The following is a 72089-nucleotide window of genomic DNA, read 5'->3' as shown; positions in this document are numbered from 1 at the left end:
CGGCCAGAAGCGTAAGGTGAAAAAGATAGAGCAAGCATAGCAACTAATGACTGACGGTCGGCCGGTCGAGTTACGACCACAGTCGGCCGGCAGTCACCAGGATATAGTGTTCGACCCCGATCATCCAAGTCGGACGGTTAGTGTAGGCCCTATAGCTGTGGGTGTGCTTGGGGATGAGTTAATTCAATTGTTGAGAGAGTTAAAAGATGTATTTGCTTTTGATGTTGGCGAGATGCCAGGTATAAGCCCTAACCCGGCCGTGCACAAATTGGCTGTAAACCCGGTCGTTAAACCTGTCCGCCAGAAGAAAAGGAATCATGGAGAGGAGAGGAATCAGGCGGCCGTAGCAGAAGTCAAGAAGCTTCTGGACGCCGGTTTCATTCGGCAATGTTATTACCCAGAATGGGTGGCCAATGTGGTCCTTGTGAAGAAGTCGAATGGAACTTGGAGAATGTGTGTGGATTACACCGATCTAAACAAGGCATGCCCTAAGAAGACCAGGGGAACACAGCGTTTGTGACTGAGCAGGGGTTATGTTGTTACAAAGTTATGCCATTCGGCCTTAAGAATGCCCCAGCTACCTTTCAACGACTTGTTAATACAGTCTTCAGAGATCAGCTCGACCAGAATATGGAGGCATGCATTGATGACATGATTGTCAAGTCAAAAGAGTCGGCCGACCATTTGAAGGATCTACGAGAAACTTTCACCGAACTCAGGCGGCATAAGATGATGCTAAATCCAAAGAAATGTGTCTTTGGTGTTGAGTCCGGTAAATTTCTCGGATTTTTAATTGATCAACGTGGAATTGAGGCCAACCCTGAAAAAAATCCATGCTGTCATGGATATGAAGTCACCAAGGACAATTAAAGAAGTCCAAAGATTGACCGGCTGTTTAGCATCACTTGGTAGATTTCTGTAAAGATCAGGGGACAAGTGCCGTTATTTCTTCCAAACCATAAAAAAGAAAGCCATGTTTGAGTGGACAGAGGAGGTCGAGGAAGCATTCGTACAGCTAAAAGGCCATCTACATACATTGCCTCGGCTTGTCAGTCCACTTAAGAGCGAGAAGCTATTTATCTATCTTGCCATCTCAGAACACTCCTTAAGTGTCGTCCTACTTGCTGAACGGGACGGCTGCCAGATCCCTATCTACTTTATCAGCCACGTACTTCATAACGCCGAGTTAAGGTATCCCCCTATTGAAAAATTTGGCTTGGCATTATACATGGCATCAAAAAAGCTGCGGCCATACTTCTTGGCACATTCAATTGTGGTCTACACAGACCAACCTCTGAAGAAGCCATTTACAACTTTAGAGGCAAGCGACCGTATGCTTTAATGGGCCTTGGAAATGAGAGGCTTTGACATTGCATTTGAGCCAAGAAAAGCAATTATTGGCCAAGCCTTTGCTGATTATTTAGCTGAAATGACTCGACCGGATCTTCAGACGGCCGGCGATCAGATCTGGAAAGTGTTCGTGGATGGTCATGAGACAGCTATTGGCTGTGGTGCAGGTGTTATATGTCAGTCTCCTGAGGGAGACAAGTTTGAATATGCTTTGAGATTCTTGTTTCAAGCCTCTAATAATGAGGCAGAGTACGAAGCCCTCTTGGTCGGCCTTAGAATATGTAAGGTGGCAGGAGCGACAAAAATTGATGTATGTTCGGACTCCCTAATTGTAGTCGGCCAGGTGAATGGAGACTTCGAGGCGAGGGAGCCGGCCATGATAAAGTACTTGAAGATTGTAAAAGAGGAGGCCGAGAGCCTAGATCATTTTACCTTACAGCAGGTCCCTCGTTCGTCCAATCATCAGGCGGACGCACTCTCTAAGTTAGCATCCTCAGCATCATGTGATACTCCCAGGTCAGTGTTTTGGGAAGTGAAAAAAAGAGGATTATTGACGCTCAAACAGTACACGCCATTGATAGAAGCTCCACTTGGATGGACGGGATCATATCTTACCTAAAGGATGGATTACTCCCGGTCGATCCTAAAGAGAGATGGCTGATGAAAAAGAGAGCTGTCTGGTTTGGAATGAAGCAAGGAGAGTTGTCCAAAAAGGCATTTGTAAGGCCGTACCTGAAATGCATCACTCTTGAGAGAGGGCATGATGTCTTGGATGATCTTCACCAGCGGCAGTGTGGTTCTTACATTGGAGGACGAGCTTTGGCTGAAAAGGCTGCCCGCCTGGGTTACTACTGGCCGAGCTTAAAGTCGGACGCAATGGGAATGGTAAAGAAGTGTGAAAAGTGCCAGAGGTTCGCAACATTAATTCACCGACCCGCCAACATTCTTTCGGCCATCAGCAGTCCGCTCCCCTTTGCCAAATGGGGGATGGACATTTTAGGTCTATACACACCAGCGTCCGGCTAGAGGCGGTATGTGTTTGTAGCAGTAGACTACTTCAAAAAATGTGTAGAGGCCGAGGCCGTCTGGGGCATCAAATGGACGGATGTTTCAGCTTTCATATGGAAGAGTATCATTACACGCTTTGGCGTTCCTCAGTCTATGGTGTTTGACAACGGACCTCAGTTCGAAATGCCTCAACTCAAAGAATGGTCTGAAGACCAAGGCATAGCTCATTGCTTTGCTTCAGTCAGCCATCCACAAGAAAATGGTCAGGTAGAGGCATACAACAAATTGATCTGTAATGGAATTAAGCGCAAGCTTGAAAGAGCAGGCGGCTTATGGGCTGACGAATTAGTTAATGTGCTGTGGTCCATACGAACCACGACCAAGAGTTCCACAGGAGAAACTCCCTTCTTCTTAGTCTATGGTCCCGAGGCGGTCCTTCCAATTGAAATGTATGAGCCTACCCTTAGGGTAATGCTATATGATGAAGCGGCCAATTGGGAAGCCATGAAGACTGCCCTAGATTTCCTTCCTGAAGCCAGGGGCAACGCGGCACTTAGACACGAAATCTATCGTCTACGGATGACAAGGGCGTACAGTCGCCGAGTGTCTAAGCGGCCGATGAAGTTGGGAGATCTGGTCCTAAGAAAGATGGAGGCTGTGGGACGAGCAAATAAAGATGGGAAGCTGACCCCAAATTGGGAAGGGCCGTATCGAGTCAGGGAAGAAGTCCGAGATGGGACTTATCATCTCGAAGCCATGAAAGGCCGACCCATTCCGCGTACATGGAACGCAGACAATCTGAAGAGATATTATGTCTAAGTACTTAGCCAAAAGCAGCGTATACAGCTAGGTCTGTTGACCGAGCAATGTAAGTCGTACGACCACAACAATGTAATTTTGACGAATTAATGACAAGTCAAACATTGTTATAATTATTTTTCCATTTTATTTATGCTTATTTACACAGTCATAACTTATACGGCCGCGTGAAATTTGCAAGTAGGTTCCTTGCAACATAGCAACTCGGTCGCAGAACAAAAGTAAATTAAATAAAATAAGAATGGGCAACTTAGTCCCAAGTCATATAAATGCGTCCGCCCTTAATTAAGGTGGACGGAAAAGGTAAGGTACCCTGTGAAACCCATATAATGGGGCAAGGGCATACCTAGGAATTCTAGCCCAGCCGAGCATGAAAATTTTGAGTTGAGATCATACTTGGAATTTTCTGAGTGCGTCCGAGCGATAGTTTCAACGGACAAACTCACATAAAGCGAATTGAACGGCTAATTAACGTGTTGATTCAGCGTACCACCTAGTCCAAGGGCAATCATTATTATGATTTGATTAACTTGGTAGAAGTCATACCACCTAAGGTATAAATTCTACCAAGTCAATAAAACCACCCAAAGTATGGACTAGGCGAACGCCGAATAAAGGGGCATACCCCCCAATTGTACGAAGATACAAAAACGTGAAAAGTACGCGTACGAAAATGAAAAAAACTATGCAAAAAAAAAAATTGTTAAGTATAAAATGTGTAAAGTATGGAGCAAAATTTGGGAGCTGAATTAATAAAAGGACCGCTCAAAAGGCGGTAAAATATCTTACATAAAAACAGCTCGAAAAGGCGGTTGAAAAATTCAAGAAAAAATATACATAAATGGTTTACAAGGCAGAAAAATAAAGCTGAAATCATGGGGCGGCTGGAGCAGAAGTTGGACTCTGGCCTGGGCCAAACTCTTGAACGATGGCAGGGGACGCGTCATCAGCAGGTGCCTCCTTGCTCTCAGCCTCACCGTCTTTGTTGGCCGCCACTTCTTCGATTTCCTCCTCCTCTAAGGTAGTTGGCGTGACGTCTAGTTCAGGTGAAGGCTGCCCGACCTTCTTAGACTCTTCTCTGAGGCAGACAAAGTTAAGACGCTTGGTGAAGCGTTCCTGATAGTAGGCCGCCTCTCCCTCGTCCACCATAAGCTCAAAAGCCTCAAAGAAGTGGCTCTTCAGCCTGTCCTCAAAATTCTGCTCAATGAGGACCACCTCATCCGCACAGGGGGTCCAAGGTGTTCGCATTTGGAGATTTAAGTCCTCAACAGACTTCTTTAAACTTTCCACCTCGGCCCTCAGAGCGTCCGACTCGTCCAAGGCCTCCTTCAAGTGTTTTTGGGCCAAGGCCACATCACTCTGAAGCTTCTCGGAGGCTTCGAACCCTTCCCTCTAGCGCTGGCCGTCCAGCGGGGCCTGGTCCCTCTCCTGTCTCATGGCATCTCTGACCACGGACACTTGCTGAAGGGCCACGGACAGCGCGTTGATTTGGGTTTCGAAATAACGGCGCTCGACGACCACCTCCCCAGTAATGGCATCCTGGGTCTTCTGAATCTGGGCCCAGGCATGCTTCAGCCGCTCATTCTCCTTGTCCTTCCATTCCAGGAAGGCATTCAACCGTAGGAAGAGCTGCGTACAAGGTAAATGCGTTAGCAAAGTGAGAGCAAAAAATTGACTAAGTGCATTTGACGGTAAAAGTTACCTCAGCGCTGCAATTGATCATGGGGCCGAGGAAGCCCTCATGTATCCCCCGCAGCTTGTCTCGCTGCTCAACAGGGACGGTCTGGGCCATGGCTTCCCGCATAGCCTTTCTGTCCGCCCCAGTAAGGGACAGGCCGGGCGTCTTCATGTGTAGCTCCTCTGCAATATCTGTATGCGAATGCAAAGAATTTAATGTAAGTTTAGTAAGCAAAAGAGAAGAAACAAAATAGAAAGTCCAAAGTCACTTGGACTGACCGTCAGAGAAGCTTGGAGGGGTAGGAAGGTTGAAAGTGAAGGGCGGAGGCAGCGCAGGTTCATCACCCTCTTCACCCGTCTGTCCAGGCAATCAGCTTTCTTGACTCTTTGAACGGGCGGAGTCAATTCAGGCCCGGTCGGTTTTGTCGGGGTCGACTTACCTCTATCGTCCGATTTCTCGGACCCAACATGACCCGGCATGGCGGCCGGATCTATGGACTTGGAGGCCCCGCTATCGCTCAACCGGGGTTGTTCTTCTTTGGACTGCTTAGAGGCAGTCCGCGATGTCGTCTTAGCCGCAGAAGTGGAAGTGGTCTTGGACGCGACCGTCTTCCTTTGTTTGGAAGCCTTACCGTCCTGGTCCGTCTTGGACGCAGGGGATGACTGCTTCTGTTTGGACCTGGGGGTTGGAGTGGCCAGCTGTAGAGACAAAAGTTAGTAAAAGAAAACAAGATAATATAATAGGTCGAGCCAAGTTAGGAAGAAGATCTCTTCCGTAATGCATACACGGACGAGAGGAAGAAAGCTAGATGGGTTTACTTACTCCTTTAGTTTGCTCGTACAGCCTCTGGCGAGCCTTGTACCAAGCCAAGTCAATTTCGGACATGTTGACCTCCCCTTTCTTCTCTTGGTCCAGCATCTTGTACGCCTCAGCTGAAAGAGAAGAGGAAAAAGAGTTAGAAAATTCTTCGATATCAAATTATCTGTGTAAGTGTAAGAATATGTATCCGTGCGTCCACCTTGGGGCAGATTCTTGTATAGGCCATAGGCAAACATAAAGGTGGGATCCCGTAGCCAGCTGAAAAAAGGGACCCAGTTACTTGGAACGCGCTCAGTTCTGCCGCCCCTTCTCACCCGCTTGACTTTGAAATATTCAAGATGATACTCCTGGCTGGGGTGGACGGGTGGCTTATCAGGCTTGAGGTCCTGGCGTCCAAGTTGAATTGGCTCATCATTGAACCGATTCATCTGAAAGTTAAATTCAACATCCTTAGTTTTGATGCGATAGAATCGGTGCTTCCAGTTACGCCACTTAGAGACGCGGTCCACCACCATCATGTAATCTTTAGTGGTGCTCAAGATGAGCCAGCCGTCCGTATCCGCTTTCAGCTTAGTCAGTAAGTGCATCTCACAGAAAACTGCAAAGTCTGGCTTGAAGCCTTTGCAGATGCACGTCACCAAGTATCCAAAAATGTTCAACCAGCTGTTTGGCATCAGCTGGAAGAGGGTTATGTCATACTCGTCCAAGATTGTGAGGACGAAAGGATGGAGGGGGAAGCGCAGTCGAACGTCTAAGGCCGCCCTGTAGACGCTGAAGGACCATTGGCGCGGCCTCTCTTCTTCCCAAGCGGCCAAAGCGCGGGACTTCCTTGGAGGATGGATCTCAAATCCCTCTCCAAGGTGGAGGATTCCTTGTATTCCTCAAATTTGTGGTTCATGTAGCCCAAAGTTGTGCTACCCACTGTGCAAGCGTACGGATCCTTGAAGTTATCAATATTGGAAACATCCTCCTCGGCCGCCTCTTCGCCCTCTGCGGCCGCCGCTCCACCCTCGGCCGCATTCTCAACTTCATCCTCTTCTTGCTTAGGAGCGCTCCCAAACTCGGAAGACAGCACCCTGTCCAGGTCGGCTGCCTGCGCCGAGCTGCGGCTCCTAGAACTATGGCCGCCTCGGGGAGAGATAATGTCTTCAAGTGGCCGTTTGCCCTTATCTTTGGCACTGGTCGCCTGACTCCCAGTAGGAGGAGTTCTGCGAGGAGGCAGGTCGGACGGTTCATTAATTGAAACCCCCGTTCTTGGTCTGTCCGACCTGCTATATCGGAGATAGAGTTCTGAGGGAGTGGGGACGGACGCGTCAGCGTCCACCCGAGAAGAAGAAGGAGGCCCCTCACAGAGTAGCAACTCGGCCCCATCCATGACCGAGCTGGCATATTGGGGGAACCTCAACCCCGGAGTTTGCCCGGACGTTCCCTCCATTGTAGAAGCGCCTTGAGTTCTTTGGCGCTCCTCAAATGAGGAAGTTACTTCCACGGCCGAGCAGTGAGTGCCAGTGGAAGCGGTCGTAGGAGTGGAGGAAGGGGTCTCTACGTTAACATTGTTTGGGTCATAAGGAGGCCTAGGGTTTACCAGACTTCAGTCTGGATTTCTGGTCGCATGACGATCATGCGTTTGCATCGTCCGTTCCATGTTCGACTGCAGGGACAGAGAAGAATGGGTGGATGTGAGTTGGTACGCACTAGAAATGGATCTACTCCATGAAGGAGACAACTCGTCTCCGTCCACTCTAGACTCCTCAGTCCAAGGCGAACGGCCGGCCTCATGAGGAGAAACAGACGAAGCCGAGTGTTGAGCCAGCTTTTAAATAAACAAAGAAATAAAAATGCAAGGAAAAGAAAAACAGGCGGCCTACCTCTGTACGTGTTGAAAACTTGGAAGCCTTGAAGATTGATCGGAAAATTCAACAAATGTCACAAGAAAACTCAAATGCGCGGCGGAGCTCTTGAAGATTCAAAGGAAAATGCACTTTCTCTCTCTAGAAGCTCTGACTTCTCTCTAGAAAATGTAAAGTTCCAAAGTGCGGAAGTCAAACCCCTTGTATATATGGGGAAAATGTATGGGGGCAAGATAGTAAATTCATCTTTCCGCCTAACTCAGCTGAACGGTTACAATTTGAAAATGTGACCTACAATTTGGAGGGACAAAGAGAAACTCCGTTAAATTAGGCGTAAAAGAAGGTGACCTAATAAACGGCGCGTCCAAAGGGAAGTTGGCATAACTAAAGCCCTTTCCGCAATGGCAAGACAGCCGCATCTCTCCAAAGCAAGACGGCCTATCTTCAACCAGGGAAGTTGGCAGAGCTAAAGCTCTCTTTCGCAATGGTGAAACGGCCGCCTCTCCCAAAAGCAAGAAGGCCTACCTTCGTCCGCGCCATTTGTATAGACTGGCGTTCGCTCTAAAAATTTTCAGGCGGACGGAAAGCTGACAAAAACATAATACACTTATACGCACCAAGGCTATTTGAGGTCAGAGGAGTCGGCCTGTAAGCGTACGAGCCACCCCCTTTGAGGGGAAAATGTTGTGGGTAAAAATACCCCGTATACATGGACCAATCCCATAGTGACACGTGGCCCTTTTATAGGGCAACACGTGTCACCACGGGAAGTTGCCACGTAATTCAGAGCCCTTAAAGCCGCAGGCCAGTCTCGTCGCGACACGTGGCCTAGTCAGAGGGTGACACGTGTCGTCACGAGAAGATGTCATGTGTCAAGGACATTTGTTCCCTTAACAATCAACATGCCAGAAAACCTTAGCAACGTCAAGGCCCAAATCCCGAGAGATAACAATGGAAGCCGCAAAACGACGCCCCCAGAGTAGCACGTGGAATTCGCTGATTGCACAGCCAATCACATCACGCAAATCTAGGGTATTAACCCTAAAGAGGGGCACGAGTCCCAACCCTATAAATACCCCAATATTTTATGATGGGGGGGATTCAGACAATTGAAAACAATAGAGCATTAAATAGCTCCAACTTCTCTCTACTTTCTCTCTCTAGCCTTTTCCGTTCTAATCACTGACTTGATCGTCGGAGGCGAATATTCCGTTGATCAGAATATTCGTTGTTTTGCAGGTGGGACCGACTCATTATCAGAAGAGCGTGACCAGTATCCCAGAAAATCCAAAAAACCCCCGAAACAAAAGGGGGATAAAGGCTAACCTTGAGAAGATACAAGCGGTAATTGACATGAATCACCCTGCACTGTCAAGGAAGCACAAAGACTAATAGGTAGCCTGGCGGATTTGGGGAGGTTCCTCGGCTGGTCAGGTGACAAATGCCTTTACTTCTTTCAAGCAATTAGGAAGAAGACCAGATTTGAATGGGGGGATGATGCTGAGGCGGCCTTTCAAAAGCTAAAAGAGCACTTGCACTCTTTGCCAAGGCTTGTTAGCCCTCTTCCCAAATATTCTTTATATATGTACCTAGCCGTCTCGGATCATGCTCTCAGTGTTGTTCTCCTTGCTGAGAGAGACGACATTCAGCTCCCGGTCTATTTCATTAGCCATGTTCTAAAAAATGTTGAGCTCCGGTATCCCATGGTTGAAAAATTTGGCCTTGCTTTATATATGGCCTTCAAGAAATTGAAGTCGTATTTTCTAGGCCATCCGGTAGTAATTAACACCGATCAGCCCCTCAAGCGGCCACTGTCCACCTTGGAATCATCCGACAGAATGTTGAAATGGGCTATTGAAATGCAAAGTCTTGAAATCAACTTTGAACCTAGAAAGGCAATGAAAGGTCAGGCGTTTTCCGACTTCATTGTGTAAATGACACGACCGGTTCAATCGGATAACATTGATCAGGTTTGGAAAGTGTATGTAGACGGGGGCTCGACGAAGAACGGTTGCGGTGCAGGAATTATATATGAGTCCCCTGAGGGGGACAGATTCGAATATGTACTGCGGTTTAAGTTTCAAGCCTCAAATAACGAGGCGGAATATGAAGCCCTGCTAGCCGGAATTCGCATGTGTAAGGCAGTAGGGGCAACTAAAATTGATGCCTACTCTGATTCACAGTTGGTCGTTAGCCAGTATGGGGGAAAACATGAGGCAACTCATCCAACTATGATCAAATACCTTCAGGCAGTCAAAGAAGAGGCCAGGGCACTTCAGGAATTTTGTCTTAGTCAAGTGCCCAGGTCAGATAACGACCAGGCGGATGCGTTGTCCAAATTGGATTCATTGGCCTGCTGTGATACGCCTCGGTCAGTCTTTTGGGAAGTTCTTGAACATAGAAGTATATATGAAGAGCCCATTGGAATCCTGGACCAAAGCTCTACCTAGATGGATGGCATCCGGGCATATTTAGCAGACGGCATACTTCCTGATTCACCACAAGAAGCAGCCGTCATGAAGAAGGGAGCAACAAACTTCGAGTTGAGAAACGGAGAGCTCTTCAAGGCGGGTTTCCTTAAACCTCTATTGAAGTGTGTTACCCCAGAAAAGGAGAAAGAAGTTCTTGAAGAATTGCATGCTGGATACTGTGCCTCTCATATAGGCGGCAGGTCCCAAGCCATCAAAGCCAGGCGACATTAATTTTGGCCTACTCTTGAAGCAGACGCTAAAGAATTGGTGAAGAGATGTGACAAATACCAGAGGTTTGGCAAGCTTATTGACCGTCCGGCTACTAATCTGACGACAATTCACAGCCTAGTCCCGGTTATGGTGTACGGTGCTGAAGTCGTCTTGCCCATTGAACATTACGAGCCGACTCTCAGAGTTATGCTTTATGATGAAGAGGCAAATTGGGAGGCCATGCGGCTAGCATTGGACACCCTCCAAGAACGCAAGGGCAATGCTGCCTTACGCCATGAGATATACCGTCTGAGAATGACCAGAGCCTATAAAAAGAAAGTACGCAAGCGTCCTTTGAAAGTTGACGACTTTATGTTACTTAAAATGGAGGCAACCGGTAGGGCCAATGAATTTGGAAAGCTAACCCTAATTGGGAAGGCCCCTATCAAATTTATGAAGAAGTCAGGGATGACACTTATCGTCTGAAAACTCCAGATGGCCGGCGTCTACCTAGAACTTTGAATGTAGATAACTTGAAAAAGTATTATTTCTGAGAAATGTAAATTTTTTATAAACAGTGAGTCCATCAATGAGAAATCAGGCTTTGTTTGCAAAAATTATTTTGTTATCTTTATAATTACTTATCCGCATGGGTTATTCTCATATGGAACTTTTGCTTAACTATCTAAGTTTGACACTTAGTGTAGATTCAATGATATAATTACTTATCCGCCTGGTTTATTCTCAGACAGAACTTTTGCTTAACTATCTAAGTTTGACACTTAGTGTAGATTCAATGATATAATTACTTATCCGTCTGGGTAATACTAAGACGGACAACTTGTTTAACCAACTAAGTTTGATACTTAGTGTAATTTAATGTTATAATTACCATCCCGCCTGGGTAATACCCAGACGGACTAATTGCTTAACCAACTAAAATTGACATTTAGGGTAAATATGATATCGCGTGGCCAATGGCCAGCTTGAAAAAACTAAGTACAAAAACTCTTAGTGGCTATACAACCGGTCTCAATTAAGTCTAAAGGCAAAAATAGCCGGATAGTTGATTATTTTATAAAACCGCCTGTCCCAACATGGACAATGGTGTCCGGCGACGCCCCTCCGGGTGCAAGCGTTGCAGAGAATAGGCTCTTCGTCAGTTCTACGTACCTATGCAGACGACAAAGATTAAACGACCAAATTGGTCAACTCATAGCCGTCTGACCAGAGTAATCTATGAGAACAATTAATTTTCCGAATACCGGATGCCCTGAGGCATCAGTCGGTTCCCGGCAGTAGTTTCCACTTAGATTACTTATTCCAAAGTTGCACTCTCTCTCCCAACTGGGGTAAAAGATTTTGTGTAATGGCTATGTAACAATTCTAGACGGAATATTACCGTATGGTTAAGAGACACGAAGCACCCGTTCTAATGGCCGGCTGTGCACTTGGTTTAGGGAAATCATCATTGTGATTGATTGGCCTTAAAACACCTCATACTTCTCCATGTATCAAGTGTTTTCAAGTCAATCAATCAATTTGAAATGAAACCAACCACATAGCCGTCCAGGGGCAAGAGCACCCGGACTGCAAATTGTCGCATGCTTTTTTAAGTTAGGCGAAATATTAAAGAACTGCAATATAAACGCAAAATTCAAATTGAAAAATTCAAACACAAATATATATAATTAACCGACTGAGTCATAATACTTCATATTAATAATGGCACAAAGGCCAGAATAATTATTAGCCGGAATAACATCTGGAGAAGAAGCAAAAGAAAATGATTGTTAACCAACTCTACAGTTGGTAAAAATACAAAATTACTCGGCATACAAGCCGGTAAAGAAAGGAAGTTTGCATACTGCCGCTGAAATTGGGGAGGAGGACTCAAGGCTAAGGGGGAGGCTACTGCTCCGGCTGGTCTTGGCAAGTTGGGCCTTCATTTTGCTCTTCCTCCGCCGGCTCCTCTGTGTCCGAGACTTCATATCCCTACTCGGCAACCCAATCTTGGAAGCGAGGCGGAGGAGCCTCACCCAGCACTTGGGCATCATACACCTCAGTGGCGTAATCATACCTAACTTTATAGACTTCAAAGTCTATATCCCGGTAGAGGAGGCTCAAAGTGATCTTCAGGTGGGCTGCGTTGTCCCGCTCATTTTCTTCCATCAGCCGTTTTTGCTCCTAGGCGATCTCGTCCGATTGCTTGTTCCGCAGATTGACGATCTCGACCCCCAGTCGGGAGACATCTGCCCAGAGTTCGGTGTTTTCTTTGTCAGCATCATCTAATGCCTTGAGTTCAGATTGAGCATCCTTTAGTTTTTGCTCAAGGTCATTAGCCAGGCTGCTGGCTTCATCATTTGCAGCCCTCAAGCTCCGGATCAGCTCCTCCTATTTCAACTCTACTGCTTTAATCTCTAAATCACACATATAATTAGCATATTCAGCAGAGTTGAGATTTTCAAGGGCCCTCCGTTTGGCGTCATTTACCTCTTTCTGTTTCCGTCTGAAGGGCCCTCGGAGTCAGTCCACTCTCAGCATTACCTGAGAAAAGAACAGCCGGATAATGACTTCTTCAGGTATTGAATTCTTCTCTGACCGGGTCAGGGTTAAGGTGAGGATTCTTAACCTCAACTTGCTGGCCCATTATCTAGTCGAAGTCCACTACCTGCTGATCAGGTATTGAATTCTTCTCTGACCGGGTGAGGGTCCTCACCATTCGTTTTGCGAAAGAAGCAAGATTTGGCTCGTCGGATGTAAGATCTACACCAAAAGTAGAAGTATTTTGTGAGAAAGAAGCAGCATAGTTAGCATTCATCCGTTGCCGGCTGCTGACTGAACCCCCGGAGAGGTCTACCTTGGTCTTAACTCTCATGAAGTTAAGTGGCCAAGGTATTGCAATCTTTCCCTTACCTTGGGTTTCCGGATTGGGCCTAGGAGCCTCATCCTCCCCGGTTGTTGCCGCACCGGCTGCAACATTAGGTGGCGGGCCACCCTTCGATGTCGTGGATGCATCCGACGCTTTCTGCTGCGAACGCTCTGAGCCTTCGCTCAGAATCTTCATTGCAGCAAGGGATTTGCCACCGGTCATGGGACGATCGGTTTTGGAAGAAGAGTTTGATCGTGGAGGGTCCTTTCTAGCGGCCTTAGCAGCCGGAGCCTTTTCTAGATCTTCTCCTTGCCTTTAGAAAAGCTTGGAGAAGGATCGTGGCACACGTTTTGTAGAGTCCTGCAAATTGAAAAAGTTAAGTATACCCAACCGGCAAACTGCCTTTGTAAAATATATATATATATATATATATGTATATATATATATATGTATATATATATATATATGTATATATATATATATATGTATATATATATATATATATGTATACATATATATATATACATATATATATATATACATATATATATAGTCAGGCGGTCTTACGCCGCCTTTCTTGGAATCTTTGGCTTCTAAAGCTACTTTCTTAGCAATAGCAGCCTCCTTGCGTAGTAGCGTCGCTGACTTAGCCGGAGTTTTGGCCGGATCAACAATCTTCAAGGCGTCGGCTGCAAGAATAAAATAAAAGTTAGAAGAAATTATGGAAAGTTTGTAATGTAAAAAAAATCACAAATATTCCGGATGTAAGTGGATCTACCCTTGGGAAACATGGGACTTAACCCACAGGCGGACAAGAAGCATTCGTCCGTGAAGTAGTCCAGGTGGGGGATCCAGTTTTTTGGAACTATAATATGAGTCCCATCCCCCATGGGCTCAGTAGTTGTTTCAAAGAAACCCGGCTCCATTATTTTCTCCCGGCCCTTAGTAGATATCTCCGGGAGAAAGCATTTCCTGCCCAGAAGAGCTGGTTACGTGTTGTACCGGCGTAGTGTCCGGTTGTGTCTCTGAGTTGGAGAAGAAATCAAATAAAACTCATCAAATGCTGGGGCAAGGTGGAAAGAGTATACCATGCCCCATGACCGCCTGGTGCCTTGCTCAAGTAATGCATATGAGCGAAGGCGGAAAAGCTAGGAGCTATGTTCTGGATCTCGCATGCGACAATGTAACTAAAAATTTTAACCCATGAGTTGGGGGTGAGCTGCCAAACTCCCAGATCATACCCCTTTAGGATTTTCCTAATCCCGGTATGGAGGGGGAATCAGAGGCCGGCTTCTATGACCGCCTCGTAGCAGACAAAGTAGTGGTCTGCATTATCAATGTCATCGTCCCATGCCATTACTGCGTCAGCAGGCGGGACCATAATATCTCACCCCTTTCCAAAGGGGTGCTTCTCTTTGAAAGCCCTAAAACCAACCTTTAACAGGGCAATGTCACCCAGCAGCATTCTAATCCTTTTAGGGTTGGGGTTGTCAGCGAATTTAGGCGGCTGCTGATAGTCAGCCGCAAAGTTATCCTGGTTAGAGCCAGAAGTTTCGGCCTTAACCTTTCACCGGCCTCATCATCGCCGGATCCATTAGAGGAGGCGGCTTCCTCACCACCTCCCTCTCGTACGCCTGAGCTCCCGGAAGTAGAGGGAGTCTCTTCATCAGAGCCGCTCTCCTCCAAATATTAACGTTCCCCATCCGGAACAATCTCATTAGCTGGCACTGCCATAGTGCGCCGGCTCCTGGACCTCTGGTCGTCTGTTTCATTCTGGCCATTGTGTCCTTTACAGACGTAGAGAGGGAGTAATTCGGAGATGAGCACATTGATTCTGACAGTCCAGAAAAGGCACCCCCTGTTCTAGACTCAGCCATTCTGGGGACCGGTTGAGTGTCCTAGGCAGTGCCAAGTGTGTGGATTGAGAACTTATTTTTATTTCTAAACTATGTATACAGGTGGAGAAAGAATGTATACAAGTTGAAAAAGAGAAAAGCTAAAGATGGTACAGGCAGTTACCTTATTTTAGCTCCGAAAAATCTGAAAATAACTACAAACGGTGAACCGGGTGTTGCAACGTCAGCACGCGGAAATCCAAATAACTTTGACACAGACGAAAGTACAGAATCTCTCTCTAAAAATCTCTCTTTCTCTCTCTAGAAAGTCAAATGAAAATGAAGTGAGAGAAAAAAGGGTGGGGGTAAACTTCTATTTATAGAAGGTGAAAACAGGGGCATCCCCGTTTGAAATTTAAATTTTACTATACGTTGTTACTGTTCACCTGTGATAGGTGGACACGTGTCACATGCCCGACGTGACATCCACGTGACCCATGTGAGGGGCAAATGTTTAGGGTAAAAATTACCATAGACAGGTGTCCCAATAAGAGAAGGCCACGTGCAAGATCAGACTGACTCAAGTGGCCCTCTAGCCATTTGACACGTGGCTCCTTCAGATAGATTCTAAAATGGCGGCCTTACCAAGAAGCGCCGTAATTCGGCGTAGCCCACCAAAACCTAGGTCAAATGACCTAGATAGGGGCACTCCCACCAATGAACCTATAAATAGGGAGATATTTCCCCATTTTGGGGACACGTTCAATCATTTATTACACCTACATTATTTCTCATCAAAGAAACACCTGAGCTTGGAATCCAAACAGATCCCCACCTAAATTTCCGTACTCTTTATTCTCTTTAAAGTTACTAACTTGATCATCGAGGCGGAGCTCTAACCACCCGGAGTCTCCATTGTTTTCTAGGTACAACTCAGCCGGACCAATCTTTGTGACGTAACTCTCCCGAGGGACAAAAACACCCAAAACACGAAATATTCGTTGTTTTGTAACTGTCAAGTCTCGTTGCCAGCAGTACATGACTAGTGTCCCGAGGGAATCCAAAAAATCCCCGAAACATTTGGCGCCGTATGTGGGGATAATCGTCCGTAATTGCAATAGATGGTCAGACACCTAATGTTGGACCTGGTCAAATTGGACATATAGAAGATATAACCACAAGAATCAATTCTGATGATCCTTTAATCACCACATTTCCAGAGGCCGAGGATCTACCAGTCACTACTTCCTCTATAAAAGTGGCTTTGAGTAAGCTTCAAAAGGAGTTAGAAGAAAAGTGGTTGTCCACTTCCAGACACCCGTCTAGAAGGGTGGAGGACGGCTCTCAGAGAAGAAATCAGAGCAAGGCAACAAATACTGATCTAAAGATGCTAGGAACACTCCCTTTCACCGGCTGCGTGGTCGGACTCCTTGGGTGCCACGAACGAATATGTCAAGGCTCCCTGAGAGAACCCAGTTGGCTGGGAGGTAGGCCAAACATCCTCAGAGGGAAGTTCTTGAGCCCTCTAAATGCTGGAAGGATGCAAGGGATTACATCCGGCACAAGCGAAGGGAGCGGGCTGCTCAATCTCACATGGCTTCCACCCCTACAATGTCGGATGAATTCTCTAGCCACTCTCTTTCCAAACATACCAACACGGCCAGGACCTGTGTAAGGCAGACTTCTCGTACTTTAACTCCCATTCCCGTGCAACCAACTTAGCCTATTCGGTGTCAGATTCCTCAGAATTTGAATGCATTTTTGCTGCACATGTTGAGGTTTGGTGAGTCCGACTCAATGTGGAAACAAACCAAAACTCAAGACCGCACTCGAAATAAATAAAACTACAAAAATAATTAACTTAATGACAAGATTAAGATAATAAATATACCTTTGACGCGTGCTTCGCCCGACAAATAGGGCTCTTACTTGAAAGCAAGCCTCGTTAATACGACGACCTCAAACGATGATCCAACCACAACTCGAACACCGACTAGGTCCAATGCTTTGGAGTTAGAAGGCCCGATTGAAACCCGAGTAATTGAGTTCAAAGGTTTTCACAAAGGTGATGCCTTTTTCAACTCTTGAGTTCAAAGGTTTTCACTACTAGTGATGCCTTTTCCAACTCTTACTCAAGTGAACAATCCCATGCCATGCCTTGGCTATTTATAAGCAAATCTTCCTTGTGAATTCCACTCATCTTTTAATGCGGGACTTTTCACAAAAAGATCCCATATGAAAAGATTGATGAATTCAACCCTTAGTTAAATAAACCAAGGAACAAGTAACAAGTTTCACATGGTAAGGTGAGACCACTTTCTCACTTGGTCCCCAAGGCAACTCACATGCATTGTGAGCTAACCATGTGACACCTAAACTTGATCCCCTAGTTGGGTTCGGTTGGGCCACTTTATTTTTTCCGTGTCAATGAACCGTCACCCGGGTCCACGGTGCCTTGCTACATGAGGTGCCACCATGGCGCGCTGCCAACGTGGCACACTGCCACTTGATGGCTGCCATGTGCGCTGCCTTATGGCGTGGTGCCATGTGTTCTGTCACGTGGCACGCTCCTATTTGGCGTGCTTCCCTGTTTTTGCGTGGCTAGGGTTTTTACTTGTTACTTGAAGCATTTTCCCATCTCGCCAATTCCTAAATTTTGTCTCGACATTTGAGATTCTCCGACGCTCGGTTTCAACGCTCCAAGCTCAAATTTCCAACGTCTAAATATAAATTACTCGGTCCACTCATTAATTTCTTCCAAATTAATTTGTCGCTTCGGCTCATTAATTGTTTGGGTGTGACCCTAAGGGTTCAGTTAAGATTAAGTTGTAATATTAATTATGCATTAATATTACTGATCGAAAACAGCCTCCACCCAGACATTCCGGTCGCTTGACCTTACTGAATATATTAGCTTTCTAATAATTCTGAACCCACTATTAGAATAATATACTTGTTCGAAGGATGCCATTAATTTCAATCTCCCACTTGTCCTTCTGGACCAGTGAGTTTTTAGTGTATAGCCCTTTTCCTATGTCACTTATTGTCTCTTCATGAACTATAGGGTAAAATTATTCGTCATCCCTATTACGTCCAGAAGTGTTTCTCAAAATCCGAGTTTAACTGTCAATAAACAAATAATTTCTAAAATCTATTTAAGCACGGCCATGCATTTTCATAGTCTCGCTCTTCGAGAGGCCTTGTAAACACAAAGACATGTTCCCTATTATTAGTAGGGGGACATTCTCAGTCTTGTAATGTAGCATTTCTTACTAAGAGGACCTAGCCGCCCGATTGCCTTCGATATAATCCCCATGTATGGCAGACGTTTGACCAACATCAAAACGGACTAGTACTCAAACAAGAGACCTCACAATACTCATGGTCGAGGAAAAGAGTAATAATGAGAAATATACTTATGACGATTTTGAATATTTTAAACTATTCTTATAGGTCGATCAAGTATGGTTCTAAACCAATACCCATGCAAATGATTTATGTCTTCGTAGCACAAGAAACGGTGCTATAAATCATACTACACGTACACTAATCTCAATTGGTCATTAATCGTCCACCATTTAAATGACCTTGATTAGGGATAATTTTCGATTAAGATATTTAATGTTCACTTAATAGGTGTTTCTTTATCCAAGACATTGTCTTGATACCTTATTTTAAATATTCTTTAAAATCGAATGGACTCATTATTTAATTATAAACCACAATTAAATAGTTTTGTGGAATATTTAGGAAATACTTTATTCCACTATGAAACTTCACAATGTTTCATCTTATGATAAATGGTTTTCCCAACTGTTTTTTAAGCGCAATACTCTTCATAAAACATTCATAGAAATCATACCTATATTTGATATGCTTGATTTCTTTCACGCAATTTGTGGATGTTATCGTTTACTTATTGCATATGTTTAGTTGTAATTACTGTGCTAATCTTAGCATCTTCATTACTGATCACTTTCATAATAAGATGATAAAATTTGAGAGTGTCATGGAATATATGTGGTTTAGGATTTATTGTCCAAGTGATGGCTCCCCACTCATTTTCATGATTGAGATCTTCAACTTGACAACCTACAATCATTAACGTTCAATAACGAACTTTCCATAGAACATCTTCTTTATTATCGCTTTTAAGGCAAAATATTTTCAACATATATTTTAGCTGACTTCCTGATGATGCTTTGCTTAGGTTTCACACCAAGCGACTCACAATGATTTGGTATAACCTACTCATTGCATCATATTGTGTTTACTTGACTACTTGTGCATTCTTTTCTTGTGCATAACTTATGTGTGCTTACACTAACTCTTTGTTTGACTTGTGAATGAGTCTAAATAAACTAATTAATGACTAAAGGACTTTGCTTAATTAATTAATTAATATGAGTCTAAGTAAATTGATCGAACCCGAATTAATACGACTATAGGATTTTCCTTTTAGAGTAAAATACTAGAAACAAATCCAGACTAATGTTCCAGTAATGGATTAGAATTTGGCTTGTGGTGCAATACACTAGAGTCTAGGGTTATGCGACAGCATTGTCGCATGACACTGGGTCTTGGCGTATGGAGACAGTCCTGTTGTTTTGGCGACAATCTTGTTTCTTGCTCGAGTCTTCACTATGAGTCTAATTAATTAATTTATTAAATGACAGATTAAATATTTAGTCATTAATTGAGCCTAAGCACATAGTACCATGGTCATGACATGAGTTAAACTTGCAACTTTCACTCACTATTAAAAGTACACACTTCATGTATGTTTCACCTTGACCATGTCTACAGAGTCTTGTGTGCACATGTTTTCCGTCATTTTTTTAGGGGAGGGGGGAAGTAGGATATTAATCCTCCAAATAAACCATACTTGTTTAAACCTTATACTTGATTCCAAAAAATATGCACCCTATTTTTAGGGGTGAAAGTTCGGTTTTTGGTTTGGATTATATCCCAAACCGAATCGAAACCGAATTTATTCTATTTGAGATTTTTAAAACCGAATCCAATCCATATTACTTTCAGTCAAAACAAATCCAAACCATATCTAATTCATTTTTCAAAAAATAAACCGATCCAAACCAAAATTTTTGGGGGCAAGAGTTTAGGGTTGAATTTTCAACTTTTTTAAGCTAATTTTTATAGATCTGCCTTTTTTCGATTATACATTTATCGATTTTATATAAATTTGTTTCAAATTATTAACAACATAATGGCCTAAATGTGTCAAAATATTATCACAAAATTTATTTTAACATGCAAATAATATCACACCATGAACATTCATATAGAATTCTAGATCTATCGGTACTTAACTTTACCAAAAAATTTAAAATATACAATCTATAAAATAAAAGAAACTTAAATGAAAACCTAGGATAAATAACTTAAAGATACAACTTTGATTAAGCTTTTCACCATTCACCCGTAATTTCTTCACCTACTTCTTGACGGAATTTTTATGAATGCCCATTTTAGGATACTTAAAGACGATATCAATGAAGTAGTGGTCGGAGTAGCGACAGTGGTTGCCTTCGTTTAAATAGAGAAGAGATGAAGATGATATTATTTGAGCATGAGAAAGAGGGAAGAAGAGGACGAAGAAGAGAGAGAAAGAAACTAAGACTACGAGGAGAGAGAAAGAGAGAGGTCGATAATGAAAGGGCTTAAGGGTTTTTTGCTTTTATATTAGAGGTAAAGGGCAGCTAAAACGGTTAGGGGGATGGGGCTTATGTAGTTATGTGCAATATTTGGGCCAAAATTTGGTTTTATATTCGGTTTTTGGTATTTAAAAACCCAAAACTGAATCCAAACTATAAATAAAATTTTTCTATTTTCCCAATCCAATCTAAACAAAACTAAAAAAAAAATCCAATCCAATTTACTACTTTGGTTTGTTTTCGGTTTGGTTTGGATTTAATCCGAATTACTTTCACCCCTACCAATAGATACAAAGTTAATTTGAGTGAAGTCATCAAAATAAATGGTTTAATTTACAGTACTTGGTCAAGAAGAGAAGGCCGTCTAATCAAGGACAATGCTTTTGTTCAAATATCAGCTTTTGATAAGCTGATCCTTCAAAAGAAAAAATCTAAGAGGATAATGGAAATTCAAGAAGATGCCAATGAACTTAGGCAAGACTTGGCCAGTGTAACTGAAATGGTGAAAGCTATGGCTCTTCAAGTCAATGACCCTGCGAAGTAGAAACATATGCAACGAATGGAGGAAAGCTTGAACAGGCTCTCCAATGACTAAAAGTTCTAGGAGATTATCTCAAGGGGTATTGATGGATAAGGACCCTCTTCCGCAGAAGTTTAATGCCTACGACATCCCTAGTTTCAAACCTACTGAAAATCCTTATTTCCAATTAAGCGCTTTTGAAACCATAATGAACATTAAAGGGATTAATATATAAGAAAGTCTTTCACTCTTTGTTCTCTCTATCTCTTGAAATTATTTTCCAACCATGGCTCTTTTCTCTTGACAAAGAAAAGATTTCTACTTGGGATGGGATAGTAAACGCTTACATTGATAGGTGCAAATGTAACATTCAAGTTGAGCTGACCATAGAGAACATGAAATTTTAAAACAAAAAGAGAATGAGGGTTTTACATCCTTCTTTAATAAATGGTGGGAAACTTCTACTAAGATTGTTGAGGTGCCTAGTGAGAAAGAATCTGTAAGGAATGTCATTAAGAACCTCCAATAAAAATATTTTAAGCATCTCAAATATCAAAGTAATTTGAATACTTTCAAGGTCGTTTATGACATAAGAATTAATATCGAGGACAACTTTGCAAAGCAAAAAGCTGCTAACAACTCCAAAAGTAGTTGGAAAGGAAAAAAGAATGACAATCCTTCTTCTTCAAAAACTACCCACTCGAAAAACGTTAGCACCTTTAATCTGAATGAAGTCCTTTCTATGAATAATCAAGGACAAAAGAAGCCATTTAGTAACAACTTTACCTTCTATTAGCATGAGTTATGACACCCCATTTGATCCCCTTCTTGCAAAAGGTCTTATAACTCCCATTAACCATTTAGAGATCTACTAATCGAAAGGAGGACAGCTAGTTGGAACCCAAATTGACATTGTAAATACCATCAAGGTAGGGGCCATCTTATTGAAAATTGTTTGAAGCTAAAGGACTCTATTCAAGATCTGATTGATAGAAACAAACTTCCATTGCCTCCCGCAAGTAAGAAGCCAAGCATCAATAGCACCCCACTTTAAGATTCTTTCACTATTTTTAATGAAGAAAGTGATATTGACCCATCATCCCCTAATAAACCAGTCAAAGAAGCATATACGATCGTGGAAGAGGAGGAAACCTTCTTCTGTGCCATGAGTGATCTTCCTACAAGTCAACGGCTTGCCACAAAAGAGGAAGTATGGATCCTCCCACAGCTGGTAATGGATGCAATAGTCATATGTCATGAGGCTCTTGATCACGTAAATATTAAAGAGGCGACACCTAAAGAGACTACTAAAAGAAAGCCATTTTCCCTCCAAGTCGTCAAAACAACCAAAAGGAGTGACAAGTCTTACACTCCAATAGGGACTTCTAATACAAACATGTTAAAAATGCTCTTTGAGAGTGGAAATAAAGATCAAACCTCTCGGACCAAGACAATTTAAATTGTTAAAAAGGACAGGTTAAATTCTATTGCTCATATCATCAATCAGGAAGCCATACCATAGAACAATGTTTTAAATTAAAGTATTTAATCCAAAGATTGATTGAAAATAAGAAGTTGGTCCAAATCCCACCAGAAAGGGATGATAGCACCAACGGATTATGGGAAAGTGATGATGAGGATGTCTACCTCAAAGGTATGGAAAAAACCCCATTTTCTACAATATACCCGGTAGATGACATTTGGAATGAAGAAGATTCACCCATAGATGTTCTCACAAGATTAAGGATAGTGCAACCTCCCATCACTACACAACCTATCCTTACTACCCAACAAGTTTCCATACTAATCATAAAAGACAACGATGTTATCAAACAAATTAAAAAGAATATGGTCAAAATCAACGTATGAAAACTACTAGCCACATCTCGTGAACATAGAATCACAGTTATGGATGCTTTGGCTAAAGTAGCTAGTTTTCTCATGAGTGACCTTCAGAGTTCCATCAATCTAATCACCTTTTCTGACTAGGACTTACCTCCTTAGAAGGTGACAAACACAATAAGGCCTTAAACAGCACAGTAGTCTGCAAGAGAATGAATGTTCCAATGACTCTTGTCGATAATGGGTTAGCAATTAATGTTTGCTTAATACAAACTATGAGGATGTTAGGAATAAGGGACGAAGACTTGCTTGTCTCACTCGACACAAGGAATAAGAGCTTATGACAACATGATGCGTCTATTTTATATAGTATTTTACCTCCGTCCCTTGGTCATAATTAGTAGTGTTATTGGCTCTTTAGAGCCACTTTTATTACTAATTGGTGTTTTCTAGTGTTTTCGTAGTTTTGGTTGACTTTTGCAGGGATTTGCACTTTAAGAGCATTTTCCTGTTTTATTATGGAGCAATTACGAGCATTGGAGATGCACGACCAGTTTTTATAGCCCAGGTCCGGTTAGAGCCATCAAACCGGTGATTAAGGGCTCACTATATGTGATACCGGGGCATTTGGACCGAGTATTCAAGACCCAAAAAGGAAACCCAGATTGGCCCGAAGAATTAGAGCCCAATCATAGTCCAAATAGTGGCTCAAGAGAGCCTCCCGGCCAAAAAGGCTGGAGCCCTGAGGCGCGCCCGGCCGGGCGAGGGAAGGCGCCCGAAGAAGCGCCCGGCCGGGCGCGAGAAACGTACCTAAGGAAACGTACCGATCGAGCGCGTGTTGTTATTAGAAGTTAATTCTAACGTTTAAGTTTGTTTTAGTTTAGGATTCTTACGGAGTATAAATACTTCTCCGTAAAACGAGTTTAGTACTCTCTCTTCTTTACTCTCTTAATCATTTTTCTTAGATTTTCTCTCTCTACTTAGCTTTTAGATTTATTTTGGTAACGATTTCTCTTCTCTTGATCTTAGTTATTTATTTTATTGCTTTGATCATGTCTTGTTCTATTGCTTTGATTAGTTTAGTTTTTATTATGTGTGAGTAGTTCTATTCTAGGATTTGTGGGGATCCATAAATAATATGAAGTGGTAATTTATTGTTGTTGATTGTCAATGCTAGATTAATTTCCTATTGATTGATTTAATGCTCTATGACTAGATTTGCGCAGATCTTTTATGCATGAGTTTAACAATATTGGTTCGAGATTCGACAGATGAGAATTAATGTTTAGGTCTAGTTTCAATAGGCAGATTAATTTATAAATGGTGAATTCGAGATTCGAAAGATGAGATTTAATACCGGTAAATTAATTGTGTGATTGTAATACGTAGCGAAAGCCCTTTATGATCTGATTAATGTATGCATTGATGAATGATTATTATATTCTACCCTGGAAAATTATTTATTGGTGAACTTATGCCCTAGATCCTTTTACTCATTGTAGTCTAGGTTGTCGTTGCCGAAGAGACGGTTTTATTTTTGTTTCTGATTATTTTTGTAGTCTAGGTTATTTCTTTTTGTCTCAGAGAACGTTAGTTCTTTGAGGCAAATCTCATATTTTCTTTTAGTTTTTTTTGTTTATGCCCAGGTGTTCTAGATCAGGGTACATCCCATTCGATCCTGAGATCGATTGATCCTTCCATAGACATAAGAACCTTTACAAGCAAATTCTGGCGGACTCTGGTGATAATAATAATCATCGCGATCCACCAACTAGTTCTAGCGATTCAGAGGTATCATCAGATCCAGAATCAGAGATGACGGCTCCAAAGAAGCTTAGTGATTACTCACAACCAAAGCTTACAGATTTTCCACATCTCACTCCTTCTCCGCTTCAACTTTCCGCTACTCTACAAGCCCGCCAACAGGGAGCTCTGCCAGCAAAATCGACTAGGCCTACGGATCAAGCCTATGAAATTACCCTAAGGAGTGGTTCAAACTATGAAGGGCCCCCTATGCCCAGAGTTGATGAACCTATTTTAATAAATAATGCTAATCTTGATTCCGTTAAACCAGAAAATGTAGCTAATAGCCCCGCAAGGCTAAAGCATAGTACTAACATATCTAATTCTACATTGCAGGATACGACTCTAGAGAAGGTGGCCACTCTAGATAAGAGCAATAATGCTCCAAAGCCAATGATCAAACTTCTATTCCCCAATCGTCAACTGAAAACAAATTTGGATAAGCAGTTTGGTAAGTTCCTGGAGATGGTAAAAGATTTGAAGGTAACAGTTCCCTTCACTGAATTAATCACACAAATTCCTGCATATGCAAAATTTATGAAAGAAATATTGACAAGAAAAAGGTCTATTAGTGAGGTAGAGACAGTAGCTTTCATTGCAGAGTGTAGTGCCGTACTTCAAAATAAATCTCCACCTAAATTAAAAGATCCGGGTAGCTTTTCTATCCCTTGTTATATTGGCAATCTAATGATTGATAATGCATTATGTGATTTGGGTGCTAGCGTTAGTGTTATTCCGTTATCTGTGTGTTCCAAGTTGAATATGGGTAAATTAAAAGCTACTAAAATTACTCTATAAATGGCCGACCGTTCTTTCAAATATCCCTTAGGTGTTTTAGAGGATGTTCCTGTTAGAGTAGGTAAATTTTGTATACCTGTTGATTTTTTTGTTCTTGAAATGGCTGAGGATATGCAAACCCCAATTATTTTGGGTAGACCATTCCTTAACAGTAAAGGAGCAATTATAGATGTGAGAAGTGGTAAACTAACACTATCGTTGAAAAAACTAACAAAGAAGAAAATAAACTACAGAATGCAAATCAATTTAAATGATTTTGATAATTTGCGCCCCATTACGTCTAATGACGAGCAAAAATCGTTGAAAATTGATCAAACGGATCAAAATCAAGATTCCGGTCATTTTAGTGACCAGTATCCGCGCGCAACTCAGTAGGTCGCGCTGGCCAGGTGCGCGCATCGTTCTGAGTTGCGATGGTCTGTCACGCGCAACTAATTTAGTTGCACGCAACATTTAAGTCAGCAAAAAGAGAATCGTTGAGTGAGATTTTTCATTTCTCTTTCTCTCTCCTTCCTTCACGATTTTCGCTTCTTTCTCTCTCTAAAGAGCTAGGATTTTCTTGTTTTTCGAAGTTAAAGAAAGTAGATCTCGTCCCTTATTCATATTTGCTATAGTTCGTTCATTCTTGACTGAATTTGGGCGATTTTCAAACCGTTAAATCCCAAATTTTGAATTTGGGGGTTTTTTTATTCAACTTGTTTTCATGAATTTGTTTGTTTGTCGTTGTGACATGTTTAAGCAATATATTGAAACAAATTTCATGTAAAGTGACAAAGTATTGATCATGTATGAGCATGCCAAGCATATATATTTTTTGTTCTAATTTTGACTTTGTGCTTGAATTTTATTTCTCTTTTGTTTTGCTCACATGGACTATACATGTTAATTTTAATGTAAATTTAAGTGTTTAGAACAACAATTATGCATTAAAATTAAAAATGAAATTTTGAACTTTTATAATAGCATTAATTTGTTCTTGCGACTCATGTTTTTTTTCATGCGTAAGTTTCAAAATTGGTTTTATCAATGATAAAAATAACCGACGGTTATTATTATTCACTTATAAAACTGTGATCTCAAGATTTGCACAAAACTAGTTAGTTTAGGGAATTCTTGAAGAGCTCATCGAACTGGTGTAGTTTGGTTAAATTTCGGGTTTGTAAGCCCCCATTTTACATTTTCGAATGTTGTAGCCCCAGTGTTGGGTGACTTCGATGATTTTCTTGTTGTCAATAATTAGACCCTTTCATGTTGCTTGAAATGGGTCTACAAATCCTGTGTTTTGTCTTATTATGATAACAAGTAGGATCTTGGAAACGATTAAACTAGTGTGTTTAAACCGTTTTTTTACCATTGATAGTTTTAACAAAGAAATTTGCTAATTCTAGTAACAATGGTCATTCATTAGAATAAGTATGGGAAAAATAAAATGTTGTTCAAATTTTTCATCTATTCTTGCTACATTTGAATTCTTTCTTTTAAGTTCAAATTTTGTCACTTTTTTGAATCTCGAGAAAGTAGGTGTTATCCTCCTTGCAAAATTCCAATGCGTGCAACAATGGAGAATAATTTTAAATGAAGACTCCTTAATTTAGAATTTAGGAGTCTTTTGTTTACATTCTAACTCATGAAATTGTTTATCTTATGTTAATAATGTGTCTTGATACAATTTTAATGATTAATGATTGAGTACTAAACTTTCGTATGAGCAAGTATGATTTTGTTTCTTTTGCTCTATACTAGTCATAGTCTCTAATCTCTAGAGTAAATTGAGGTATTAAAACAACAATTATGCACTAAGATTAGTTTTTGAAGTTGAACTTGAAAATGGCTCTAGTATGTAACCTGTTTAATGGCCAAGTTTAGTTGCAAACTTAGTTTTCAAAGGAACAACATGATTATTATATCATTTTGATTCATTTGAAAATTATAAGGCTCGAGATCTACGTAAACCATTTGTAGTTTATGCGATTCTCGAAAGTAGCTCGAATGGCATGAATATCTCATTTTGTTTTTTTTTTGTTGATATTGTTGCCCCCATGTGTTGGGTTATGCGCATTCTTTCTATTTCGCAAGTCTTGGAGCCCCCAATTGGGGGTAAATTCTAATGACTTGCTATTGTTTAGGCCATTCATATGATATTGAGATGGACCTGTGTATGTATCCTATTTTTCGTTTTGAAATATTTAGGACAGTGATATGGCTTTCAAATTTTAGTTAAAGTTATTTTGAAGAAAGCAAGTTAGTTTTTTGCTTGTTTATAGACTAAAAACAATTGTGTTTAAGGTTTATTAATGTTACCTAATGTCTAAACGTTTGTAAAGATCATTGCGGTGATTTTATTCTTCAAAGTTGATTTAGAACATCAAATATTTTCTTTTTTCTTGTCAATCTTTGATTTTGGTCTTGTAGGTGATTCATTTACCATCCCTTAGCCAATAAGCGAGAACAAGTTGGAGTCAAGAAGAAGTCGAATCTTAATTAATTCCTTTTGGAAATATCTATGTATATACATGTATTATCCAGACGGTTATTGAGAATCTGAAAATTTATTTATTTTGAGAAAACAAAAATTCAGAAAGGAAATTCTAATACTATTTTTATTAGAAACATGTTTTATTTAAAATAAGGTAAAAAATTTATTAATCACCAAAAAAAGTAAACCAAGATACAAACAAAACAAATTTCCCTAGTCAAGGGAACACACAAACACCCCTAAAACCCACTACACCCATATAAACAAAACTGAACACACACAAACAAAACAGTTGTTGAATAAGAGACTTGACCCACTCCCTATTCTTTCTGCTAGTCTTCAAAGGCATAATCTGCATCACTCTTCTATAAATGTCACAGAGCAAATTCTGCACCACTCTTTGAGGATCTTCTAGACACTTATCCCACACTGACTTGTTCCTTTGCTGCCACACAACATATAATAACCCAACATAACAACTCTGCATTACTCTTCTCTTGAATCTTCCTGACACCTTTAGTAGCATCTCATTACAGTCTTCCAGAGAAGTAGGATTTTGCATACCCAACCTTCTGCCAATAATACTACAACACTCAGTATTGTAATGACAATCAAAGTAAAGATGATCCATAGTCTCAGCATGATCTGCACAGAAAGGGCAATTTGTCTCATCAATGATGCCATACTGAGCTAACTTACTCTTCACTCTTATTCTTTTCCACATGATCATCCACCCCAGAAATCTATGTTTTGGAATATGTAATCTATTCCAAATCCACTCACACCAAGGAACTTCAGGCAAATCGTTTCTACGCCATCTGTAACCACTTGCAACAGTATATCCTTTCTCATTTACAAGCCATTTCTGACCAGTATAGCCCTTTTTAAAACATTTCTTCAAATGTCAGATCTGCTTCCAGTTCCAACTTGCAGATTTAGCACAAGGAACTCTCTTCCAACTCTTATTCTTCATATAAAGGTGATTAATCCACCTTAGCCACAAACTATCTTGTTTTGTTGCTACATTCCAAATCTATTTCCCAAGAGTAACAAGGTTCCAAGTCTGGCAATCATGGATCCCTAACCCACCCTGACTCTTGGTTCTACATACAATATCCCAGGCTATAGGTGGAGTCCTATTAAAAATAGGTTTACCATCCCAAAGAAAATTTTTGCGGACAGCAATGATACCATTCAAAACCACCTTAGGCAGAATGAAAATACTAGTCTAGTAAGAGTGCAGTGTAAGCAAGACATAATTCACCAATTGAGCTCTCCCGGCATAAGATAAGGTCCTTGAACCCCAAGATCTAATTCTGGCAGTGATTTTATCAATCAACACCTAACAATCAGTCCTAGTTAGCTTCTTTGAACCAACATTTACCCCCAAGTACTTAAAAGAAAGAATATCTTCCTTAAAGCCAGAATTCTGAATGATTTCCTGCTTAACACTAGGATTCATATTGCAATATTAAATATTAGACTTCCCATCATTATTGGCCACCAAACCAGAAGCAAAAGCAAAAGTAGCTAAGATTCTCATAAGCATCACCACAAAACTCTTGTCAACTTTGCTGAAAAGAATTAAATCATCAGCAAACACTAGATGATTAAACTTCAAACATCTGCATTTAGAGTGAAAAGAGGAACTCTTATGCTCACCCACCATCTTCAGAATTCTTGATAGGTATTCCATACAGATCACGAAAGGCAAAGGTGGCATAATATCACCTTGCCTTAAACCCCTCTTACCATGAAAAAACCCTTCCAGATTACCATTAATGCTTAAAGAGAAAGAAGCAGTGGTAACACAAGTCATAACCCAAAGAATGAGCTTATCTGGGAAATTTAATGCTTGCAAAATCTCCCCCAAAAATTCCCATTTCACATAATCATAGGCTTTCTTAATATCCACCTTCAACAGATAGTTACTAGAAGCATTCATTCTCCTATAATGAGCAACTAAATCTTGAATGTTGCAGATATTGTGAATAATCTGCCTATTCTCCACAAAACCAGCTTGATTAGGAGAAATAATCACAGGGAGCACCTTCTTCAATCTATTACAAATCAACTTAGTAATGCACTTGTAGATTACATTACAACAAGCTATGGGCCTAAACTCTAATTCAGAAGTATTAGAAACACGTTGTTTCGAATAAGAATTCAAAAATTGAAAAGGGTCCAATAGTTTGTTTTGAAAAGAAAATTTTTCTAGTAGGCAAAAATATTAATCATATTATTTTCAAAACTGGACCAAAAATGGAAAGAAAAGTCTAGCTCGTAATTAAGTGTGACTTTTTTGTCCAAGATTGATGAAGGTAAGTTGTAATTTGAAACTTATTTCAACAAAGATATGAAAATGTGAGTAAATTTTTGTATATCTAATTTTGTTTATGTTCTACTTTTTAGTGTTTGTCATCATTGTCATATTTTGCTAACTGAAAGTGAAATTCTTTCAATTAAATAAGAACCATAGTCTGAAAATGAATGTTTTATTAAATTGTTCTAATCACTTTCCAAAATATAGTCTCATTTTAAAATGAAAGTTAAGGTGAGACTTATATTTTTAATTTGAAGCACCCAAGTGTAGACTTAGGTGACTTTTGGATTTCATGTATACATATGCTAGGGGATGTTTCTCATGTTTATTTGAAGCCCCAAGGTTTGTATTTTTAATTTGTGGAATATTGCATATGTTTATAATGAATTGTTTGATCAAGTAAAATAAGTAATTATCTTGGTCAAATAATAGGAAGTTGTATTCTTCCCTTCGTCATTTAAAGTTATTAAGATGGTTCGTAATAACCTTTGCATGACATTAATTTCGTAGCATAAATAGCATGTTCAAATCTGTAAATAGAGAGAAGTGGGGATGTCCTGGCTTTTTAGCCCCTAGTTTGATGCAAAAAGCGAAAAAATTATACTATTTTTTTTAGTATTTTAGTTGCCAAATGGGAGGGATCATCCCGACTTACCCCCTAAAAAAGAAATGAACAAAAAAGACGGATTTGTATAAAAAGGAAGGGGAATCCAACTTTCCATAGAAGCATAAAGAAAGAAAATTAGACATGTTTTCGAAAAGCAAGGATTATTGACTTAATATTTGAATCATCGTGATAACTTGACAGTGAGGTATACATGTGATAGCGATAACGATCATTTTTTTCATGTAGCGATCATGTTCAATTAATATTCCTCGCTTAGAGAAGATGGAGATATCCCACGTAGGCGGACATTTTAGTTGCTCATGACAAGTGAAAATACCAATTCTCAAGAGTTGTAAAAGACATCTAAAGTTGACGTCGAGGCTGTCGATATATCAAATCAATTTATTTTGTTAATTCTTTTTCTTACTAGGAAAGGTATATAGAACCTGAATTACCTTGGTAATAAATGGCCCTATTATTAAAAGAAAATAAGATGATTGTTTTTTTTTAAAGTGATAATCATCTCATTTTTCTTTGGCCAAAGATATGGAAAACATCGAATTTAGTTTGATTCAATTGCTCTACTAACATGATGTAATTAAGCCAATGGCTATCAAATCATCCAAATTTTATTTATACATGATCTTGTAATCATAACTCAACACTTCATGCATTTTATATATGGGCATGACTACTTAATAGTAGGTCCATATGTGCAAAGGCCTAAGATTGGCCATATTTTAATGAAATGATGATTTTGGTACATTGTTATGGTCTACCTCAAGGAGGGCCTTTCCAAGGTTGTAACGTGGCTAGGCTTGGGGTTATGAAGAATGATAAACTCAAGTATACTCCCAAAATCCCTTACTTTTGGTGCTTCTTAAATTAAAACCCTTCTGCTTTGTGTGGCAACGTCCTACATTAGGTGCCTTTTCCTTGTCCTCTCTCTTTTTTTTTTTCATTATCTCTTTTTTTCGACAAGTTTTGTTTTGGGTTTAGAAGGATTTTTTCTTTTTTCTTTTGGATTTTATCTTTCCTTTTGGGTTTAGACTAACTTTGTGTCCCCCTCTTATGTTTCGTTCCCCCAATTTCCTATTTGTATCTTTGCACCATTCCCATCCCAAGGTGTGGAATAATATAGGTTGAATAACTAAGGCTCAATTGACAAGGCTCAAAAGGGCTGCCAAAAAGATGGATTTTCTCTACGGTTAAGAACATGGGATCACATTTATGGAGTTTCAAGTTGCCTCCTTTGTTGGTGAAATCATCATATCCTTTCTTTGTGGGCCTAAGATGGGCCTCTTTTCATTCAATACATCTTGTAAGCCAAAGCTCATCAAGATTCTTAAAATGTTGAGTATGTATGCATTTTGATGTTGCCTGTTTATATGTATACATTTTATTTAATTCAAGTCAATAACAATAAAGAGATTGAGAAGATAACAAGATAGACGTACTTGAAAATATATTTTGTATTCATTAATTAATGAGAGTAAAAAATAAGTAGATTCGACAGCATGAATCTCTTAGTCTATAAAAAAAACAAAGGAAAGAAACAAAACAAGACCTAGGGTGCTACATCTTGAATTGTTGACAACTTCTTGAGATTGCATCTTCGAGCATTGTTTGTTTTCGACGTAGGTGAAATCCTCACTAAAAATCAAGTCCATCTATATGATTCATGGTTTCATTTATCAAGTCCCTTTCAATTAATATTCCCACATTATAGACTTTTTGAAATGTGTCTAAACCAAGGTATTGTAAATGGCACTTGTATGGTGGAGACATATTGTCTATGAACTTTGGGACAAGTTCATAATCCGGAGGTCTTTGTGGAATAAGAGAAACCTTTTATCGCCACCTAGAAAAGAAGTCAATAAAGCCTTCTTCTTCCCCTTGCTTAAGCAATTCGAGATCGCGCAAGGTAGTTGTGAGCTCAATGTTATCTCCGTATTAGGTTAAAAATGCTTTTACAACGTCACTCCAAGTGGAAGTTTTTTTGCATCGAGGTTATAAAACCATGATCTAGCATTTAGGTCCAATGAAAGAGGAAAAGTACATGCATATAGGCTTGGCTCAACCCCTTTCAATGCCATAATACCAATAAAGCTCATTAAGTGAGTCCAAAGATTGTCTGTAACCTTAAAGGTTGGCAAATTCTGTAGTCAAGAACTTTTCTAGGAAAGTCTTGCCCCTAGGTTGTGGTGCAAGCTCATAATTGAAGTACTTATTCCCTGAGTTAGCTCGAAGGACAAGTTTTCTCCAAGGCCTATACTCTTTCGGCTTTTACTTTTTCTTGCAGAATGTGATCTTTTTCTTTTTCTGCTTTTATTTTAGCCTTTTCTGCTTTTTTATGAGCCTTCATTTGGGCATCTTCTTCTCGTACGGCCTTTAGGTTTTGGAGTTCCTCTCTAAGTTTCTCCAATGCTGCTTTGTCACCCATGATTGGACTAGTATGCGAATGTGGAAGATGATCTAGTAATGTGTATCACGAGAAATTTAGGGCGTTCACTTGAACCTTTTCTGCCAAACATTAAAACAATGAACCAAAGTCAAAATGATTGTTTTATTTCCTTTTTTTAATCCTTGTAATACGAATTCACCTTAAGCAAGTTTGTTGATGAAGAATGTTAAAAAATTCACGAACAATCATTAATGAAATGTCATGATTTGAGTTGACTTCAACAAGGTAATCATCTAAGGATTTTACTTTAAATGAATTGTTTTCGAAAAAGGTAGAAGAGAAAGTCAATAAAGTTGGATTAAAAATGCTCATCAAATTTTAGGAACATTAATCAAACCGAACATACTCCTTAAAATGATCAATATACTATAGTATTTGTTGATCATTTAGATTACAATAGAGATCAACAACGTTTTTTTTATATTATGATTCTCATATTGCTTATCTTTAAAGGATAATATATTACTATTTGTTTAAAAAGAATGATAGCCTCCGAATATACATTCCAAGAAATAATTAAATCATTTTTTCGGTTTTATCATTCATTATTTTCTCTCTTTTTTTTAGAATAATATTTTTTTTTTGTATCATACTCTCTTTTTTATTATTTTTAAGAACGACATTTCTTTTTTTTTCGTTCTATTTCTCTCCTTTTTTGTGTGCGAGGAAATCATCCCAAGTAAAGTTCTCGGGATTTTCTTTTTAAACCATAGAAGAGGTAAATAAATTATACTCTTAAATCAAGGTTGACCAATTAGAACTAAAAATGATGAACACGAAAATATACACGTTTAAGAATAAACATATTGTTGACGTCCTATTAAGAGATGCGAACTTCTAATGGCGAACTCATAAGAAGTAATGTCATTAGTTTGATTATAAAGTACGTAAACGAATCATCATAATAAAAAATAGTATCGCGCGCAATTTTCCGTCTTGCGCTAAGGTGGTAAGTGCTACTTCAAGAGTAGCATCAGCCACATGCTTCTTTTTTTTTTCCTTTTTTTTTTGCAAAAACGCAATAAGAACGATAAAAAAAACATTTTATTTTGTGAATATGCAAAAAGAACGATCCAAAAAGAAAACATGTTTTTGGATCTTTCAAAAAAAAACGATCATAGTAAAAGTTAGACAACGTTGTTAGCCAAAGAGATATTTTTAGCACCTACTTAACGATTAACCCTGAAGCGGTAGTATCGTTTTCTCCGTATGATATTGCTCGTAACGAGTCAAAGTCAACGTTGAACAGTGGGCGCACGCAAGACATTGTGTTGTGCGGAGGTGCCGCGCGCAACTTCTAAACTTACACTAGGAGGGCGCGTGCAACTTTGACAGTTGCGCGTGCCGCCTGGTAGGTTCGTCAAATTTTTTTTTTTTTTTTTTTTTTTTGCTAAAACACAAAAAGAACGATAACACTTTTTTTTATTTTTTTTTTTGTCGAACCATAATTTTTGCGAATATTTTTTTTTTAAATATCTCTAGGTAACAAGTTGGAATTAGTTAGATTAGACACAAAGCACATATTCATTTAGTCACATAAGCACATAAAAGGAACCGTCAAAGCATACATTGCCATTCTAAGGACAAGGCTTGGGTGTCCAAAGGTACCATATCTTAAGAAACGATGCACAAATCAATCACTCATGTGTTGACTCATGACATCGCCCTCTCAACATTTTGTTGACGATATGGGTGGGATGATTGTTATTGATTTCGGGATACAAGCCTAGTGTTGGCAAACCCAAATGAATGAGCCAATCCCCAATGGTTAAAGTGTGCTATGCTTATGCATGATGCAATGTTGCTTGTTTGATTTTTACTTTTGTGAAAAAGGAAGATATTATGCGTTCAGTCTCGCTCTCTAACTAGAGATTATCCAAGTTAGTTCTCGTTACAATCCACATGCAACCTAGTGTTGGAAACCTTGAACCATAACTTATCGAAAGGGTGAGTGTTTAAGACAAGAGGGTTAGTTTGCACAAGTTCACAAGTTATTACGCCAGAGTTTTAGGTTAATTTCTATCTGTTGAAGCCTCGATTTAAGCTCGTATATATAGAGAAGGATTAAGTTTGGGGTTTTGAGATTTCTCCTGCACCAGGTGTTGCGGGCAACAGATGAAGTTGCCCTCGGCAATCCAACACAAGTTATAGAGTAAGATTCGATTTTATATTTTTAGTATAATTTCCGAATAATTACTAATCTTCCGCAGCACAACTTTGGAAGTTGCGCTGGGTGTCGCGCGTAGCTTAAATAGTTGCGCGCAGCAGCCCAGCGCGACTTTGTGAGATGCGCGCGGCCTTTTCTGCGGCATCACTAAGTTTTAACCTAGGGGCTCCTAAATCCGTCATTATTAAGGTTTAAGCACGGGCTTAAGCCTAATTATGATCGGGTTTAGTTAATTGGACCTTTGTTTTGGCTTTTCTTTAATTTGGGCTAGTCTTTTATGTTTTGTGGCTTAACTAGTTATCCATAAGTATTCTTCACTTTGATCCAACACGAAGATGGCTTTATTTATCGTCATTGCACTTCCTGTCGGGACAGGAGGCCAAAAGTAGATGTCTACAGCCAGCCAAGCCCCGCACTTGGTGCAAGCTGCTAGCAAGGCTACGCCCCTAGCACTTGGTATTCCAATGCTAGGGGTATTTTGGTCATTGTAGATTTATTGGTATTTTCACGTCTCGTCTTTTACTGTTTTTAACTCGACTTCCGACGCTCGGTTTCAACGCTCCAAGCTCGAATTTTTGACGTCTAAATATTAATTACTCGGTCGACTCATTAATTACTTCCGAATTAGTTCGTCGCTTCGGCTCGTTAGTCGCTTGGGTGTGACGCGAAGGGTTCAGTCAAGATTAAGTTGCAATATTAATTATACATTAATATAACTGATCGGAAGCGGCCTTCACCCAGGCATTCCGATCACTTCACCTCACTGAATAATTAGCTTTCTAATAATTCTGAACCCCCTATCAAAATAATACACTTGTTCGAAGGACACCATTCCTTTCAAAAGAATGTAGCACTCTTTATCAAAAGAAACATCATATGTCGATATGGAGTCCCACATGAAATGATAAGTGACAACGGAACCCGCTTTCAAGCATAATATGAAGAATCACTGCAAAAGTATGGTATTCAGCACCACCACTCTTTCCCATATAGGCCTAAGCAAATGGTGCAGTAGAAGAAACCAATAATAATTTAAAGACCATCATCGAGAAAATGACAGAGAATTACAAGGATTAGCCTAACAAACTCCATTTTGCTCTTTGGGGTTATCGCACGTCAGTTCGCTCATCAACAAGATATACGCCATTCTCCTTAGTGTATGGGATGGATGGCGTACAACTTGTAGAGCTAGAAATACGTTTCCTACGTATTGCGTTGGAAAGTAAACTCGATGAAGAAGAATGGACTAGAGCGAGATATGAAGAGCTAATTCTACTTGATGAAAAACGACTAGACGCTCTACATCTTACTCAATGCTACCAAACTCGTATCACTATACACATTAACAAGAAGGTCAAGACAAGAAACATCAAAGTACGAGACTTGTTGTTAAAGCATTAAGGAAAAATGTTCCAAACCCAAGAGGCAAATTTAGGCCTAATTGGTCTAGACCATACATTGTCAAAACTATCCTATAAGGGGGTGCCGCAAAACTGATTTATATGGATGGAAATGAATTCTAGAATATGAAAAATCCTGACCAACTTAAGAAGTACTACCCATAATTACTTGAGTAGGATACTCAAGAGATCTATGTTTGGCCTAATTCCTTAGGAAAGGATACGTAGGCAACCCTTTATAGGGTGCGGCTACTTTAATCTTCAAAAAAATTCATTCGTCAGCAACAGAACAGCCGGCGAGCAAGAATTAAGTCCAGCGCGACACACCACAACGTCGCATGGTGACATGAAGCAGCGCAAAGCGACAATCGTTCTGAACGGCGACAAGTTAAAATTCGCAACGCCAGACGTTCTGCATTAATCTGGGTGCATTTCGACGTTTGTCTGAAATTTTTTACTTCCATACTCGAATAATTCTTGGGAAAATTCAAGATGTTTTCATTGCTTTAATAAATTTTTTAATGTAAAAGTTATTTTTATTTTTAAAAGTTAGAAATTGCATTTAAAAAATAAAGTAAAAATTACATTATTGATGGAATTTTAAATAAAGCTTAAAAATAGAATTGACTTAAAATTAAATTTGTCTGATAAATTGAAAGTAAAGCAATGCTCTAATCTATCTTCTCTTTTATAGCTCTTTTCCACTTCTTGTCTGCTTCCTCTTCATCATCCATCACTTTTGCTAGTAAGCATCCTTTGGAAGATCTACACTCAATCTTAGTGTTGATGGTTTCTCCAATAGCCATTACACTGTGCTTCTTTTCGACCCACACTTTCTTCTCTATAGAGTCCGCTTTTCTTTTCTCTTTACCTTTAGTAGAACCCTTCTTCTTAGGCATAACAAGATTCTTGTATTCAACTCTTTCACCCAAATGCTCCTTAGGAGGAATTTTCTTATCCCTTAGGCGGTCTTTCACATTGGTCTTACTTAGCTTTCGAGCGTTGTTCTTGTCCAAGATCTACCAAGTAGCCATTGCTTCATATCCCTAGAGAAGGAAGGTGGGACCTTTTGGGTAACAACTTCCCATAAAAGTCTAGCACATTAATAATCATCAAATCTCTCTACTTCCTGTGAAACAGGAAATTCATAGGGACGACGAAGATCACTAGGTGGAACAGTTTGAGCAAGACCATAATGTCTTCTCAGCCTGGAAGTGTAATAAAAAGTCAACTTTGACAAGCTAGGAAGATGAACAAAAAGGTTGGCTATTGACACTAACCATCTTCTAAATTTTCCACCAAGGAACGGCCCACTTGATGGAAAAGCCGCAAGTTTCAAAGATCCTAATCCACTCCCGGCAGCCCATCTTTATGGAAAAGTGTTTCTTCCGTCTCACAAAGCAATTCGGGGTATAGCTATTAACATTGTCATGAGGGCTAATTAATTCAAGCCTCTTCATTAGCCACATGTGCAAAAATTCAATGCAAATAACTATTATTACTACACAAGTTAGATATTTTTTATGTCTGTTATTCAAAGTGTTGATTTTCTACCTGTAATAATATTGGAGAACCTTACAAAGGTACTTTAGAATTCATTTTTAAGTCATCCAAACCAAGCATGGTTTCTCCAACAATCAAAGGCATTAGATTTCTACCTGATTCAATTTGCTCCATGGTAGATGCTAAAATTGCTTAGCCCTCATGAAAATTACCACTAGTGAGAAGATATTGGTTTAACATGCAAAAAAGGAAGGCTCTCCTACTATAAACGTGAAAAGACTCGGAGCGTGGTCTGTCAAATTAGAAACGTGCAAATTCCTTCAAATTCACTACGTTTCCATACACAATATCTTTCAAGTCATTGTTCTTAAGGATAAAGAAACGCTCAAAATCTTTGTAATAATAATCGCTTACTTTAGGAATGCAAGATTTAGGGAAGGGAAGCCTAGAATGGCACCAAATTCTTCCGATAAAGGGCAAATTTCATCATGACCAAATCTAAAGCTATGAGTATCTAAATCCCAATACTTCAAGGGGGTATGAATAAAGTCTATGTCAAGATCTACCCCCTTTATAACGTATAATACCCCCCAAGTGAAAAAAAGTCAAGCTCTTTTCTCTCCTTAGTAGTTAGAGATCGGCACCAGTCACGAGTGAAATCGCTGAAACTCTTAGACATGATTAAGAAATAAAACCTAGGACTATTTTTAATTCTTTTGACTATACATAATAATCAAATTCAGGGGCTATTTATGCAAAAAAATGGCGCAAACTGAATCCTACAAGGATTCGGAAAATTGAGTCCAGCGACATGCGACAAGAATCACACATAGCGTGATGCTTGTTGCATCGCGACGGCCAAGTGTATGTCCTGACAACCTCGCGCGCTACGCTAACCAAGTTTTTTTAATTAGTCTTAGTTCTGTACTACGATTTTACAGTTTTCACCCTTTTTCAAAGCATTGGCCACTCCAATCCAACCTTATTGCAAACATTTTAGTAATATTTTGAGTTTAATTAAGTTTAAGCTCGATTTATATTTTTCATTTTTCCTTTTAGAGGAGAAAGTCGGATACCCTCCATTGATAATAAAAATGACATAAATTTTTTGCGCAAAAATTAATTATAATTTTCACATACACATAAAATGAAAAAAAATAATGCAAAGCTAAAAATAAACATAGATATATACAAAGTGATTAGCCAAATAAGCAAAGTCATACAAAGTCAAAATAAATACAAGTTCAGGTACATATATGATGGCGGTCCCCGCAAATGTAGAGGAACATCAAACATGTCAAAAAACTATATAGTCCGTCGAGTATGCTCCTCGCCCACACCTGATCTGAAGGAGCTGAAATCGAGAGAGAAGGTCCAGCCCATCCAGGCTCATCCTGTTGCTGCACTCCCAAATGCCAAGACTGCTGAGGCTGCTGTGGCTTCTACGACGACGAGCCAACCTCGTACATCCCACCACCTGCTAAAGGAGCTGACGTCGTGCTTCCCTAGCTGGTCAGCCCCCTAATGCACCCTCATACGAAGAGCTAAAACCCTCTAGTCTGGTAGTACGGTCCGACTCTGCTCGACCACCCTAACTCCCAGCCGAGGTCCAGTGATGCCTCGAGTTAGACCACAATTTATCCCTCCTAGCCTCGGGCCTTGTACGAGTACGCGTTGGAGGAATAGGCTGAAAAAGAAAACGCAAACTAAGTCAAGTATAAAAAGACAAATATAAACATGAGAGAAGGTTATGAAAAATACCTCTATGTCATCATCACCGCGATGACACATAGCTCGATGACCCAACCTCATGAGCTGGTAACGGAAGGCGTCCATGCCTCCAGCCATCCTCGTCAGCACCTCACGAGAGAGCTGTCAAAGTCACAAAGTAAGAAATAATCAAAGCAGGTACACAAATGAGATAACAAATAAAGTGACTTACCGAAGTCTGGTGTCGAGGTATCGACTCATCTATGAAACGCCATGGCTCAAGAGCCAGGGGAATCATCTCCTCAACATGATAAAAATTTCCCTAGTAGAAGTTAGATACTGGGGGAGGCACAAGCTCTCTAGTCGAAGCCTATCAAGTTAAACTTGAGTAATCAGGATTGTCAACCCTGGCAATCGAGGCGGTGGGGCCAAACGCGTTAAAATTCTATCATCATAACTACGGTTCAGATGGATATGACTCCGCCAATCCGGATCCGCTGCCGTCCTAGCCACCTAAGCCCTCAGCTGCGTTTAATCAAACATATGCTGAGGAGGGCGAGAAGGAACAACAAGGGACTCTAAAGAGTGTTGAATCGCAACTCTCTCACCCAGGTATACCACAGAGTCGTAGGTCCCCTGAATATACCGACACTGGGCACTATACCGAATGGCCAATGCGGGAAAATCGAAATCGTCCCACGACCGAAAACGAACATCAAGCTCCAATAAAATGAACATTCATAAGCTCAAATCCTACTAAGCGTAATACAAACAAACAAAGTGTCAAGAAAATATACTGAGAGAATCATCTCTCGAACACGATGATGTTACAAAAACCAGTTCTTCATGCTAGATCAAAGTTAAAGTGTTTATGGACTACGAAATGCATTATGAAGTAAGTTAAAACCCGTATTTGAGACCAAGTTATCATAGATCCTTGTGCGATTACTAATTAGGCCTAAAACATGCTCATACATGTTTAAACTGAATTAATAACGGACCCAAATGCAGCAAATGCAATGATTCGATCAAATGGATCTTACATTGTTGAAAAATGAGTCAAATAGATATACCAACCATCATACTAACATGAATGGTCTATACACATGGATAGCCCTTTCAAATATCTTTCCAACGATATATTATAAGCCCAATTTCGAGCTAAAACGAAGAAGTAATGATCAAAACACTAAACTGGGCCCTAAAACCAACACCCTTGCACTCCAACGGCCATATCTTTTGATCCATAAATATTTTAACCTAATTCCAATGGAATTGGAAATTAGACATTCAGAGCTTCCCAATAATATCTCACACTCCTAAATTTGACTTTTAATCAAAAGTTATGGAATTTATTAAAACGCGTTTTCGTATAAGGTAAACCGCATCCCAGCGCAAATCAGTAAGTTGCCCGCGCCTGACGCGCGCGACTCATTGAGATGCGCCCGGTACCTAGCGCAACTCAGAGAGTTGCGTGCACCACCTAACAATGGGGCTCTAAAATCCTAAACCTACATCCCTGCGCCTATAAATAGGGATCTTCTTTAAGCATTACGAGGACCAAAAAATCATAATTAAAACCCTAGCATTCTCAAAACCCTAATCTCTCAAGTTCTGTTACTATCATATTACTTTTCTTCTGTCTTCCCAAATATTTTCTAACCCTAATTGACTCCATTGAAGTCCTTGGAGGTACAAAGAAGAAAGAAATTCTATAGACGCATTAAACGGAGATCTAACATAAAAGAAGAACGGTTAGTTTCCTAAGCACTTAGATAAATCACTTTTCTTGTATTGATTAAATAACTTAAATTGAATAAGTAGTGTTGTTTGATTACTTTAAATAAATTTCTAATTAATTAATTCACATAGTATTCTTTTGTTAGTCAAGACTAGAATTTGATAATTAATTTTTGTTTTATCACTTAAGACAAGGCAAATATTGTTTATTTTGTACATTTCACCAATATTAAATAAATAAGAATAATTATTTTTGCAATATAATTCCTTCATGATTATTGCGTGTAAATAAAATTAACCAACATAGTTTTAGGTATCGCGTTGCATATATTGTTTGGTGATGAAATTGTAAAAAAGGAAGAGCTATTAGAAGTCGTAACAAGGGCCATAATAGCGATTCCTCCCTAAAAGGAACGTTATTTTAGTACCCTCGCTCTGAACTCATTTCTGGTACATGTAGACCAATTTGGGCATGGTTAAACTTATGATTTGTGCTAATTATCCCTTGAACTCTACTTAGGAGAAAGGCATGAACGATGTTTATGAGTTTACCTAAAACTCATTGGCGACTCCTACTTGTTACATAAAAAAGCATGATGAGAGTATCATTTCTAATTCGAGGTCTCCCAAAAAGTCAGGAATTCAAATCCTAATACACCCTAACAACTGTAAAGTCCTGGGCTTTTAAAGGGCCATGGGCATCTAAGCAAAAAGATCCCCTACAATGGGAACACCCTCCTTACAGTGGCAACTTTACTGAGAACTTAGATGTTACAAGATTAGTTCTTAGTTATAGTTAAAGGTTTCCAACACTAGGTTGCCAATGGATTGTAACGAGAATTAACTTGGATAATCTCTAGTTAGAGAGCAAGAAGAAGAAGCCCAAATAAAGGCTAAAAAAAAGCAGAAAAGGCTAAAATAAAAGCAGAAAAAGAAAAAGAAAACATTCTACAAGAAAAAGCAAGAGCCGAAAGAGTATAGGCCTTGGAGAAACTTGTCCTTCGAGCTAACTCAGGGAATAAGTTCTTCAATTATGAGATTACACCACAATCTAGTGGAAAGACTCTCCCAGAAAAGTTCTTGACTACGGATTTGCCAACCTTAAGGTTACTGAGCATCCTAGGACTCACTTAATGAGCTTTATTGGAATTATGGTATAGAAAGGGGTTGAGCCAAGCCTATATGCATGTACTTTTCCTCTTTCATTGGACCCAATAACTAGATCATGGTTTTATAACCTCAATGCAAAACAAACTTCCACTTGGAGTGACGTTGTAAAAGCGTTTTTAACCCAATATGGAGATAACATCGAGCTCACAACTACCTTGCGCGATCTCGAATTTCTTAAGCAAGGGGAAGATGAAGGCTTTATTGAATTCTTTTCCAGGTGGCGATCAAAGATTGCTCTTGCTTCACAAAGACCTCCGGATCATGAACTTGTCCCAAAGTTCATGGACAATAAGTCTCCACCATACAAGTCCCATTTTCAATACCTTGGTTTAGACATATTTCAAAAAGACTATACTGTGGGAATATTAATTGAAAGGGACTTGATAAATGAAACCATGAATCATATAGATGGAATTGATTTTTAGAGAAAATTTCACCTACGTCAGAAACAGACAAAGCTCGAAGACGCAATCTCAAGGAGTTTTCAACAATTTAAGGTGTAGAACCCTAGGTCTTGTTTTGTTTCTTTCCTTTGTTCTTTAATGATAGACTAAGAGAACCATATTGTCTAATCTACTTATTTTGTACTCTCATTAATTAATGAATAAAAATATATTTTTTCAAGTACGTCTATCTTGTTCACCTTTCAGTCTCTTTATTGTTATTAACTCAAATGAAATAAAACGTCTACATACAAACAAGCAATATCAAATGGCATACATACAAAACACTTTAAGAATCTTAATGAAATTTGGCTTACTAGATTTATCAATTGAAAAGAAGCCCATCTTTGGCCCACAAAGAAAGGATATGATGATTTCACAACCACAGGAGGCAACTTGAAACTCCACAAAGATAATCTCATGTTCTTAACCTTAAAGAAAATCCATCCTTTTGACAATCCTTTGAGCCTCGTTAGTTGAGCCTTAGTTATTTAACTTACATTGCCTTGGGATGGGAATGGTGCAAAGAGATATAAATAGGAAATTGGGGGAACAAAACATAAAAGGGGGACATAAAGTTAGTCTAAACCAAAAGACACAATGCGAAAGAAAGAAAAAAGTCGTTCTAATCCCAAACAAAACTTATCAAAAAAATAGAGAAAGAAAAAAAAAGAGAGAGAGGGGACAAGGAAAAGGCACCTAATGTAGGAAGTTGTCACACAAAGAAAAAAGGTTTTAATTTGATAAGCACCAAAAGTAAAGGATTTTGGGAGTATAGTTGAGCCTGTCCATTCTTCATAACCCTAAGCCTAGCCACGTTACAACCTTGGAAAGGTCCTTCTTAAGGTAGACCATAACCATATACCAAAATCATCATTCCGTAAAAATATGGCTAATCTTAGGCCTTTGCACATATGGACCTACTATGTAGTAGTCATGCCCATATATAAAATTCATGAAGAGTTGAGTTATGGTTACAAAATCATATAAAAAATCAAATGAAATTTTGTCAGAAACCACACGTTAAAAACACTTTTTTGTCAAAAACCATCCGAAAAAAAATTTGTTGTCTTAGACCACCCAATTTTAAAAATTTGTTGTCAAATGCCACAAGAGTCTATTTTTAGGCATTGACTCTAAACTCTGGCGTTGACCCTCCCCACATGCAAGGCACGTGACTTTTGAACCCGTCCCTCCCCGTTTTTTCCCCTTTGAAAAATTTAGAGTTACCTCCATTATCTCTCTCCTCTTCCTTCTCTCTCCTCTCTTTGTTCTATCTCTCTCTTCTTTCTATTTCTAGGATGAAGATCAGGTGGCAGAAACTTCTTCTTGTAAGCTTCCCTCAATGTCAACTTCTTCTTCTGTGACATTACTGTCAATACTTGCACAATCCCTAATCTCACCACCTTACTGCAAAATCCCCAGAACAAAACCCAATTAATTCATTCAAATCATACAATAAACCCTAAAATTAAAAACAATTTAAAATTGAAATCAAAAAATAACATTTTTGAGAGCTTGTTAGGAGCACCGCTGGTAACCTTAGCAACACGGAGAAGAGCGAGCTTGAGATTCTTAAGCTGATACAGCAACTCAGCCTTAGGCTTTTGCCTCATCTCATGTGGTTTAATTCTTGCTGCAAAATTTCACACACAAAAAAAGGGGTTAATTGAATCAAAATAGCAGTTTGAAGACATTAAAAAAAGCTTAAATTCATCGAAAATGGAGGAGGGAGAAAAGAAATAAGAAGTGTACCCATTACTAAGCTCCTGAGGTGGATTTTTGCTGCAACGACGGCGAATATGGAAATTCCTAAAAAGGATTTTTCTTGAGGAGAGAGAAGGAATAAGAGAGAGATGATGGGGGAAGGGAGGGGTTCTTTAAAAGACACGTGCAAGGCATGTGGGTAGGGTCAACGCCGGAGTTCTAGGTCAAAGTCGGAAAATAGACTCTTGTGGTGTTTGACAACAAATTTTTAAAATTGGGTGGTCTTAGACAACAAATTTTTTTTCGGGTGGTTTTTGACAAAAAAGTGTTTTTAACAGGTGTTTTCTGACAAAATTTCCAAAATCAAATGATTTGGATTATTTGATAGCCATTGACTAATGACACCATTTTAGTAAGGCAATCAAATCAAACTAAATTCGATGTTTTCCATATTTTTCGCCAAGAAAAATGAGATGACTAATAACTTTACAAAAAAACACTCATCTTATTTTCATTTAATAATAGGGATATTTATTACTGAGGTAATTCAAGTTCTATATACATTGCCGACTGTACTACTAAGTTCCCAAAGGGTAGAATTGAGGATGTGCCCCTCAAGTTTCACTATTCCCGTTAACTTCATTATGCTAGAGATTGCAGAAGATGACAAAATACTTATCATTCTAGGGAGGCCATTCTTAGAAACTTTTTGTGCTTTCATAGATGTTAAAGGTGCATGATTACTTTGTGTGTTGGTAATAACATGAAAAATTTTAAGCTCAAGTCGATGCATGAGTCTCTATCCTTTGTGCAAGGAATTATGTGAATATGTAAACTCATTTCTGTCGAATGTTAATGATTCCATGTTTGTGTCTTCTACTCACGATATGTTAGTGAAGAAGACAAGGATCCGTCGAAGCTTGAGAATGAGTTTGAGATACCTTCTAGGTTTAAGCTTTCTTTGAAGGATGACGGAAATAGTTTTTCAAGTGGTGAACATGTGGATCTCAAAGATCCAAGGAAGAAGAAATCAAGGAAGAAGAAGAGAGTTTCCAAGAAATATAAGAGGAGGTTGAAGCCTAAAAAGTTTGATTCGGTTTCTATGATTCAAGATGACATGGTTCATTATGTGATTTTTCACAAGCTTTGCAATGATTTTACCCTCTCCACCACTTAGGACAAGGTGGAGTTCTTTGACCCTCCATGATTTAGAGGAAGGGTGAGTTAAGGACCTTAAGCAAACACTTCCCGGGAGGTAACCCGGTTTTCTAACCGTTTTCTTTTGATTTCTATATTTCTTAATTTTCTTTCTTTTGTTTTTATTTTTATTTCACCTGTTTTCTATTTGGATTGATAGGTCAAATTCGTGAGAATTGGATTATTTTAAGTGAGTATGAGCAACGGAAAGGTGTTTCATGTTTTTGTTGAGAATATGTTCAATTTTATCGAATTTTGAGGTAAAAGGGTTAGGTAATGTAGTAAGGTAAGTTAGAGAAAGTTATGCTAAAATTGAAGTAAATTTGAACTTAGTGGGTTCATTGTGGTGCTCTCATTAATTTTTTATGATGAACCCACTGTCAACATGTTTTAAAACAACCATATTTAGTGGGTTCAATAATCAGGTGATGATATCGGACAATGAACCCACAGTAGAACGAACCGAGCTAAAATTTCAAAAGGAGCCAAGCCAGGCAAAGGCGCGACAGGTAAGGGCGCGGGCGCACGCGACATTGGTGAGGGCGCGCAGCCAAGTCGCGCGGCCGCACACCTGGTTGGGCATAGTCCCTTTTCTTCTTTCTTTCTCCTTTCTTTCCCTCATTTGCCCTTCACCCTCATTCTTGTGCGCACGGTTCTCACCTTCTCACTCAAAGACACAAAACCCTAGCCTTATTCATCAAATTTTTATCATCAAATCATCAAAAGTCCATAAAAAATCATCAAATTCCTTCTACAAATTCATCCTAAACAACAAAAATCATACTACTTTCTTTAATTTGCAACCTCTAATCTCTCTGTTCCATTGAAGACCAAATTTGGGGATTTTTGATTTGGTAGGAATTTGTAGCTAGTTCATGTTCAATCTTGCTTCTAGTATGGTATAATCATCTTCTTAAACTCTTATTTACATTTTTATATCATATTGTTTCTAGAATTTGATAGTTTATGGTTGTGAATATTAGTAGTATGTGTTTTGATGATTTTGATGATTGAATATGATTTTTGGTTGATTATTTGTGTTGGTTGTTGATTGTATTTTTCTCACTTTGTGTTGTTGTATGTTTATGGTGGTGGTTGCGAGTTGTTACCTATTTGATTGGTTTTATTGATTAAGGAGTTGTGATTTTTGTGTTTGGAAATGTTTTGTGGTGTTATTCTGGTGTTTGTGGAGTTGATTAATTTGATTTTGAATTGGTTAATTTGGAGGAAACACAATGTCAAAGTTTATTCAAGCCCTTTCCTCTAAAAAACAAAAACCACCATCACCATTGAAGAAACTTCTTCAAACCCATCTACTTCCCAACCACAAAAACCTACTCCTATTCCCAAACAAAAATCAAGGACCCAATACAAAATGATCGATATGATAAGCTCAAAAAGAACCATTCCCTCAAGCCCTCTCGTCGCTACTTCTAACCGGATATGATCAAATTGGGGATTGATGAAGATTTAAGGGAGTTTTTCAGCAATCTTTGCATGAGAACCTTACACATTATACCGTACTTACTTTGAGCCAACTTTGGAGTTTTTGGCTACGGTTTCATGTGAGGCAATAAAAGGTGACAACTACCGGGTCCGCTTTCAGCTTTATAACATTCACCGTGATCTTTCTCTCGCTGAGTTCAATGTGGCACTTGATCTTAGTCCGGGGGCGGATGTCTTGGACCCCAAGTTCTTCTATGATTAATATAACCAAAACTCTTAGTGGGATGATATTTTGTGGGAAGGTGACTTTGTTACTCGGTATGCCACAATAAGCAAAGTATTCCAACCATGTCTACGAGTTCTTCATTGATTTATGGGATATTCGATAATCCCAAAGCAAGAATTGGGAAAAATGGGTCAATAAGAGCTTCAGATTCTTTGGTTGGCTACTAGGGAGGAGTACCGAGGTCGTTTGAAATTAGGGTTCATGTTTTTGAGATATTGCAAGGGGTTGCAATCTAGGGAGTCTAGAGAGATCCCTTGTGGTACCCTGGTTACGAGGCTCGTGACAAGCCTTCATCTTGGCCACTACTTGCCCTCTTTTACTCTGGTGGGTAGTCCGAGAACCCTCTACCTCGACATTGCACAATTGAAGCAAGTGCAATTTTTGGCTAAGAATGATGATGATGAAGTGTTCGATTGGCTTACGGAGAACAAGCATTGGTGTTATCTCCCTAACCCCTCTTTGACTTCTATCCATCGTGAGGATGTGCCTAATGTATGGCATGTTCCCCTAAGTAATCGCCTCCCCCATGATGATGATGAGGAAATATAAAAAGAATAAAATGAAGAGGAAGATCAACAACAACAACATCGTCAACAACAACAACGACAACCTCAACAACAACAACATCAAGAGCAACAACAACACAAATTTGCTAACACCAGTATGGATGCTCAAAGTGTGAAAATGAAGGGGATGCAAATTTAATTGGAATACGTGTACGACTAAGATTTTGAGGCAATATATAACCAAGTGAGAGCAATTTTGGTGATGTAACAAGGTATGTTTCTCCAACAACAACATTTGTATGATTTAAGTGTTAACCGTGGGGAGATCTCCCCTGTGGTTAACTACCCATACTTTCCACCCCAACTTGGTCCTATTCCATCAAGTGGGCATCCTTATTGGCAAGGACCCCCGGGGTCCAACACTGAGACTCGATCATTCCCCGATTAGCAAGGTAACTACGATTACCGTGTTCCCAGTGCGAGCGATTATAAAGGTGATTCTAACTACCCATATGTCCACCCCGATCATCCACTTCACTACCGCTCGCTTTGCTCGAGCAATATTCTCCCCTAATCCCTTAGCAACAAGAAAATTTCAAGGGGCACTCTGGTTGGCCACCTGGTTACATCGGGAGATAGGGTCCTTATGTTCCCCTATCCAGGTTTTTCTATGACGGGGATGACCATGATAGTGTTGGGTTGAGTGGTAGCTAGTTCCCCTATTTTGTGCATTTTTCCTTCATCCCTTATTTTATGTGATACTTGCTTTGTATTGTTGGGATGTAGAGATGTATTCATGTTTAGCTTGGGGGAACTTAATTTTCTTAGGGGTTTGTCTCGGTGGCCAAAATTGTTGTTGGGAATTGCATGTCTACTTTTTGCCTCGATGATTGATAATTTTATGCCTTGGTCTCGTATTGATGGTGTTTGATTGTTGTTTCTATGAGCTTTTCATGTATATTCTTTCTCTCTTGATGATGTTGTTGTTGTGTTGATTTCTATGATGATGATGCATGTTATTTGCTCCCATGAATCCAAAGCCCTAATATCCAAAACCCTTGAATCCAAATCCCTTAAATCCAAATCTTGTAGTTTAGGTGATTAGTTGATTATTTAGTATATAGTTCCTTTAGTTTTCTTTGCTTATTCTTTCTTTTTGGTAGTTTAACTTGATTTTTCCTTTGTAGTTTCTTTTTGTTTAGTTTTGCTTTCTTTTATTTTGTTTTGAAGTTACTAACCGTTTTCTTTGATTATAGCTCTATTTTCAATTTTTCTTCTCACTTAGCTATGATGATGATGCTATTGATTCTTGGAGATTATTGAAGGTGGTTGATCTTTTGCCTTATTTTTATTAGCATTGCTTGGAAGCCCGGTGAGATCCTTCTTATTTTTTTGGGTTTTTCTAAGCTATGCCCCCAGGTTATTGAAAATCTAAGATGTACCCATTCTTTTTCAAAGTTATAAATTGTGCCCTGCACTTCACGATATTTTATCAACAATACCCTTTAACAGCCATATCCGTTTCAAAAAGCTAAGTTATTTTATCGACAATGGTGTCATGACGTTATTTATTTGACACATAATGTTCCATTCTAATTGGTTTAACACTTTAAAAATAAATTAAAAAATCAGAAAATAAAATAATAAAAAAAGGTTATTGTTAACGTCAAAGGTTATTGTTAATAAAAATTAGTGAGGTTGAGGGCACAGCTTAGACGTTTGAAAAAGCATGGGCACAGCTTAAAAAACGAAGAATTTTGAGGGCATAACTTAGAAAAACCCCATTTTTTTCTTTTTTTTTCTTTACTTTTCTTTGATGCATAGATTAGGATTAGTTTTAGAAGAAGTTGAACGGTTCGAGGATGTATGCTTGTAACGCCTTAGAGTGTTTTGGGTCATTGATGTTGTTGTTGAATGACCACTTGTTTGAAGATTAGGAATTACTTGTTATACTTGCATCTTTGTTCCTTTATTTATTTTCTACTCTTCCTTTATCTTTGTTTCCTCTTTTCTTTATTTTTCTTTTCTTTTCTTCTCTATTCTTTTTGTTTTTAGTTTGTATAATGATTTTGAGGCTTTATTTTTCTTTTTGTTGTCTTTTTTGTGAATTGGACTATAGACCACCGAACTTTTGCTTTTAAAAGAACATCTTCCTAATTGGTAGTGGTATGCACGGTTTGAGAATATGCTTGGTTATAACTAGGATGGCGTATGCTAAGGTAGCCTGTCTAAGAACTAGGGGGATCATGAAACCCGATTTTACTTGTTTATAGCATATGGTAGTTTCTTCCTATGGTTGATTTGACACCTATAGTGAGTTTGTGCTACATCCATGTGAGGTTTATAATTTTTCAAGACTTCTACACATACTTGCATGAGCGGCATGAATCCTTGACTATTACGAACCTAATCTAGAATCTTGACTCATAATTCTTAAACACAAGACCGAACCATCTAGGGAGGACAAAGGCATCTTTTTGGGAAGGTAATTTTTCTTTTCTAGGATATTCTTCATTATTTTTAGTCCTTGGGTTTACATTTTCCTACTTGCAAACCATTTGAGCCTTTTTCCTTCTTTCCAAGCCACATCTTTAGAAATTTGAGCCTTTTGTTTCTTTTTTGTTCCATTTTTGGTTTTTGTGAAGCAAATGGTCATGGTATTGGAGATTGTGGTATATGAGTTTGAGAATTGCTTCTTATTTGTAAGCAAGCTTGTGTTTTGTATATCTTGTGAATAAGGGCAAGTGAATAAATGAAAAGGTCGTCCAAAGTTCAAAAGGGCAAGGACATTCAACTACAAAGTTTAAAAAGTCGTCCATAGTTAAAAGAGGCGAGGACAATTGTTATGAATTTGAAAAATGAAACAAAAGAGAAAAGTAAAAAAAAATGAGAAAATGCAAAAATATTTTGATGTGAATCTTTTCTCCCTTTTCAAGCATTGAGGACAATGCTTCCTTTAAACTTCGGAAAGAAGCGTTTACGCTTTTTGTATATATGATTGTGAATATAGCTTTTAATAAGCTTAGGAATGTTAGTTTGTATTTATTTGGTTTTTACTTGGTTGTGGGAGAAGGTTTGATCACTCTTTTGCTTTACTAATTAGGAATACCACCAAATTCTAAATTTTAAGGCTACCTTCACCCTTTGGTCCTTTAGGTTACAACCTTTGGGAAATTCCTTTTGACCTAGAGGTTGAGTCACATATCGAGGGAGGGAATTATAAGTTAAAGCCTGAGGAGAGGGGATGCAAATTCAAGATGTAAAGTAGCCTAAAAAATGTTCTTTTCCGGCTCCTTCGATGAGCTATTGAGATGCTCACAAGAGGGAGATTTGAGACTATACGGAGAACGCGGTAAGGTCGAATAGGATGAAGCTGGATTGTGATTACTAGTTCTCTACGCTTAGCATATTCTATGTTATAATCAACCTCGGATATCTTGGAACGTGCATACCCCTATTTGTTTAAGAAAGTGTTGTTCATTTGAAGTATAGTTATTTTGTAAAGTCCAATTCGTAAAGGTTTTGATTGTACTTTTCTATTCATTTCTTTTACTTTTCTGATTTGCCTCTTGTTCGTTTGCTGCGAATTATGGGTTAATCTCTTAGGAAACCATAACAAGAGCATCACTCGTCCCCTAAAGCGATCTAGAGGTTCAAATGGCATATCTTTAGTTGCTAAAATTGACCATGATTCCTAGGAAAACAAGTCTTAGTGTATATTTTCATCTCATGTCTTTCTTTTTTGTTTTTGAATAAGTCTTTCATTCTTATTCTTGCTTGCTTGGTTTTGCTCGAGGATGACTAAAAGTTTAGATTGGGGGAATTTGATGAGTGTCATTTATGGCACTCATTTATTCTCTTTTAGGGTGATTTTAGATGCTTTTATAGCTATTTTCTTTCTTTTTTCCATAGTTTTGTTCTTTTTTTTATAGTTTTCAATTTCTTTAGTTGATTTTCCCTTTTCATGCATTTATTGTTTATTTTGTCTTTTTCCATTTTATTTTTTTGTTTTTCTTTCATTTTCAGGATAATATCGTTGTCAAAGGATTACCGAGGTTTCTGCCCGAGTTTTGCATTGATTAGGATGCCTAGTATCTTCCATTTGAAGCCCAAATATGGAGATGTGCACATTATAAGTGACCTTAGGGCATGCATTCATGTCGTAGGGGCACCAATTCTGGTGTTGAACCCACCGTCGAGGTTTTTTAGGTTCTAATTACATCAAAAACGTTTTAAAATGGGACTTATATAGTCCGTACAGAGCCAGATGAAATAGAGGAGTGGTCCGACCGAACACTAGGAAGGTTCGGCTGGACTACAGGGTAGGTTCGGCCGAACCATGGGTAGGTTCGGTCGAACCTCCCTGATCCTGGTCTGGTCGAACTTCTGAGGTTCGATCACTCCTTCAAAATTGCCAAATTGCTTCTTGACTCTGCCTCGACGTTCGGCTGGACCACTGAGCAGGTTCGGCCACACCCTGGTTCGGCCACACCTTCAGGAGGTTCGGCCGAACCTCTTATGAATCTTGCTTCCTTCATCTTTCCTTGAGCTTAGTTTCCTCCTCTTGAAAACCTCGATGGTTCCTACAAAGCATAAGCATGGAAATCAAAGTAAATAGTAGGAAAAAGGGGCAAAATCAAGGAAAGAAGATGCATAAAGGGAAAGGGAACTAAGTGCAAAGAAAAGGATGCAAACATGCCGCAAATGTGGGAAATTGACCATCAAAATGAACCTTAAATCATCAGTTTTATATTTATGTTTTAATCATTTTAACTACATTTAACCTGTCTGAATTGATATTAGCCTTAAAGGGTGATTCCTTAAGCTTAAGCATCAATTTAGTAAGTGTTATTAAATCATATGTTATTTTAATATTTAACCTATTGCGATTGATATTGTTCATCATGGGTGATTCCTTGACTGAACTACAAATCTAATAGGTATAAAATAGTTTTGGAGTTTTAAAAAAATGTTTTACGTGCAATCGTATCAATATCGATAAATGAAGTTGTATTGGGTGATTCCGACAACTTGTTTATGAAATTGATATTGTTTATAAAGTATTCTTTAATTCTTTTATTTATAAAACTTATTATAATGTCCTTTTATTAATTTGGTCATTATAAATGAATAATATTACTGGTTTCACATTTCATTTATCTCTATTATCATATTTTTAACGCATTTTTAAAATGGCTCCTTTTACATTCATTTCCTAGCCTAGTCTCGGGCCAACAAGCATCTATATATGGGTCAGGTTTTTCCTCAAGGCTTTTACGACTATATAGATTAAGACAGGCTTGCTTATTAGCTTCTCTAATCTCATTTTTAAGCCTAAATTAATAATTCAATCAAGCCCATTAGTGTAGCTCTAGTTAGGGTTTAATTGAAGCTCATTTGAAGCCCAATTTCTCACCTCTCTCACGGCAACCTTTGATGAGTGTCATTTATGACACTCATTTAGCTTCTTTTAGGATGATTTTACATGAATTTTGTATCTCTTTTACTTCCTTTTAGGATGATTTTACATGATTTTTGTATCTCTTTTACTTCCTTTTCTCTAGTTTGCTTATATTTTCGTTACTTTGCATTTTCCTTAGATTTTTTTTCCTATTTTCTTGCTTTTCTAGTGTATTTTGCTTTTTATTATTTACTTGTTTGATCTTCTTTGATTGTAGGATGAAGTTGGTGATGTTCCAGAGACCCAAGTGCATTCTTCTCGGAGTTTTCAAGCCAAATAGATGTCCCGGTTTCTCCATCTGAAGCCCAAAAGCAAAGGAGTCTAAGAGCATGTTCTTCAAGGTTGCTCCCTCATACCGTGTGGGCATGAATGAGTGGTTTCAAACCCACACTACTACAAAAACAAGAATAAGGAATACAAAGTAAAGAACGGTTAATTAGGGTAGGCGTTTTGTTTAACAATATATAACGTTTTACTCTTACAATCGTTTTGTAAGTAAAAGAATATAGAACGGTTGGCTTAGACAACTGTTCTCTTTTCATTCTACCATATAAAAAAATTTAAAAATAAATATATAAATTTAGAAGATAAAGAATATTTAACAGTTTCCTTTTTTTTTTTTTTGCTAGAATTACATTTTTAAAAAATTTAAAGTTTAAAATAATTAGTAAACCACCAATTATAATTAAAATATTGATTGAAATACGTAATATTGATTGATAATTATAATATTTAACAGTCTTATAAAAATTATAATTAAAATATTGATTGAAAAAGTAAAACCCTATCTCTAGTCATAACTCCAACCGCTTCGGCGGGGGTGAGAATCGATCCCAGATCTCCTGGGAGCGGGACAGAAACTCTAACCACTTGAACTATCCCTCACTCTCAAACCGCTTTCTGTTTTGACTCCTCTTATTCATCTCTTTTATCTACCATCATTATCGACCTCCTCCAATTCCAAATCTATGTTTTCTCACATTAGTTGGTGATGGTCATAGATAATCAATGCAAAATAGGTAAGAAAATTAGAGAATTTCAATGTGTTTGAGTGATTACATGCGACTCTCTTTCCCGTGTCGGCGTTTTTAAGAAGAGTACTGTATTATTGATGAAACTTACCCTTGTTTGGTACAATGTGTTATTGTAGAATCTGGGTTACCTGGTTCTAAGTGGTTTCGATCTACAATTGACGAATCCTGATTTATCATTTATCAATCAATTCAATTAAGGTTTGTCATAATGTAATTTTTTTCCTAGTAAATTTCATTTTTGCTTTTAGTGGATCAAATGTATAAAATACGGAGCATTATTCTGCAGTATACGAATGCAGTTATAATTCTTTTTTTTTTTTATCTCCCTCCTTTTTCAGTATAGATCTCCTTTTTATTTTAATGCTCCAATTTTTTTTTTTTTTTTTTTGTGATGTATAATCTTGTATGAATATATGTTTATTCTTTCTATAATTTCATATAGTCTTTTGTATAACTGAAATATTCTTTCAAATTTTGTGATTTAAATTTTGAACTGTAGTTTTTTTTTTTAGAATTAGTTTTAAATCAAATTAAAATGTTCACATACGTTTATTTTTTTTGTTCTGCAGATTTACTAGTAATAGTAACATCGGAAATTGGAAGAGACGAAAGCTGAACAAATTTGGAAAAATGAAAGTTTTTTTTTTTTTTTTTCCAAATTCAATGTAAAAGTTTAATATTTTTAGGGAAATTCCCATCGTTACACCCGTGGTTTTGACTTTTCCCATAGATACACTCCAAAATTTTTGCCTTCCCATCGGTACACCCATGGTTTGGTCTTTTTTCCAACTGTGACTAACATCATTAAAAAATATTTCATTAAGTTAAAATAATTAATGAAAAGACTATAATACCCTTTTTAAATATCTAATGTCACGATTTGCGTGTCGAAAATTTTTCGGTTAAAGTTATGGGAGTCATATTGATCCTTTATGTGTCTAAATCGAACTCGAAATTGTCAAAAAATTAACAAAAATATCTTATTTTTTGCACGTCATGATATTTCTTTTTTGTTTTGTCATGACACGCAAAACGAGACAGTTTCATTAATTTTTTTACAATTTTGAGTTCGATTTAGACCCTTAAAGGTTCAAATTGACCCCTAAAACATTACCTGAACAATTACTATCACAAAAAAGTAATGGTACGCAAACCGAGACATTTTTGACACGCACATGAGACATTTGCGATATTTTTTTTTTCTAATTTCGAGGTTTAGATCCTTAAACACTAACATGACTTCCAAAACTTTAACCGAACAATTTTTGACACGCAAATCGAGATATTAGATATTTAAAAGGGGTATTATAGTCTTTTCCTTAATTATTTTAACTTAATGAAATACTTTTTAACGGTGTTAGTCACGGTTGGGAAAAAGACTAAACCTTGGGTTTACCGATGGGAAGGCAAAAATTTTGGAGTGTATCAATGGGAAAAGTCAAAACCACGAGTGTATCAATGGGAATTTCCCTATTTTTTATATTCAATTTCAATAAATCTTACAGTCTTTATTTGTTGAATATTTCCTAATTAATATTAATGTCTATCTTAAGAAAAAATAATTTTTCGTAAATTTGTAATATTTCTTGATTTATATTATTCGCATGATTTTTTTTTTTTTTTTTGCAAAAAAATCAAAAAAAAGAAGAATAGAGAACTGTTGTCATACATAACTGTTCTCTTTGGTATAGAAATATAGAACGGTTAGCTATGATAAGCGGTTGCGTTTTCCTTCATTTTATTATTATTTTAAATAGGGAAAACAGAACAGTTAATCTCAAGGACCGTTCTATATTGTTAAGAATACAAAACGCCTTTTTAACCCGTTCTATAAACTTTATACATCGTTTAGCAGAAGAAAGGTTCTAAGACGTTCTGTAAAGCAACTTTTAACCATTCTCTAATATCTTTTTTGTAGTAGTGCCACCAAAAGTGCCCGAACCTACTGCCAATTTCATCGGGGCGCATTTGGGGTTCACGAGGACATTCTCGGCCGCACTAGAAGGGATCCCCTGCTCCCTTAAAGCGGGCGCGCGCGAGCCTGGAGCTGCCACGCCACTCTCTCCTCCTTGTTCCGTACCCATTTTGTAGCGGCCGCGCAAAAGAGTGAGAGGTCGCACTCTTTGAGGTCCTTTTTGGACGCTTAACTAACTTCCCCTTTATTTAGTTTTACAATATATAGATTTTCTTTAATTTTTTAGAGAGGAAATGAATTGGAAAAAATTAGAATCAATTGGAATTAGATTTTTATTGATTAGATTTTTAAACAGAGAAACTCTTGATTTTGTAATTTTGTTTTTCAATTTTAGAGAGAGAAACTTGGTCTTTGATGATTATGATATTGAGATCTTCATTCCTCTATGATATTGATTAAGGTTTTGTAAGAATACTTAACTTTTCAATGCAATTTGATGTTTGATTTTGTTATATTGTTAAATTTCTATTGTTTAGCTTGAATTTGATTATTAAAGTTTGAATTACAATGTTGATGATGAGATGTTATGCATTTTAATTTCACCATGATTAGTGAATAGTTGATTTGCTAGGGAATTTTGTGAAGCTTGTGTTAGTGATAATTTAATGCTAATTTGGGGTTTTTTTATTGATTTGTTGATGAGATTAAATTGGTTAATGAAATTTATGCATTTGCTCGGTTTGAAAAGGAGTAGCTAACCTTTATGATCATGCTAGATTGCATAATATCCTATAATTACACGAACAATTGATTTGGATGCTATTATTATAGTTTGATCTCGATTTATGATTTTCCTTTGTAGTCATTTGTAGAGAAATCTAGCTTGACCCTAGGAAATATCCTATTGAGTGATCTTGATTGCTTATTCTTTTTTTCCCTCGCATTGCTTAGTTGATTGAATTCTCTCGAATTAGCAAGATTGTTATCAATGCATGTGGATCCGAAGTTCCCTAGTGTTTTGATATTGATTCCTATTTGATTTTGTTTGATTGATTTGATTCCAATAGTGTAGGCCAACCCACTCCCTTAGTTTTCGGAATATTGTAGCATCAACCTTAGTACTCCCGCCTTCACTTGGGATTCGACTTAGACTTACCCTATACGTTAGGTTGGCTTAAGCTTTATAAATATTGTTTTGGCTGGGAAATCTAGCTTCCAACGACCTAGGTTTTACCGCTAGTCAACCTTAAGGCTAATTATTGATCCGTTTCTAAAGTCTAAAACTCCCTAATTACTCATATAATAACACCTCCCCTATTCCTCTTTAAGTAGTTGTCCAATAATCTTCTCCTTCCCCCCCCCCCCTTTGAACGTGCAAAACTTGATAGGTTGAGCGTCCTTTTTTTTATGCTGCTCACATCTCTTCAATTCACCTTTTTCCCTTATAAGTTTGTGTAATCTCAAGGGTCAAATCAAGGGGTTTTCGAGTTTTCTTGATGTTATTTGCTTTATCTAATTCGTGCACCAGTCTCACTACATCATCATAATAAACCCGGGCTTTCTAGAGGGCTGCTTAAATGTGCCATGTGCGTGGGTCTAGTGTGTAGAGTTGTGTATTCCCCCTTGGTTATAGTATTCTCATTAATCAATATATATAGGTATGTACAACCTAATTATGAGATCCCTAATTACACAAGATATATTTTACAAAATATTAACAAGATAATATATAAATCTATTTTCTATCACACTCCTGCAGTTGAAGCGGGAGGAGGTCGGACACTGAGACTGTCTCTGAAATCTAAGAATAGTTGGCGAGGTAATCCTTTGGTGAAAATATCTGCGCACTGGTATGAAGACGGAACATGTAAGACCTTGATCTCACTAAGAGCGACCTTGTCACGTACAAAATGAATGTCTATCTCAATGTCTTTAGTACGTTGGTGTTGTACCGGGTTGCAAGATAAGTATATGACAGAAATATTATCACAATAAATCAAGGATGCCCATCAAATAAGGCAATGTAACTCAAGAAGTAGGTTCCGGAGTAAACATAATTCAGAAACAACATTAGCGACACCTCTACACTCTGCTTCGGCACTTGATATAGACAACGTAGCCTGTCGTTTTGCAGACCATGAGACCAGATTATCACCCAAATAAACACAATACCCTGAAGTGGAGCGTTGAGTATCCGGGCATCTTTCCCAATTGGCATCTGTGTATGAAGTAAGTCTCGTAGGTGCAGAACGGTATAAATGTAGTCCATGATCAAAAGTGCCTTTAATATTTCTGATAATACGCTTAAGAGTATTAAAATGAGGTTCCCTAGGAGCATGCATTAAGAGACAAATCTGCTGAACGGCATAAGCAATGTCAAGTCACGTGAAAGTTAGGTACTGAAGTGCACCTGCAAGGCTCCTGTAAGGAGAGGGATCCTGCATTGGCTCACCATCGTGAGCGCTAAGTTTCGATATTGTGTCGACGGGAGTAATAACCTCGTGTCTTGCAATTTTTCATCTTTGCCCTGTGAATAATCTCCTCTGTATACTTACTCTGACAAAGGATCATGGAATCCTTTATTTGGGTTACAGAAATTCCCAGAAAACTAAACTTTCCTAAGTTAGACATGGAGAATTCGGACTTAAGGAGAGCAATAATGTAACACTTGAGTTGGTCTGAGGAGGTTGTAAGAACAATGTCATGAACATAAAGTAAGAGATAAGCAACATTAGCACCATGTCGCAAAATAAATAGGGAGTTATCACTCTTGCTGCATGTAAAACCAATATTTAAGAGAAAATTAGCAAACTGTTGATACCAAGCCCGAGGGGTCTGTTTAAGACCATAAAGGGATTTGCGGACCGAACAAACATATTACCACAATTAGACATTTTTCCTCACTACTTTATGTCAAATCGTTGCAAATAATATGTACAGAGGTAGTAAGTAGGAGCACTAGGGTTTACAAATCCCGTTGGTTGATGCATAAATACGATTTCTTTGAGGATACCATGAAGAAATGAATTTTGGATATCTAACTAATGAATACGCCAGTCCATACCCATAGCAATACTCAACACAGTACGAATAGTCGCCAGTTTGACCACGGGACTAAAAGTTTCATCACAATCCACACCAACCTGTTGAGACTTGCCATTCACAACAAGTCTTGCTTTGTGTTGCTCCAATTTACAATTTTCACTGTATTTGTGCTTAAATAACCACATACAACGAAATATATTGACCCCTTTTGATCTTGGAATAAGATTCCAAGTGTGCTGGTTAGTAAGAGCATTAAATTCCTCATACATGGCGACATTTCAGTTATGGTCAAGCATGGCTAATTTCGGGTTTTGAGGGAGAAGAGAGATAGCGGGAACCATAATATTGGCCTGATATTTGCGGTTCGGCTTAAAAATCCCGCCCTTAGCACAAACTGTCATAGAGTGGGAAGGCTGCAAAGTGGGCCTAGAGTGAGGATTTATGACCGGAGTGGGGTTCAACAGAAAATCGAACTGAATTGATGGTGAAAAAGGGGTGTGAGGTGGGCTGGTGGGTGATAGAGGTGGACTGGGCAGGGGGTGCGCAGTAAGGCCGCAGCCTGCTGGGCATTACCGCAGCCCACCTGTGGTTCGATCTGTGGGGTGATTTGTGTGTGAGGAGAGCTTGATAAAGAGTGGGGCGGTATTGGGCTTGCTGGCTAATTGGGCTGCGTGTGTGGGCTAGGGAGGGATTGATGTTGCAAGAACAATGGGTGCAAATCATTAGAGGTATTTGACTTCGTAAAATCGTAATCACGGTTCTTAAGTTGTTGAAGGTTGGAAAATGGAAATTGATTCTCAACAAAAAATGGAAATTGATTCTCAACAAAAGTTACATGGTTAGAAATGATTAGTTGTTTGGAGGAAAGATCATAGCACAAATAACCTCTACGATTAAACGGGAATCCAAAGAAGACACACGGAGTAGACCTAGGGGCAATCTTATAAGGTGTCGTGCCAGGTAGTGTAGACAACCGAATATACGAAGGTGTTCATAGGTAGGGGTCCTACGAAAAAGAATGTTGGTTGGAGTGTGATTTTATAATATGGTTGTAGATGGAAGAATGTTAAGAATGTAAGCAACCATGTGAATCATTTTAGACACCCAAATGTGTCTCCCCAAAAATCAAACCCAGTGATGAATACTTTTTACGTTGCTTGATTATCGAATGAAGTGAAAGTAGGAAAAGTCTTGTGATGTGGTCATTTTAATAAAAACCTTTCTTTCTAGTTTTAAAAATCTACTACATTTATGAAAATAGCCAGTCCAATTTAGCTTTGTCCATGATAAGGGCTCAATAATAGTGTAATTGGGTTGAGCATGATAAGAGTTTTTGAATGATATATTATAAGCCCAATTCTGATGAATAATGAGGAAGTTGGGGTCCAAAGACTAAATAGGGTCTAAAATAGTTTTATGGCCCAATGATCTAGTGGAGGGCCCATTAATTATTGTTCCTAAAATTATTAGGATTTAATCTAATTTTCTAGTATAATCTAGAAGGTTATCTTAAGATCTAAAAGAGTTAGGATTCATAATTATCTTTTTAGAAAAATAATGATTTTGATTTGAAATATTGCAAGTGTTTTATTATGATAAAATCTGATTTTAAATTGATAAAAACGGAGTTTAATAGCTTAATTTTTTATTAAGAAGAGGATTCCGTACAAACCGCATTTTATCTTTTAATTAGCACCAATTGACAAAGTTGTTGCCAAACGACAGAGCCTGTCGCCATGTGTGATGCTTGTCGTTTCGCACTAGGCTCGACTGGGATCAATTTTATTCCGATTCAAATTTTGATTCTTTTCTATCGTTTTCAGACTATTTTCTTATAAACAGGGTTGTATTTCGTTGTTTTTATTCACTCAATATCATCAAGATTCAACCATCCTTAATTCTCTCAAGCTAATAGCTTAGTCTTCTCTCTTTTTCTAAACCTTTCCCAAATACAAAATTCCGCATTCACAATTCTTTGACACACCTAGTCAAATTCGAAGTTGCCTTCGCCATAGACGTGAAAGGTTGATAATTTATGAGGTTTTGGTCCCAAATCTCTATTTTAATTATTTAACTTAATTATTTGATTTAATATTATCCTTGAAGTTACTAACGCGTGTATTTTGTTATTAGAAAGAGATACGAGGCATCGAAGTAAGTAATGTAATTATTCTTTTTTTATAGAAAGAATGCTTAGATTATATTAATTATTAGAGTCATTTTAGGCTGTTATTTATTTCTTTCTAGTATCATGTTTCGGTTGCTTCCTATTTCTTTCTATCATGCTAGTATCATGTTGGGATAAAGCTTTGATCTTTATTGTATAGTGACAAGCTAGGATTTGTTATCAATCTTGTTAATATCATGCCTATGATCTTGCTAATATTATTATGCTTTATTGGGAATATCATTAAAATGATGATGATTGTTGTTATGTTGCTTGATATATTATTTTTATTGCCTGATCACGCCCTCTCTTGCAGGATTAAAGGGAATTTGTACTTGTAATCACGCTTAATAAGATAACTAATAGTTTTGTTTAGGCTAATATGATTATAATTCAAGTGATCGCCAATAATAGATTTTTTTGTGCATTAATATTCAATCAACATAGATTAAATAAGTTTAGGGTAAACATAATGACTGTATGTTAGTCAGAAAGCGCACATGAATATGAGATGAATAAAGTAGATACCTGTTTTTAAGGTAGGTTTAATCTCTTTTAGGTTGGATTTGTACCTTCATCCCTGAATATCCAGTCATGTTTAAACCACTATGGAATTAGCAATCCCATGGATCGTGAAGGGGTATAACCTTCACCCTGTGAACGGTTTACAAGTTCCTAAAACTTGTTGGTGATTCTTTTACTCTAGCTTCCTTCCCTTTGGACACCACCATGCTTAAGTGTATGATCATAGTGGGGATCAAGTGTGGGATGCTTGAAATATTCCCTAAAGTTTTTTGACGACTCCACTAGGGACAATTTCTATTTTAATTCCTAAAATTTATTTTGGCAATAATTTAGAATGATTGGATGTGACTCGAAAAGTTCTAAGTAATCATGTGCGTAATTTTTACTGATATTATTGAAATATGCATAAAAAAGTTCCGCATTGGATAGACCATCCGTAATGCATAAAAAACATAGGATTTTTACACGTAGGAAATTTGGGAAATATCTTTCACAACGAGGGTCGAAAAAATTCTACGAAAAATCGGAAAATTCAAAGAATATAAAGCTGCTGAGGCAAGTAAGAACCGGCGCTGAGAAAACAGAGCCAGCGCCATGCGATGGCTCCGTCGCTACGCAACAGCAAAGTCGTTTGGCGACAAAGCTACCTTCTGGCGATGGGCCCTGTTGTCTCGCGCCATATTCTTCTAATACCAAGCTAGAAATCTACCTTCTTTGTTTCGACAGATTCTAGTACTGTTCGCTCGATTCTACTTCCTAATTGAGTTTTTTTTTTCACTTTTCTTAACCCATATGTGTTCTAAATATGGCCATAACCCTTTGGAAATTCTCACTCCAAGCAGCATAGTTGGGATTCATCCATTGCCGACTGCTGACTGAACCCCCGGAGGGGTCTACCTTAGTCTTGACTGTCATGAAGTCAAGTGGCCAAGGTATTTTAATCTTTCCCTTACCTTAGGTTTCCGAAAGGGGCTTAGGAGCCTCCTCCTCCCCGGTTGTTACCGCACCGGCTGCAACATTAGGTGGCGGGCCACCCTTCGATGTTGTGGAGGCATCCGGCGCATTCTGCTACGAACGCTCTGAGCCTTCGCTCAGAATCTTCATTGCAGCAGGAGATTTGCCACCGGTCGTGGGACGATCGGTTTTGGTAGTAGAGCTTGACCGGGGAGGGTTCTTCCTGGCGGCCTTGGCAGCCGGATCCTATTCCAAATCCTCTCCTTGCCTTTTGAAAATCTTTGAGAAGGATCGAGGCACACGTTTTGCAGAGTCCTGCAAATTAAGAAAGTTAAATATACCCAACCGGCAAGTTGCCTTTGCAAAAAAAAAAAAAATTAAAAATTAAAAAATATATATGTATATATATATATATATATATATATATATATATATATATATATATATATATATATATATATATATATATATATATATATATATATATATATATATATATATATATATATATATATATATATATGCTAAGGCAGGTGGTCTTACCCCGCCTTTCTTGGACTCTTTGGCTTCAACAGCTGCTTTCTTTGCAATAGCAGCCTCCTTGCGCAGTAGTGCCGCTAACTTAGCCGGGGTTTTGGCCGGGTCAACCATCTTCAAGGCGTCGGCTGCATGAATAAAATAAAAAGTTAGAAGAAATTATGGAAAGTTTGTAATGAAAAAATAAAGTTACAAACATTCTGGATGCAAGTTGATCTACCCTTGGGAAACATGGGACTTAACCCACAGGCGGCCAAGAAGCATTCGACCTTGAAGTAGTCCGGGAAGGGGATCTAGTTTTTTGGAACTATAATATGAGTCCCATCCCCCATGGGCTCAGTACTTGTTTCAAAGAAACCCGGCTCCATTATTTGTTCCCGGGCCCTACCGGAGAACGCCGGGAGGGGGCATTTCCTGCCCAGAAGAACCGGTTCCTTGTTGTATCGGCGTAGTATCCGGTTGTGTCTAAGAGTTGGAGAAGAAATCAAATAAAACTTATCTTTCCACCCTGACCACTTGGACACCTTGTCCAAACTCATCAAGTATTGGGGCAAGGTAGAAAGAGCGTACCACGCCCCATGACCGCCTGGTGCCTTGCTCAAGTAATGCATATGAGTGAAGGCGGAGAAGCTGGGAGCTAAGTTGTGGAGCTCGCAGGCGGCAATGTATCTTAAAATGCTCACCCATGAGTTGGGGGTGAGCTGCTAAACTCCCATATCAGACCCCTTTAGGATTTTCCTAATCCTGGTATGAAGGGGGAACTGGAGGTCGGCTTCTATAACCGCCTCATAGCAGACAAAGTAGAAGTGTGCATTATCAATGTCATCGTCCCATGCCATTACTGCATTAGCAGGCGAGACGATAATATCCCACCCCTTTCCAAAGGGGTGCTTCTCTTTTAAAGCCCTAAAACCGCTCTTTAACAGGGCAATGTCACTCGGAAGCATTATAATTCTTTTAGGGTTGGGATTGTTAGCGAATTTCGGCGGCTGCTAATAGTCAGCCGCAAAGTTATCCTGGTCGGAGCCAGAAGTTTCGGCCCTCGACCTTTCACCGGCCTCATCATCGCCGGATCCATTAGAGGAGGCGGCTTCTTCACCGCCTTCCTCCCGTACGTCCAAGCTCCCGGAAGAAGAGGGAGCCTCTTCAGAACCACTCTCCTCCAAATCCTCATGTTCCCCATCCAGAACAATCTCATCGGCTGGCACTGCCATATTGCGCCGGCTCCTAGACTTTCTGGCCGGTTGTTTGACTCTAGCCATTGTGTCCTGCATAGACACTTAGAGGGAGGAATTCGGAGATGAGCACAGCAATTCTGACAGTCCAGAAAAGACACCCCCTGTTCTAGGTAGTGCCGAGTGTGTGGATTGAGAACTCATTTTTACTGCTAAACTATGTATACAGGCGGAGAAAGAATGTATACAAGTTGAAAAATAGAAAAGCTAAAGATGGTACAGGCGGTTTTATTACTTTAGCTTAGAAAAATCAGAAAACAGCTACAGACGGTGAACCGGGTGTTGCAACGTTAGCATGCGGGAATCCTGAAAATTCTAACGCAGACGGAAGTAGAGAATCTCCCTCTAAAATTCTCCTTTTTCTCTCTCTAGAAAGTCAAAGAAAATGAAATAGTGAGAGAAAGGGGGGGGGGGTAAACTTCTATTTATAGAAGGTTGAAAGGGGGCATTCCCGTTTGAATTTCAAATTACTTTCCGTTGTTACTGTTCACCCTTGATGGGTGGACACGTGTCACAGGTGTCACGTGACATGCACGTGACCCCTGTGAGGGGCAAATGTTTGGGGTAAAAACACCATAGACAGGTGGACCAATGAGAGGAGGCCACGTGGTGAGCTCAGGATGGCTCAAGTGGCCTAATATCCTCTTGACATGTGGCCCCCTCAGATAAGCTTCTGAAATGGCGGCCTTCAAGGGCCCAAATCCCTAGAAGCGCCGCAAAACGGCGCAGCCCACTAAAATGAGCTTGGAATCCAAGCAGATCCCCACATATATTTCCGCACTCTTTATTCTCTTTCAAGTTACTAACTTGATCTTCGGAGGTGGAGCTCCAACCACCCGCAGTCTCCATTGTTTTGCAGGTACTAGTCAGCCGGACCAATCTTTGTGACGTAACTCTCCCAAGGGACAAAAACACCCAAAACACTAATCATAGAAGACAACGATGTTATCTAAAAACTTAAAAAGACTAAGGTCGAAATGACCGTATAGAAACTACTAGACACATCTCGTGAACATAGAATCGCAGTTATGGATGCTTTGGCTAAAGTAGGGATAGATACATAAACCAATCATGAGGGATTAGCTAATTTTCTCACGAGTAACCTTCCGAGTCACATCAATCTAATCACCTTTTCTGACAAGGACTTACCTCCTTAGAAGGTGACAAACACAATAAGGTCTTAAACCGCACAGTAGTTTGCAAGAGAATGAATGTTCCAATGACTCTTGTAGATAATGGGTCAGCAATTAATGTTTACCCACTACGAACTATGAGGATGTTAGGAATAAGGGATGAAGACTTTCTTGTCTCCCTCCACATGCATAAGGAATAAGAGCTTATGACAACACTCGTCGCCAAGCTCTTGGGATTATTACTATGAATGTCACCGCATGAGTTACAGAAAATGCTACAACTTTCGAAGTGGTCGATATCAATGCTTTTTTTAACTTATTGTTGGGACGTCCTTGGCTTCATGACCTTAAAGCCGTCCTTTCATAACTACATCAACAAGTGAAGGCTATTGTTGGAGGAATTCTTATTACAATCGATGCCTCCCAACTAAGAATCAAGGGGATGGATAAGCCTCTAATAAATGTGGAGCAAGATGATAATGATGAAGACTTATGAGGCTTTAACGCAGAAGAGATCTCCTTAATCGAGGAAGATGAAAGAACCCCTCTTTTCTACAACCTCCATTTGAATATGATAGTAAATGGTATACACCGAAAACTGGGACACTTTCCTGGAATAATTCTAGGAAAGAAGAAAGGAGTAGAAATGCAAATGATATCTCTTGGCCTTCCTAAATCAGATACTTCTGGACTTGGTTTTGAACCGACTCTAAAAGACTATAAGCAAGCTTGGGAAAAGGCTAATGCGCAGAGAAATGCTCGTAGCCAAAAGAAAGCAATCCCAATGGATCAATACCCCCTCACCCTAAATGGAAAACTATAAGAAAGGGCAAAGATTATCAATGTTATAAATTTCCCGAGCCCTTTGTCAAAGATGGAATAAGACAATCCGGGTTCAAAATTTTTCTAGACTGCCACTTCTTAGATGATATCCCAACTCCTATCTATAAGGAGAAAGCACCTCTTTGCTTTGACTTCAATGTCATGGGACTCCTTTTAGGAACGAGAAGAATGAGCCAAAATATGATTATGACAACTCCACGCTCATTCAGACATCACTACAAAGTGAGAGCTTTGACCCCTCAAAGCTTATCACTCCAGTAGAGGGATTAGTCTAAGGATGGCAAAAGACTACGAAGGTGACAACACCAAGTGGACGGAAGATCTCCATAACAATAGGACAATGACCTATTTTTGAAGAATCGTCTGAGTACTTGTCAGAATCTAAGTCTTCCTCTATCGAGTCTTCAAAACCTTTAGCTCTCCCTAGTTCTTCTACCTTATCACCTACTTCTGGGATAGTTAGTAGTCAAGTCCCAACGTACATTTCTTTATTTGATGTAATGGTTTCCACATTTAATAATATGTCTTCTTTTTCTTACTCCTCGTGTCATTCCTTAACCCAAGATGACGAGAATTGCTTAATTAACAATGAAAGTGACAAAGAAAAAAATTAAAGCAACGGAAACACTTGAGAATAAAACACCAGTAATAGAAGACACTGAAATAGTGGATATCTTAAAAGATCCAAACGTTAAAAGAGAAGTGAAAATCGAATTAACTCTTACTAAATAAGAAAGAACCAATTTAATTAATCTACTAAAAGAATTTATCGATGTATTTGCTTGGTCATATGAAGATATGCCAGGAATAAATAGAGAAATAGCACAACACACAATACCACCAATTCTAAGAATGAAACCAGTAAAACAAAAGTTGCGTCGAATGAAACCCGACGTGGCTCTTAAATTTAAAGAAGAAGTTCAAAAACAAATTACTGCAGGTTTTATCAGGGTATCAAAATACACTAAATGGGTTGCAAATGTGGTGCTAGTGAAAAAGAAAGATGGAAGGATAGGAATGTGTGTTGACTATATAGATCTAAATAAGGAAATTCCAAAGGACGACTTCCCTTTACCACACATCGACATTTTGGTAGATAATACATCAAATCATGCGTTTCTCTCTTTTTTGGATAGATACGCGGGATACAACCAAATTCTCATGGCCTAGAAAGATATGGAAAAGACTACGTTCATAACGCCATGGCGCACTTAATGTTACACGGTAATACCATTCGGGTTGAAAAACGCTATTGCCACTTATCAAAGAGCATCAACTGTCTTATTACATGACATGATGCACAAAGAATAACCTTATACATGGATGATACGATTGTAAAATGAAAATTTCGTCCAGGAGATCTAATAGCCTTAAGAAAATTCTTCGAAAGGTTGGGGAAATACAACATCAGGTTGAACCCATCTAAGTGATCTTTTAGAGTACCTTAGGAAAGATCATGGGATATTTCATTAGCTCTAGAGGAATAGAGTTAGATCCAACAAAGATCAAAGCAATCATGTAAATGTTGCACCTTAGACCGAGATACAGATTTGAGGATTCATTGGCCAATTGCAATACATAATTAGGTTCATATCAAAATTAACCACGATATGTTAACCTATATTCAAGAAACTAAAGGAGAACATGCCAGTAATATGGGACGATGAGTGTTAAAAAGCCTTTGAGAAAATCAAAGCCTATCTCGCTATTCCTCCTTCACTAGCACGTATGCCTCCGGGAATCCCTTTTAGGCTGTATTAAATAGTCAGCAAAGAGACAATGTGGTCTATGCTTGCACAAGAAGTAGAAAGAAAAGAAAACGTCATCTACTACTTAAGCAAAAAGATGCTCGAGTATGAAGTACACTACACACCACTTGAGAAATTGTGCCTCACATTAGTGTGAGCCACGACCAAGTGAAGGCACTACATGCTCGTTCATACAGTTTATGTGGTATCTTGTATGGATCCATTAAGTATCTCTTTGATAAATTTGCACTTAGTGGACAAATATCAAGAAGGATAGTCAACTTAGCCCAATTTGATGTAAGATTCATGCCTCAAAATGCTATTAAAGGATCCGTGGTCTTGGATTTCCTAGCAGATCTCCCAATAGAAGATTCAATGCCTACACATGAAAACGAGTTTCAAGATGAAAACTTAACGCTTAAAAAAGGTGATACTTGGACGTTATACTTTGATGGAGCATCAAACCAAAAGGGTTATGGTGTAGGAGTATTATTAGCATCACCTAAAGAAGAACATGTCCCAATCTCCACGAAGTTAGATTTTGACGTTACCAACAATGGTGCGGAATACGAAGCATGCGTAGTAGGCCTCAAAATAGCTTTGGCATTAGGAGTGTAGAAACTTCGAATATTCGGATATTCTTCTTTAATCATCAACCAAATTTCTAAAAGGTGGAAAGTAAGGAGCGAAAGCTTGGCCCCTTACCAAACATATCAGGAAACTCTTACTAATCAGTTAGAAAAGGTAGAATACACATATCTACCAAGAGAGGAAAATCAATTTGCTGATGCTTTAGCAAGGCTAGCCTCAAAGGTTAGAATTCCCACAAAAATTGAGCAAATGCCTTTGACAATAGAAAAGAGGCATAAACTTGCTTACATTCAAGCAATAAAAGATGATGAGGTAGTCTAAAAAGAAGAAGAACCTTGGTATACAGACATCCTCAACTATGTCACCAAAGGCAAATATCCACTCCACGCTAACAAAAGAGAAAAACGAGCCTTAAGACTTTTGGCTTCTCAATATGTACTAATAGACAATGAGTTACATAAAAGGGTACCTAAAGGTCAAGCTCTTTTATGTGTAGGAAAAAATGAGGCCCATAGGGTAATAGGAATACCACGAAGGAGTGACACCTTGTTATCATATATAAATTGTTTTGTATAATTTAAAGAATTTTGAAGTTAAACTCTTTTGAAGGATTTTTGTTGAAATTTGGTCTTAGATGGAAAGACCTATAGTATTTTAAATTAAGGTTGATGATCCCTAAATGTGTTTGGATGATTTTTAAGAACTATTTTTTACTGTTTTATATGATTCGTGAGTGTAAGACAACCATTGTGCTACGGAATTCAGTGGTTGGAACATGACAACATCTTGGGTTCCGAAATTCGAGATGTAATTTCCTAGGTTAATTGTTGTCGTCCGAAACTACTCGGGCTGCAGAATTCGAGTAGGAAAGCTGGGAGTTTGGCCATTCTCAGACGTTGACGACTGCGGAATCGTCTGTAGGTTCGCCCAGACAAACCTTTGGTGGTGGGCTGCGGGACTCACCGACGTTCATATTTTATATGCTTTTCTCACAATGGATCAGTTTTTGAAAAGTTAAATTTCCTATTTTAAAACTATTACTACTTTGAGAAGGTCTTCTTAAGTCAAGTCAAGAATTTTTCTTAATCTCTTTAAAGAATCTTTAAAGGATTAATTATTGTTTATATGAGTTTGTCGCGTTTATTTTGGGTGCTATTATTTTTAATTATGTTATCTTGTGGTAATATTTGTACGTTGATCAATATACGTGTTTGTCTTTTATCGTAATCATGTTTCAATGTTTTGTTTATACTTTAAGTTCATTATCTTATTCTAGGTTGAGTTAACGTTCCTTCTTGTTGTTATGTTTTATGCTTGTGTCTAAACTTTTCTTTACTTAACTTTGTATTTCTACAAGTAATGGGAAAACTACTAGTTACTCCCCACTGATAATGGAACCTAAATGTTATTTGTAGGTGAAGAATAGTTCCTATTGAGTCGGGGCTGTGAGCAGAGTGTTAGTTTGTTCTTGGAAGTTTTAGAGACTTTTGTTTGTTATCTTTTAAACTTCTCTTTTCTTAGGATGGTCGATTTATGGTTTTTCTACCTTATTTAAAACTTTTTTTGATCAATTTATTTTATTTATTTCAGTTATTTATTTATTCCCTTTAGTTTTTAGTAACCTTTGGATTGAAATTTCTGTCTAAGCGTTATTTCCACTAACGTCTCTTCTTCTGTATTAGACGGGGTGTTACATTCCGATCACTTGACCTCACTTAATAATTTTCTTTCTAATATTTCTGAACTCGTTATCGGAATAATACACTTGTTCAAAGGACATCATTCCTATCAAAACCTTTAAAACGTTGTCAACTAATAAAAAATTAACGTTTAATTAACGTTTAGGTTACCATAGTTAATTAAGGAAAAGATTAGGTGTACTGGCGATAATGAAAATTTTATGATTTGTATCATTGATAAAATTCGAGACTTAGAGTGTATCATTGATAATTTCCCTTTTTTAGTGTTTTTTTATAGAACGTTTGTATGATGTGCATCATATCGTATAGACACCTTTTTTTTATGTTTTTTATAGAACGTTTTGATCACATCTCTATTGTTTCAATTCAAATCTTGGCTTATAATACATCTTTTGTGTTAGGAAATAGATGAGGAATGATTGATTTAGTTTATTTGTTTGATATGCGCGGAACATAGACAACACTATATAGAACATAAATATGAGAAACAAAGTAGAAAATAGATG

General features: G+C 38.6%; 2 protein-coding genes across 2 annotated transcripts; both read right to left on the bottom strand.

Moving 5' to 3' along the window:
- Positions 1 to 29497: 29497 nt before the first annotated feature.
- On the bottom strand, positions 29498 to 29971 carry LOC110691165. The gene has a single exon (XM_021868084.1). The coding sequence runs from the start codon at positions 29969 to 29971 to the stop codon at positions 29498 to 29500; it is 474 nt and encodes a 157-aa protein (XP_021723776.1).
- Positions 29972 to 44683: 14712 nt separating this feature from the next.
- LOC110691164 lies at positions 44684 to 60419 on the bottom strand. Its single transcript, XM_021868083.1, has 3 exons — positions 60170 to 60419; positions 45060 to 45189; positions 44684 to 44963 (listed from the first exon to the last, which is right to left on the bottom strand). Exons 1-3 carry the CDS (start codon positions 60417 to 60419, stop codon positions 44789 to 44791), a joined length of 555 nt encoding a protein of 184 aa, XP_021723775.1. The 3' UTR covers positions 44684 to 44788.
- Between the last annotated feature and the right edge of the window lie 11670 nt (positions 60420 to 72089).

The sequence above is a fragment of the Chenopodium quinoa genome, unplaced genomic scaffold (assembly GCF_001683475.1).
Source record: "Chenopodium quinoa cultivar QQ74 unplaced genomic scaffold, ASM168347v1, whole genome shotgun sequence".
NCBI classification, from domain to species: Eukaryota; Viridiplantae; Streptophyta; class Magnoliopsida; order Caryophyllales; family Amaranthaceae; genus Chenopodium; species Chenopodium quinoa.
The sequence above is the reverse complement of the archived record's forward strand: the minus strand, read 5'-3'. Positions and strand labels throughout refer to the sequence as shown.

What these genes read in the sequence shown, in the direction of transcription:
- LOC110691165 (XM_021868084.1), bottom strand. Translation starts at nt 29,971, where the DNA reads ATGAATGCTTCTAGTAACTATCTGTTGAAGGTGGATATTAAGAAAGCC.
- LOC110691164 (XM_021868083.1), bottom strand. Translation starts at nt 60,419, where the DNA reads ATGTATGAGGAATTTAATGCTCTTACTAACCAGCACACTTGGAATCTT. An exon ending in TGTGTTGAGTATTGCTATGG is followed by an intron (nt 45,190 to 60,169) that starts GTATGGACTGGC and finishes GAAATTTTGCAG; the next exon opens with CAAGAATTAAACCACATGAG. An exon ending in CCTAACAAGCTCTCAAAAAT is followed by an intron (nt 44,964 to 45,059) that starts GTTATTTTTTGA and finishes GGGATTTTGCAG; the next exon opens with TAAGGTGGTGAGATTAGGGA.